Genomic DNA, 72,089 nt, shown 5'->3' on the forward strand with positions numbered 1-72,089 from the left:
TTTAAATTGTACAGTCATTAATGGAATTTTCTTGTAATCTTTTATTTCTCTATGGTTGGTAATAATATGACCACTTTCATTTTTTATTATCTCCTACAGCTTTGTAAATTTATCAATTTTTCCAAGAAACTATATTTGGTTTCTTTGATATTCTGTTTTTCTAGTATCAATTTCTTTTATCTCTTCTCTTTGTTTATCTTCATCCTGCTATATTTGGGTTTATTTTTTTCCTCTTTGTTTAATTCCTATAAATTTAAATTATTAGGACCTTTTCTCTTATTTAATATATGCACTTACATCTACAACTTTATTTCTTTTTGTTTAATCTATGAATTTTGGTATTATGCGGTTTTGTTTTCAGTTTGCTCAATGTGTTTTAGATTTTCCTGTGTAAAGGATTTCCACTATTACCACTGCTATTCAACATAGTTCTGGAAGTTTTACACAAGAAAGATAAATAAAAGAAATAGGGACAGGAAAGGAAGTTAAAATATGATTAGTTGCAGACGACATGATATTCTACATAGAAGACCCCAAAAACTCCACCAAAAGACTTGTGGATGTAATCATATTCAGTAGTGTGGCTGATTACAATGTCAAAACTCAAAAATCAGAAGAATTCCTGTACATAAGCAACAAACTTACACAGAGAGAGATTAGGTAAACTACACTGCTGATAATAGCATCCAAAAAATAATGAAATATTTAGGAGACAATCTAGCAAAGGAAATAATAGAGCTGTAATTTGAAAAGTCATAGTACTATGAAAAAGTAAAAATGGAAATGTATGCCTTGCTCATGGACAGGAAGAACCAGCATTGTGAAAATATCCCTACTCCCAAAACTGTTACACAGATTTAATGAAATTCCAATCAAAATATCATTAGTACACCTCACAGAATTAGAGAAATCACGTCTAAAGTTCATTTGGGACAAGGAGAAACCTAATAGCAAAGGCAATTCTGGGCAACAAAGGCAAGTCTGGAAACATCACAATCCTTGGCTTGAAATTATATTACAAAGCTATTGTGACAAAATCAACATGATTTGGGAAAAGGAAACAGACTGAGGATCAGTGAAACAAAATAGAAGGTTCAGACACAATTTAAAACACACTATGCCACCTTATCTTTGAAAATGGAGCCAAATATGTTCACTGAAAGAAAAAATAGTCTCCTTAAAAAACCTGATTTTCCATATACTAAAGACTAAAGCTAGACCCATGTCTATCAACATACACTAAGACTAAAATCCAAATAGATCGAAGATCCAAATGTTAAAATAGAAACACTAAATTTACTGGAAAATAAAGTGGGTAGAAATCTCAAAGATACAGGTGTAGGCAGAGACTGCAAGGGAAATATTATAAAGTATCAACAAATGGGTTATCACTTTATTAAAAAGCTTTCGAACAACAATGGAAATCACTGACAGAGTGAAAAGAAATCCCACAGCGTGGGAAAAATTATAGCCATTTGACTCTCAGACAAAGGACTTGTATCTAGAACATATAAAGAATTAAAAAATAAAAAATAAAAATACAGACCTTCCAAACTCCCAAACAGAACCAATCTAAAAACGGGCATCTGAGATAAATTTACACTTCTCAGATAAATAAATACAAGTGACAAATACATAAAAAATATTCAACATTATTGATCATTCAATAGATGCAAATTTATAAAACATTGAAATTACATCTCACTCCTGAAAGAATGGCTACCATCAAGAAATGAACCAAAAAAAAAAAAAAAAAAAAAAGCCTGGTGCAGCCGGGGGAAAAAGGAACACTTCTCTAATGTTGATAGGAGTGTAGACTGGTACAACTACTGTGGAAATCAGTATAGAGATTACTTGAAAAGCTAGGATTTCAGATCCCATTCAACTCAACTATTCCCCCTGTGTATCTTCCCAGGATTAAAACATTATACCACAGTTATATATGTGCACTAAAATTAAAATGAAAGAAAAAATTTTTTCTTATGTAATAGACTTTCCAGCTAGACTTTTATTTTAAATTTCTACTAATTATAGTGCTACTGATTAAACCCAGGGTCTTCATACTAGCTGCTTTATTACTTATTTACTTAGCTACATGCTTATTTAGACAAGATTTTGCTAAGTCACTAAGTTGCCCAAACTGGGCTCAAACTTGTGATCTTGCTACAACTTCTAAAAATACTGTTACTACAAGGCCTGGAAAGTCTTTAAATTTCTAAGTGTTATTTCAACTTTTTAACATCATTACAATGAAGAATTACATTTTAAAAATGAGAATTTAGTTAATTTAAAATTTCAATATATTTTTTAAATTTGAATAATTTAAAATACTATTAAAGTAACTCAAATAATAGCTAAAAGTTCTGTTGTAGTCAGTGTTTGCAAGGAGAGCAAGACAACACAAGACACATCATTTATAATATTATTTATGATTATTTATGATGGTTCCCAAGGAGTCAAACACAAGAAGTACAGGGAATCTGTCCACACAAAAGACCTACAGAATTCAACAAAGGTCCTGGATCACATCACATTAACCTGCATGATTCAACTGAATACCTACAGCCATGACAGTGCTTTCCACAAGCCCAACAAGAGGCTTAGAATCCACAATGGTGACTCATGCAAATCAGCTTCATGGTTCTGTGCTGGTTAAGACTGAAGGTTCAGCAGTGAAAGCAACAAAGTCTATGCCAGCAAAATGAAGGATTTGCGCCAGCAGGCTGAGGGTTCTTCACTAGAGTCAGGAAGCAATGCTCAAAATAAGAACCAGAGTTCCCCCAAAAAGTACCACAGCCATTTTCAGCAACAATGAGGTCTCAAGCTCCTCCCATGATGAGAACAGTCGAGTTCATATCAGGGAGCCAGCATGACAAACTTCTCCTGGAGCCTGAGCACACCATCTTCCCCTACAAAGCCAGAAAGTGATGCTCAGTCTAAGGACAGGAGCTCCTCCCAGGAGAACTGCAGCCATTCTCAGTGAAACAAGGTCGAGCTCCTCTGAGGATGAGAACAACGAAGTTCCCATCAGGAAGGCAGCTCAGCAAGCTCCTACAGGAGAACTCACAGTAACAGGAGAGCCACAACATCAAACAACACTACCTCTTTCTCTTCAGTTCTCCTTTTTATCTTGTCAACAATCCTCAATTGGGCCATACACAGAGCACCACCCTGATTCAGTTCAGTCGGTATTACAGCTTGACTACCAGTGATCAACCCACCACAGTACATCCCTGCTCAATTTGATAACCACAGACATTTCTTTAAACCATGTTCACTAGGGGAAGACTGGTGAAAGTTAATGTCTTAGTCTGTTCAGATTTTCATTAATATGATGATTAAATATATGCAATTCTTATTGCATTCATTCCAACAAAAAAAGCCAAATATTCAATTGTGACCAAAATTCAAGGCTAAAACACAGTACTTTGACTAATTAACCTGATTACAAACATATATGTAAAAACTATGTTAAAATCATATTGAAAGAACTATTACAATCACAGTCTTTGTTTCCTATTAACTTTTTACATGGCATGGCAAGACCTAAAAAACCAGGATCTCCTGCAATTCAAATATATCTTATCTTCACGTGAAAAGCTCCAGTTCATTTTTCTATTGTCCTGTTCTTCTCAACAACCACAATCTCCTCTGTTTCATCCTTGCAATCCGTAGTTCTACTGAATCCTTCCATCTGGCCAAATGCTTCAAATTACCCTCCCAACTCTTTGCTGTTAATTTTTTCAACATAGATCTGGCCAATAACTCTAACAGTAACCTTACTATCATCCCAACAGTAGAATGCACTTAATTTTTTCTTCCACACAGGTAATATTTCCAACCAAAATTCAGATGAATTTTTAGCCATAATAAAATATACTACAGGGGATCTAGCAGCTGATGCAATCCATTTTAACAGAAGTCTTCTTAGCTTTAATATTTCACCAGCAGAATTTCCATCTGTACTCTGACTTTCCAGGCTTCCACCAGAGTCTTCAATATAGTTTACAGCATACAGGAGCAATCTTATTAACCAGTCTTTCAAAACCTTTACAAATTAATTTCTAAGTCTCTTAAGTCACATGGCCAGGCAACATCACAGAAATGGCCCTTAGTACCAATTCTGTTGTTGTCAGGGTTTGTGAGGAGAACTAGATAATTGAGGACACATATTTTTAGTATTATTTATAATGGCCATCTAAGGAGTCAAATACAAAAAGGAAATCTGTCCACGCACTAAAGACCTAGAGAATTCAGCTTTGGCCTCTTTCCCATGACAACATCCTGTATGAGTTCAGCTAAAGACTTAGAGCACATGACTATGCCCTTAGAAGCCCAAATGGAGGCCTAGAGCCCACAACAATGACTCATGTAAGTCTGATTGATGGATCTGTGGTAGGAAGGCCCAAAGATCAACATTGGAAGCTTGAAAGTCTGTGCTGGCAGAATGAAGGATCTGTGCCAGCAGGCTGAGGGTTCTGCAAGGAGTCAGGAAGTGATGCCTAAAGCAAGGCCAGGGATCTCCCAAAAAGTACCAGAGTCATCCTTAGTGACAGTGAAGTCCCGAGCTCCTCCAATGATAACAGGTGAGTTTGTATCAGGAAGCCAGCATGACAAGCTTCTCCTGGAGATTGAACAGCTCACATTGTCCTCTACAAAGCCAGGAAATGATCCCCAGTGTAAGGACCAGTGACCCCCAAAGTGAACCACAGATATTCTCAGCCACGACTAGGTCCTGAGCTCCTCTGACAATGAGCTCCAAGTTTCTGTCAGGACAGAGGCTCTGCAAGTTCCTCCAGCAGAGCCTCTTCTTCTCCAGGTCTCCTTTTTGTATTGCCAACAGTCCTCAGGCGGGCCATCCACACAGCACCGCACTGATTCAGTTCAGCTGATGTTACCAACTGACCACTAGGCATCAATCCACCACATGGTCTTGTACTTGTTTTTCCTCCCAAAAGGAATCATAAATTATTTTGGTTTAATCAATGATATTTAATAAAATACAAATCCAATGAGATATATATGACATCTTAATACTCATTTCCTAGAAAACCACGCTATACATAATTATTTTAATAAATAGTTGACCACATTTCAAAGACAATAGTGTTTGTACAACTACATTGAGTGATTTTGCCAGTTCTTATGTATAGATGTTTTGATTATTGCTTTCAGCTTTGTCAGGCTATCTATTCTCATTATTTTAAATAAAAACTATTGGTAAATATCCACTAGTTTTTTCCAGTTCAGATGAAATATTTTAAATTCAAATTGTTAACCAATGTGCTGTGGCCTGGGAGACCTGGGTGAGGATTTGGAGTGTGATAGTCCTGATGAATTTGTCAGGAATCAGCTCTAGAATAGGGCAATTCAGTTTCTCTTTCTCATATTACATTATCAATATTTATTTGGTCCCCTTGAAATACTGTTCATAATTGTTCCTTTCTTTTTTCTAAGAGCCTCATGTGATTGGCTAAGTTTTCTTCTGAACTTTTCTTCTGGGGTGTTTTTCCATACCTTTTTTGAAATTCTTGCCTGGCTAAGCTAGATAATAAAGTAGAATATTTATCACATGGAGAAAAACAAGAAATAGTTAATTACCATAGTAACACATTGAAATTATATCATGATAGCAGTCCATATTAACAAGGAAGACATGTGCTTCTTTTGTAAAGACTGCACTTGAAGCCTCAGGGATCTCAAATGTCACCAGTTGCATTTCATCCTCACTCTCCACTTCATCATCTAGGTTCAAAGTGAAAATATTGATTAAGAATAGGAATTATATGGAAAGAAGAGGTGTAGGAAATCAGGAGAGGAAAAGAGGGAAATGAAATTACAAAAGAATGGATATTGGGAAAGAAAAATATGGCGGTTATTGGCAAACAGGTAAATAAAATAATTGCTCTTTATCATTTCTTTGGAATGTATGCCGTACATCAAATAATAGTTGACTAACTATTCTGAACCCTCGGGTTCACTTATGCATCTATGTCTTGGCTTAGATGTAGCCAAGACATTACCTGATGGAAAGTGAGACTTCAAGTTGTGTTACAAATTAATTAAATGCTGCACAACAAATACTTCTCAATTGAAATACTACATTAGGCAGATAGTACATGCAAAATAGTACCCTTAACCATTCTTTACATAAGAACATTACAAAACCAATGGATCTTGCCATGTTCAACAGAGTTTTCTAGATTTTTAGAAGTACATATCGCTGCTCCCATGAGCTATCTCATTGCTTTGTGTTTGCAATTTCTTCTGATAATTTGTTCTCTCAGAACATTTCTCTTTTTACTTCAGTTCTATGCTTTATTTTTTTAAGAGAAGATGAAAAATAGAAATAAAATAAAACATTTTCAAATCAAGCTAGCATGAGTGTAACAATAATTAATACACGATGTATAGTTTTTTCCATAGTAGTTACTCAGGGTACAATATACAGACATGAATGTCCAGACAAATCAATGAACTAGAAAAACTAGTTGTATAACTATCTTTATATGTATATATGTGTATATATATATATATATATATATATATAATTTTTTCCCTTTTATCTTCCTATCCTTCCCCTTTCTCCCAACACGTTTTTTTTCTTTGAACAGATTTTTCCTAGTGGACAATATCTATTATACTTTTCAGGTCCTAGTTACTTTTTTTTCTTTCAAAAACAAACTATCCATCATTTTGGATGTGATTTACTCTCTAGTACTCAACATACTGAAGAGTTAATGGTCCAGAATTTTCCAAGTGCTTAACTTTACAGAAATAATTGGGTGTAATACTGGAAAAATATTCCCAATAACATCATACATGTCTATGTTACATAAGACATGTCATTTTTATAGGAGTAAACACAATGACATGATTTACTGTACTATTTGAAACAAAGAAACACATTTCCACTTGGCTAGCAAAATCCTAATGCTTCTGACCTGGATTAACTTCTTTTGCTAATGAAAGACAAGAAACTAAATCTTCGTATGGTAATGCAAATGAGTCTAGCAGCTGAAGTACAGAAAAATAATATTCTAAAGACACATGCAAACTGTGGGAAGTAAGAGGCAAAATTCTCTAAGATATAATGTTTTAAATTTACATCTGTAATTTTAAGAAATTACCAACATTGCTGAAACTGATGAAAGTTTGTAGCATATTAAATGCTTCAATATACCAAAAATAGCAGTTGTAAGCCTTAGCTTCTTCTAAATATACAAAGCAATTATTTTTTTTTTCTGTAGTTGAAAAACCAAAAGGAAAACAATCAAGTCCATTAGAAGGCCATGAGATCTAATTTAATTATAAATGTATAATAAGTATATATTAAAATTTTACAATGTAAAATAGCATTTTTGGAAATAAGTTTTCTTTGAATTGAGATTCTACATAAAATACTAAAAATTTATTTGAAAAACATTTTACTTATAACTTTTCTATCCTATTGACAGTCACCTTCTACACACTAGAACACTCAGAAATGCAGAGAAGACTTCCAGTTTGTTGCTAATTCATTTCAAACTATAACCTGAACTCCTGACTTGGTCTGGATGGCCATCTGTCTGCATTCTTCTAACTTTAGCTGTCATCCTGTATAAGCTGCTATGGAAAGAAACATTCCATTCATTAACTTACTCGGGATCATTTAACTGTGTGTTAGCCCCATCATACTGAAAGCAATGCAAAGGTAAATAAAGCAGCAATCCTGACGCAGTAGTAAAGAGCTGGGTAATGAGCATGATAATGCTGATGAAAGGTGGAAGAGGGTATTTGACAGGAAAGCAGTGAAAATATAGCTTCTTGTGTGATGGAGACTGTTTCTGACTGAGCAGAAGACTGCACTGAATTCATGAGGTCCAGGAGATATATCAGGCAGTACATATAGGGCTACTTTAGTGGCAGAGTCTCATAAACAAATAATTGGGAAATGCTTAAAAAAGAAAATATTTATCTATTTGGGCTTTTGGCTTGTTACAAGTAGGGGACAGATTAGAGCTGGGTTATGGAATGTCTCAGGAGCAACCTAGGATTAATTAACTCTCAATATTTATGCAGAAGATTCACTAAAGGCTTGAGAAGATTTGAGGATATTGCAATTCTACTTTAGAAAGATGACTCTTGCTGCAGATATCACAGATTAAGTCAGATCATGAAGACCTTTTGACTTGAACCTGCAGTGGTTTTCTAATTTCACAGTGAATCACTGTGAAAGAAGGGTCACACCCATGGCTCCTGTAACTCTTATCTCATGAGCTGCAGCCACGCTAGCATCCATGCTAAATCATCAAACACACATATTTTACAGCCAGCTCCACAGCTTTGGCACTAGCCACGCCTCCGCCTGGAATGCTCTTTTCTCTTAGCCATCTGACTCCCTGTATTTCTGTAAGTATTTCTGCAACGTCACCTTCTTGATAATTAATCTGATCACTTATTAAAGTTATTTGTCTTCTCTACAGAAAGCTCTAATCACTAACATAGAAGACCCTACATTTGACAAAACAATAAAGTTATTAAAATGCTTCTGAGATTTGTGTAGCCTAGTGCTTGAAAGCTTTTAGAGCTTGCAGTGGTACAAACAAGCTTTTAGAGCTTGCAATGGTACAAACAACCTATTATAGCAAGCATGCTATAGGTTCACCACCACTGGTCTAAACACTAAATCTACTGTCTACTTCTGGTACACTGTGGTTTATAACCCCAAACATTGGGATAGCTCCATTTGTACTAATCACTGGGTTTGAATGAGTTAAAAGTTTCTGGGTTGTGTACTGATACTGTAACTAAAGAGAAATATTCTGTCTCAGAGTGGGAAGAATACATCACAGTACTCCAATATGGAAAAACACTCATGCATTGATTGGTTAAGTCCTTCCTTTTAGATTTTCTCATGAATAAAGAAGTTTAACTGTTTAGTAGCAGCATGTTTGAGTAAAAGTATGTAATGACTAGTAGCAATCATCCATTTACTTGCTTTTCTGTTTTCTTATTTTTTCCCCTCAAACATACAGTTTAGCATGATGTTTACAAATGGTACTAATAGAATCTAAATTATGAAAATTCTTAATAACAAAATTAGTGCTTTCGTTTAATGATAATACATACATTTTTTGGATCAATCATATAATAACTATGAGTTATATATATCTTTTAAAAACTATTTAAAAATGAATCTTCAGTGCATTTCTTGAGAATACGTAAGTGAGAATTAAAGATAAATTCAATATTTTGATGGTTTGTTTAATTTTAAACACATAAATCATTTTTAACGTGTTTAATAGTTATGGAACTATTACAGTAAGAAGATAGCCTATAACTCATGTTGCAGGTTGTTGGTTTGCTTTATGAATTTTACACACAAGTATGGGAGCTTTTATTCATACTTTACCCTGGGTCTCCAGAAATAAGAGCCCAAATCTCCATGCTTTCTAACGTTTTATTTATTTTCTAAGAACTTTGTGTTTTGGGTGTATAATGGGTCTTGACATGAGGCATTTCCACAGGCAGCTATTCCCTGTCTCTGTGTTCCCTGTGAGAGGCAGATAAGATCATAAGATGCTTCAGGACATGAGTTTTAAAAGAAGGAAATGTCAGCACCACAAATGAGCAAATAAACACTAAATATTTACCAGGGAAAAGAGAAGTTAGATTCATTGATGATATTAAACAGTTTTACTCTGGAGTGTGTGACAGAAAATTTCTAAGTGAAGTTCATGACATTCAATTTAATATCAGAAAACATTATGAGGTAGAAATAACTAGTCTCATTTAAAAATAAAAAGGAAAACACAGAACCTTAAAAATGACAAATAAGTACCCAAAAAAGGACAAATAATTCTCTAAAGATCCCCCCATATCTTACCTGACCTTTGTCACTCATTAATTATTTTGTTTGCTTTTTACTCCACAGACCTTGAGGGTTAATCCACTTCTCTCCTCCTCTGTGAATGTCTCACTCCCTGAAGATGTCTCTGCACCAAGTCTTACAGCGCTGAAACAGTAAAATGCACTGTCTTTAACCTCCTTCTTTCTTATTGCTCCCTTAAACAAGGAACCACATTCTTTTCATGATTCTCTGAAGCATTATGCAGAGCTAAAAGGATGATACAGAAATAGACAAATGTGAATTGTCCACAATAGTTACGATTTTTTAAGGTTCTTATCATAGTTCCTGTTTTGATTAATTTCTTTCCTATGAGGAGATAAATGTTAAGCTTATGTCCTCTGACTTGGTTTTGAAAACTTCTTTTTTTTTTTTTTTTTTTTTTTTTTTCTGAAAATAACCTTCAACACTCACCCTTTCTTACTATTCCCTCAACTTGAAGCATTATCTTTAGGAAAAGGTTACGTGGGAGTGTTTTCCTTTTGATGGAATTTCTCTTCAGTAGGAAAATGTCACCCAAGGAAAACACACAGAATAAATTCTAGAAATATAATTGGTGATCCTTTGTTTCACCTAAGCTGCTTGCATTTCTGGAATCCTCTGGACTAACCACTCTCACCTGGGTTCCTTGGTCTTGTGTGGGAAGGATCCTTCCAGGACATTTCATCAGCAAACTGGTACCAGAGTTGAAATGAAAGCTGGGTTGATCAGTCCTGAAAGCTATTCTTTTTTCTCCACATCATCGCTCGCTTGAGCCTTTCAGGCTACGTTGCAGTTCAGGGCCCAGATGACAGAACTGACAGCGTCCATATCAGTTCTCAGTTCCACGGTAGGACTCACACATCCCACAAGAGAGTTCACGAAGGATGTCGATATCATTCTGGGTGCAGTGTGATAGGAGCCTATTGATAACCTTAATTTGACAAAGAGGAGCCCATATGCTACGCAAACAGGAAATTGGACAAAAAGTTGAGATGCGGGAATAATATGTCTTCTTCAGAATTCTAGATACTCACCATAAATTTGTGTGTTATTTCATGATAAAAATGAAGTCAGGAGAGCTCTACCTGTTATGAGCTATGCTATGCTGCAGGTCCCGTTCATCACACAGTGGTAGAGGCAAAGTCCATCCATCAATGTATAAGCCTGTCTTCCTACTTCTTCTTAGGGTCACAGATTTGAAATAATTTTGAATGCATGTTGTAGTTAATAATGTTTGCATTCTTTGGGGGAAGTTGTACATGTACATAATTCATCTTAAATTCTCTGTTTTCATTCCCCTTCCATCCTCTCTGCCACTGTCTCTTATTGTCTTTCTTCTTTTACATTGTACATGTTTGCAATAATAGTTTTAACATTTCTTGTGTGGAGTTGGCACATGCCAATAACACATCTTAATTCTTTTTCTTATGCTCTTTCCCTTCCCTCCCAACATTTCTTGATTAATTTTACTCTTTAGAAAGATCTATCACCCTAACATCTATATTTTATTTTGCTTTTTATTTGTAACTTGGGTTTCTCATATAAGAGAAATATAATTAAATTTAAGCTTGTATATCTCATTTACTTCACTTGATATTTGAGTCTCAAGGTTTATCCATTTTTCAATAAATCAATGGCTAAAGAAAATGTGATTTTTACACACCTAATCTGCCATAAACAAAGATAAACTAAAAATATCTAAGTAACATTCTGTAAAATTCTGTTTTAATGTGTGCTATTTCTCTTAATACTTGAAAATGCAATGCCTTACATTTATTAGGGAAACTTGAAGAATATTTTGAACTGTTATTTTTTTTTCTATTAGAAGAGTTGGAAGGTATTTTTCATCACTTTCACTGAAATAAGAACACATTTGTAGTAAAAAGGATATAGTACATAGACTCAAAAAGCCCTGGACTAAAATCCTACCATTTTTATGATATGTTGCTATATAATTGTACTCTGAGATTTTAATAGTCATAAAATGAAAATCATATTGTGTAACTTACAGAGATTTTGGAAAATAGCATGTCAAAGTGTCTAGTATGGTGTCCCTAGTAAGCAATATACAATAAATATTACTAAAATCTAAACATTGTTCTATATAGTAAGATGTAAGCAATAGATTACAAAGATAGAAAGATCTCACACCAGACCAAAGTCTACAATGAAGGGACAACCCATAATCCAGTAATTTGATGTGTATTTTGGTAATATGGATGCTTTCAGCCCAGGTTAATCTTGTTGCAGAGGACCAACCACTCTTTCTAGGTAGATTTTGATAGCAAAACCGATTGTTATCAAGTTAATTAAAAGAACATGTTTAGCTAATTAGGACACTAAGGAGTTGACTAGACCACATGGGGTGTTAAATCCAAACTCCCTTCCTCTAATATACAAAGCCTAGTCTCAATCTCAAATTTAAAGCTTGGATGATTTATATTTTTAATGAAACACACTCCTTTTTAACAAAATGCAAAAGGAAGTTTCCCCATGCTTGAAGCAGTTCTGATATTTTACCTATTCTGTCTGACAGGAACCTCACTTGGGAGTTTGGAGATGACACTTTGTGAAGTCCCTCTGAACACATAATACTCTTTCTTCCTTTCCATCATCCCTGCGCATACTCTTTGGACATTTTTTTCTCATTTCCTTACTACTAATTGGCCAGTAAAGTTTCTTGGTCTCATAAAACAGAAATCCTGCTTGCAAAGTTCCCCAGTCTCCCTCCTGAAGCCTGGTTGACAGGTCTTCAGTCTAGTAAGAATTAATCATTTGGGTGGTGACATCCTTGAAATGGCCAGCAGAGACTTAAATCTGTCATCTGTTAGAAATCTCCAATTTTATTCTGCTCACCTTCAGATTATGGGATTCTCAATACACAAACACAGACACACACACACACACACACACACACACACACACACAAGTAGCAATGCAAAAGTGGCAAAATTTTAATTCATAAGTGAGACTGTTTAGGATGAATACAATAAACATGAAAAATGTACAGTTGTAATATCTTTTGGGTGTCAGTTTGTGGTGGTTCTGAGTTTTCAGTTTATCTGAACACACGAACATATAACCAAAATGATACTATTTTACTCATTTTGCTTGAATTAAGTGCATTTTAAAACCATTCATCAAAACACAGAAGGGCTTCAGACTATTAAATGCACAAACAGTAGGAGGCTATTGTGCAAGAGACAGTCATTAATACTTTGTGAGGGAGTGAACAGAACTAATTAGGCTTCATTTAATGAGTAGGTTTCAATGTGCTGAAACACAGATATCTCCTTTAAAATATGGCATGTGCCATTTATTAATTTGCACATACTCTAAATAGTTTAAATTTAACAGTACAGCTTACTCTAATTAAATTATGCAAATCAGAAACATCAGTTGCTATTATTTTCTTTGCAATGCCATTAAAGTCTAAAGTATTTTGATCATCATCCTAAAACAATATCCCTATCCCTGAACAATACTTTTATTATGCTAATTACCACTTTACAGATGAGAAACTGTTGTGGGCTGAATTAATGAATGAGTCTCTTGGAAAAGCCATTCAAAGAGTAAAAGAAGATTGCTGTATAGCCAATGTAATTAGATCTGGAGTTTGTTCTAAGTAAAATATCTACATTTAGCAGAATTATCTTCATATAACTGGTAACATGAGCTATTTATCTAAGGCTTTCAAATGACTTTCCATTGATACAGTACAGCCAAGTTACACTTTCTCCTCATTTTTATTTATCTTGCTACAAGGCAATATATGCTAATAGAACTTCTTACTGGGGACGCTATGATCTCACAGCGTTGAGTTCTCAGTGCAATAGTGCTTTTGCAGGCCATGAAACTGAATGAGTCAGTTATGTTCTGTCTGAAGAACGTCTCATTAATAATCTCAAGATGATATATTTAAACTTTCTTATTATTACATACTTTAAAACTGTGTCAATGATGAAACAATGAACAGAGAAAATGTGTTTTATATGCAATTCTTAAAAGCTTGTAACAAAAGAATTAGTATGTCATCAAATTGACAAATTTGTCATGTGTCCAGTCAAAAGAAATTATTCATAGTCTAATTGAAGGAACAGAAAACAAATAATAAATGATGCTGAATTACTGTCTACAAATTATCTTTCCACAATTAAAAGCATTTTTCTTCTGCCATGACCAAAAGAATAAATGCTTCATATGACAATAACACAATATAGCTTTCATACTAACACTGAACATTCCTTAATGAAATAGTGTAGGCATATAACAGAATAAAGCAATGCATAAACCAAATGAAAAGGCTACAATCTTGTTTAATACAGACAGAGAATATTTTTCACATTCTTGATTTCTTCATAAAAGTATCTCAAAATTACATAGTTATACATGAGTGAGCTTCCTGCAACTTATCTTGTTTTTCATATTTAGATGTTATTTAACTCTTGATACTAATGTAAAGCTCATTTAATGTTTTATTTCTATGAAACTTGCTTCTTTAGTTTTTAATGTCAGTTTTCCTTTTAATGACAGTATGCCTTGTATGAGGTCACATAATTGAAATTTTTGTTGGAAGTTAGTACTTCAAAAGATGATTTTTAAACTCTGAAATGCCTAGTTTTATTACACTGTGTCTCACTATGTTTTTCATTCTATCTTAAATTAAAGGAAGTTAATTCAGTACAAATCTTCATCACCAAAATATCATGAGCCCCGCCTTCCTAAGTTATGTTCTTGTCCTCATTCTGAAGGTCCCTCCTAATTCCCTCTTAACCTGAGATACGCTTTCAATTGAAGAACTCACTGCAAAATGTTTGTTTAAAAAATGAAAATATATGAATAAACAAGAATGAAATCTTTAAGGAAAATTAAACAAGATTTTAGTAGGAAAATACAATAGGCACTATCAAATTTAAATAGCAGAAGTAAGCAAAGAACAAAAATATAAAAAGCTCAAGTACCTTTCCAAGAGACTGGCAAAAACATGAAAGCTATACAATTAATGGGGTCTGATTAAGGGGTTTTTTTAGTCCTTACTTCTTGGGGAGGGGGCATTGTCTAACATTCCCAACAGCCAAATTCTCAAAATGCCATTTATCATGAGGGATTTAGCATCATATGTGACTAAATAGATGAAAATGTTTGATTTTGTATGTTTTTTTTCTCATGCGTTATTCATCATCAAAATCATATTAGAAGATGAAATTTCCAAGTTATCTTGTTAAAAAGTCATACAGCAAAATGTTTTACAAAATAAAATCTAACAGAAATTAAGTCAAGAAAAAAAGTTTTAATAAATTAAGCAATTACTGTAAAACAGATCAAAAGCACTTAGGTACATACAATTACTTGTCTGTTCTGAAGCCTGGATACCAACAGAAAAACCTGTGTGTTGCTTAACTTAATATTTAACATGAGCTAAAGTCTGACTTATTTTGCATTCCGGTTTTCTTCTCTCACCACCCCCACCATGTTTTCACACACCTAGAATTCTAGAAACACCACTCTGCACTCCTATCTCTAATCATATTGCAAGAATGTTGATCTGGATATTTTCTTTAATGCTTTTTACTCTTAAAACATGTTTTTCTACATTCTTTCCATTTCTGGTTAATTGTAGCCCTCTTTGACTTACTGGGCATCTGATCCTTCTCCCAGGAGGCTAAAAGAGTCCCAGCCTTCCTCCCTTTGCAAAAGAGAAAACTTTCTGATATTTGCTGTTCTTTTCCTTTATAGCCTGTGTAAGGACATTCATGATAGTCTCTCATTCTTTTAAATTCTAACTCTATTGCTTTACAGATGTTTAAATCTTAGGCAAATTATTTAACTACTCTTTACCTCAATGTCCTCCTCTGGAAAAATAGACATACTGATGGCATACAGTTCATTGTAATTTTATAATGATAAAGCATTTTAATGTATGTAAAATACTCAGATCTATTATCTGAGTAGTAGTAGCAGTTCCAGGAGTGCAAATGTTTGATAGCCTTTATTGATTACACTATATATGGTGCATTGTCTAATCTGAATTCTGTTCCCTCACTTGTGCTGTTTCTGACAGCAATAACCCTTCTCTCCACATGTTCTGTAATTCCAAAGTTGAGTGAACTGCTGTAGGTTTTAAAATTTATAATTTTACTGTATAGAACTGTCAAAATAGATGTTCGAAAGCTAGACTAGTAATTTAATATTCTTTGTATGAAAAGGGCTCATGCAAGGAAGTATTGATACAAAGCCTCATCTTAAAAATGCATAAATTTATTAAGTGAAATGTATCACACATGCAAATAAATATTACATGATTTCTTTTATGTGATGAACCTAAAATATAAGTAATAATAAAACAAAAGGTGATAGAAAGTAGATGGAATTTTTTCAAATAGGAAGGGGAAAAAGAGAGGAAGAGGATAAGGAGAAGAAAAGAAATGAAAAAATTGGAGTAAAAATGGAAATAGAACTTTTACTGTATTGCAAGGAACAAAAATTGGAAGAAGCAGAGATGAATGGGAGCATTACAGAATAAAAAAATCTGTGTTATATCCAGGTGCCAACCCCCCCCCATAAAAGTAAGCTTTATATACTGTAAATATGTACTAATAAAATAATTAATTAAATATACAGATTTGGTTAGCATGCTAAGACTGTATGTGTGGAAGTAAAGGACCAGTATGTCCTTCACTTAGTGAAAACACAAGTATGTTTCTCTCTGAAATAAGGTGGGATGCATGCAAATGAAAACAGTACTCAGAAAGCAATCCTTAAAATGCCAAAGTATTTTCACAAACTTCATTCTTTCCTTTTAAATAGTCTTTGAAGTAATTTGAAATTAATAAGAAATTATACTGGAAGTTATTTGTTAGAAGAAAGTTACACTAATTTTATTTAGACATAAATCACTTGGACATTACTTTCATGAAAAAACTTTTACTTTTTTCCAAAACAAAAAGGACAAAAAAATCTGTCATTTCTATCATATGATTTGAAAAAGCATCTGCTAAAATTAGATTACTTTTTGACATGATTACCAGTATGAAATTCATTGTTATTTGAGCAAAATAATTTGTAGACATTCTGGAATCCAGTTACTATAATATAACTGAGGAGCAATTATATAAGTGATTTATATGATCCATCACATTTACATTAACCCTTGATAAAAGATATCTGATGACTCCAAACACACTTTTCCAAATTCTAAATTTAAATCTTAGTGTTTTGACAATTTTGTATACTGGTAACATTTGCTGGCTTTGAGATGGCAAGGAAATGTGATTCAGTACGCATAGAAACATATGTGCCTATCAAAAGCATTGGATTATAATGAGATCAAAATGAGTAATTTGCACTTATTTCAGTGAAAGAATAGGCCTCAAATTAATGAAATTTAAATAAAGTTAATTTAAATTATTTCAACAAAAGTAATACAATAAATTGGAAAATTTTAACTGCCTGGCAGAAAAAAATGCTACAACAGGATTCCATTATTTATTTTCATTAACATTTTATTATCATCCTAAATTTAAACAACATTTTCTTATATCAAAAGGTAATAGCAAGCTGTGCTTTTCTTTGTCAATACTCATGAAGCGTATAATTTAGTTTGAAAATTTTTACCTCAGAGTTAATAAATATTTCTAAAATCATTACTCTTAGGTTGAAGTTATAAAATGAAATATATTCCCTTCAAACCAAAGCTTCAATGTTCAGTAGTCAATAAAAATATGATTTTATCTTATAATTAAATATATAACTTCTCCAAAAATATCAAAGGAAGAAGTGAGACATTCATCAATTTCTCTAGAGTGGGAATTTTGTGTGTGTTATTTTAACTGATCCTTATCAAAATCTAAAGTAGAGGTTATCTCCATTGCATCAAAAAAAAAAAATAAAAAGGTACATTACTTAGGTCTCTGACATTTGCGTGATTTGCCAGTTCAAATTGAAAAACTACCCATCTGGAAGTGAATCATCTCTTTAATCCCTCTGCATTAATGGTTGAGTAACAAGACTGTATTTTGCTTTAAATATTTGTTACTGTAGCATCACCAGTTGAAATGAAGCTATTTCAGCGTAAGTATATAACACAAATCACTTAATAACTATACAGTTAAGCAAAGGAGAGAATATCAATGTATTTCATACAATTGTCAGCAAGAAATAAATGATTAAGAAAATTAAATTGATGCTTATGTGTGCACCCTACCACTTCGGGTTTGGAGTATTTGTATTACTATTTTAAAGTATTGAATTGCTTATGATGGTTGAAATTTGGAAGGTGGGCAGAAAGGCAGGTGACATTGATGTTTTCTTGTTGGTTTCAAAAATCAGTGCCAAAGGACAGAGACAGAGAGAGATCAACACCTCCTAGCACATCCAAAAGACAAAGGTGAGTGTCTCCCCCTCCAACAGTATGGTCTCTACTGATATTTTCATATTTGGATGGATTACACAATAGGAAAAATTGGTGGTTTTGACTCAATAATGTGTGCACTGCAGTCAATCCATTTTGTTTTTCAACAAGAACAATGCAATCCTCTTGTTTACAAAGTTATCTTGCCTTAGGCATTTTTACCAAGCTTTACAAGTCTTTCAGAAGATTTTTGAAAACAGGTTGAAACAAGGAAACAGGTTGAAACAAGACACTTTGGAATTGAGAATATTGCAGCAAAATAATACGAATTAAAGAAAATTACAATCTTAAGAGATCTTTAAACCACATGTTGTCTTCCTACGTATCTTTCTTCCTCATTTTCCACACTCAGGATCTCCGTGTCTTCTAGGCAGACACACGAGCAAAGACACTGGAAATGCAGACTAGAGAAAGTCAAATACCTCAGATGATTTTAACTGTTTTAAAGAACACGTTAGGGATCTTCACGTTACACAGATTTTTCAAGTAGGTATCAAAAAACATTTAATAAAGGGTAAAGTATTAGCCACCTGAGACAATTCTGAAGAGTAAATATACCTTAGCAGCATACTGTGTTCCCAGGGGAACCAGGTGGTCATAGAGTTCCTAACACAAAGATGGTAAGTAAGTGTGCCTTGGACTCTGTTTGACAAGCACGGGCTAGAGATGACATAGAAAGGAGAGCTTAGCTGAGTCATTTTGGTTACTTAAAATCACTAACATTTATTTATGTGGGGAAATAGAAAGTCCCTGAAGGATTTTAAGCAGAGGAGGCTTTAGCTTTAGAAATATCCCTTTGGCTAGTAGGTAGAAGATAGATTTGAGGTAAAAATGCTTTTCAAGCTATGTTCCTCTATTTTTAAATCAATCTCTGGCAGGCATGATCTTGGTGTTGGATAACATGTTTAGTAGTAATGACTGTGGGTGTGTTTGCGTGTGCATGGTGGTCATGGGGGTCATGGTGGTCATGGTGGTCATGGTGGTGGTGATGGTAGAGATGGTCGTGGTGGCGGTGGTGGTGGCGGTGGTGTGTGTACGTGTGTTATCTTTGTTCAGAGAGCAGGCATTCTTAGCAAGTCATAGGATACCCCCATCCCTCCTCATACATGAGCTTCCAAACTTGGAAATATTTACACAGTATTAAAAACAAAGATGGAATCACACCAAGTAAATAAAAGGCACCCATCATTGTCATCTTGGGAAATATGTAGAAGATTATTTAGAAAGTATAGAAAATATATTATACAGTCCATAGAAGGATTTTTTGCTATTGTTTTAGGAAGCTTTTCTAAAAATTCAGATATGAGTTTTATTTTTCTTTTTGGACCCAAAATATCTAAGAATTACTTTTTTATTTAAAGTATAGAAAAGGTCACAATTTATTACATTAGAAAAATATAGTTTTGAACTAATTAAAATTATTGGTTATCCATGCATCATTTTTTATACTAGCACTGGTTTCAAGAAACAGAAAAGTTTTTGTTTTTACTTTATTCAATGGAATTAAGACAAAATGTTTCAATTTTTAGAACTCTGTGCTTTATTAATATACTTGTAAATACATGTGAAAACTGATTCATTAATTTATATTCTCATAAAATTTCAAAAGAAGACTACAAAGCAGTCTTTTATATTATATTTACATACTTTTAAGCCATTTATAACTTTAATATGGAAAAATTTGATTTAGAAAATTATCAGTGATAAGCACAATGTTTTAAAGATACTTTTTTTTAAGAATAAATCATTATTCCTTTAGTTTTATACTCTTTAAAAAATACTAAATCAACGGTTGGTAAAAAAAAATTTAATTCATTAAATCTTATAGGTCAGAAGAATGCTACAAAATATAGGACTAGTTTTGGACCCAAAATTGTACTTATATGGTTATTTTCCTGAGCCCTTTGCATATATGAATTTATTTAATCTTCAAAACATTATGTTGTCCATCATTTTATTATGATCATAATGATCATTGTGTCTGATTTACATGAAGAAAATGAAAAGAGAAAAGGTAGCTCTACAAAACTGAGTTCACACAGTTGATAAGAGTCAAGAGTTAAATTCAATGAATTGTGAACTCTGATACGAGGGGACCAGAGATTCGTGCCTTTAACCTCCATGTTATCTGTTTCACCTTTGCTCTGATGCTGCTGAGTTTTTATATCATCTGAGGAATTTCATCCTAATTATGTGGATTTGAATGACCATACTGAAAGTGAATCAACTTGTATATGATGATGCCTTAATCGTATTCCATAGGACAGGACTCCTAAATACAGAGAGAACTCAGTTTTCCTTCATTCTGTCAGTTTTATCAATTTAGCTATAAATTTTGTGAAATGACTGAATGCTTATATATCAAAATTGCAGCGCCTAAAACCCGCAAAGCTCCAAATACAAGAGAAGAAAATTAAGATTTTAAAATGAATGTGATAGAATAAAATTTTTGCTTGTTTTATAAGGTCAGCACTTAATTCCTACTTGGAGATTTAAAAGAACAAAGCCAAAAAGAAGCAATGCACAAAATATGATTAAAAAGATCATCTGATCAGCAGTTCACTTGAAGAGACTGGAGAGTTTAAGTTCACTATAGATTTCGGGAATTGAAACATATGACATCACCACTACCAAATGCTTCTTCCAACGCGGAATTACATATCTCTACATTGTATCAGTAGGAAAATATTTTTTGAGTCAAGATTTGCACCTTTGTTACATTTAACATTACTCAGATCACATTTAAAATATTGAATTTAGTTCCAGATACCAGGATTTAAGACCAAGAGAAGAGAATTAAGAATAAAAATAAGACTTATTTTGACTCATGTTTCTAAAAGAAAACATGAGATGAATGAATAAGAAATTCAGGAAGATAAAAACTGTCAGTTTAAATAATTTCCATGTTTTTCTTATAAAAAAGAATGAGCTGTTAGTTCCCTAAAGAAACCAAGTAAAGGTTGAATAAATTTCAGCTATAATTTTGTTGAACTCTGTATAGCATTTAAATGACCACTGAGGAACCCTATCAAAATAAGATTTTATTAATAAACTTTTTTATATCACAAGTCAATTTTATTCTGTATTGGAAATTTTACTGTCACTTCAGATTAATTAAGCAAAGTAAATATTTTAAGTTAGTACCTTTATTCAATAATATTAAATCAGCTGTAAATATATTGTTATAGGAAAAATAAATAAAACAGAACTGTTCAAATAAACCTGATTCTGTAAATGTAGATTTTGTGATGGCATCCAAATTTATTTTCTAAATTACAATACAGTGGAACATTTTAAGGCACAAATTTTACACATTTCTATGAACAAAAGCTAATTAATGACACTGAGTGTGCCCTTGTATCTCTGAGGAAGATGTCACTGCTTAGAAAATCTATTTGATTAAAACAATTGACTATGTACGCTCATCAAGGTTGTGTGCTTGATCAAAACTAAATACTCTTTATCATCCAACATTAAAAATAAGCACTACAAGAACTCATTATGTCTTACCATGTCGTACGACAATTGTATCTTCAAACAGAAGAGTTAAGCAGCAGTGTAAGGCCACTATTTACAAAGAACATTGTTGAGTAAACTGTCTGGCACCTCCTTTTCTGAAGTTCTTTCTTAATTTTAGTTATAAAAGATTTAACAGTATTGAAACAGCTTATTTGATCTTTACTAAAGAGACTAGAGGCTCTGGAAACAAATGTCAGCTAAGTTAGTTATTTTAAACACAATGTTCAGCTGACTCTATAGTTTAGACACAACAGACAATAAAAGACAGAGCTAAAAAAGAACAAAATTACAGAGCTTTTCTTGGAAGGCTGAAGATGATGCTGCATAATAAAAGTCTGATTTGCTTATTTTCTGCATGTTGCATCTCTCTGTCTTTATGAGATGGAAGAGTCCTTTTCCTGGAACCACGAAACTGTTAGGTAGCCAACATTTTTCAGATCTGATTTTAATAGCATCCTAACAAACTCAAAAATGCAACCATAGCAAATAATGCCACATGGTGACATTTTTGTGTTTAAATAAAAACCCAAGCTAAATGTGCATGTTTTTGGTAACTCTAAGAAGATTTTTAATTGTTCAAATTTTATCTTATCTATCAAATCCATACCTTGTGAATGCCTTGGTGATGTCCAAGACATATAAACTAATGTCCACAGATTAAGGAATTGTGGCCCAGGAATTTAAAAAAATTTCAATTCTGTGATGCTAATTTAATTTTAGATGACCTACTATGAATGAAAAACTTTGAAAAGTTCATCACTATAGCATTGGTTGAGAAAATGCTTCATTCTCATCTCCTTTCTGGAGGCTCCCTTTTCCCTCTCATTTTTTTCTATTCCTCTGTTCTCCTTTGCTTTCCTCTTTTTAGTTAAAAGACTGTGCATGCTATAAAAGTTGAATACTAAAATATTTTGCCTTTATAGGTTTTCTTTCTGGCTTCACTTAAAAACTATGTAATGTTAAATATGTCATGAACATGTAATGTTAAATGTGAGCCAAGTATCAAAATCAGTAAAAAATTTGTACTTGCCTATGATCCCAAATAGTTACAGATTATGTGCTTATATTTTTATAATGCAGATATTTTAAGTGGAAAATTACATCTAATATATAAATTGAAAACACTTTTATATTATTTCCAATTTCATTTTTTTTTTTAATTTTGAAGCTTAACTTCAAAACAATTGCCTTTCTAAAAACCATTTTAAGACTACCAGAAATTCCTGTTCTGTATCTCACAAAGTGCCTATTATTGCATCTACCAACTATATGTGAGTTCCAACATGGTTCTATGCTTATGTTCAAACAGTATCTTCACTAATAATTTATGTCTCATATTTTTTCTAAGCTTACATGATCACCCTTTTGATATTTTGTTGAATGAACTACCTATTGACTGAAGATGTGCATGTCCAAATTACAGAAGTCTGCATGATGTTATTTTTTATATTTACACACAATTAAATTAAAAATTGGGAAACAGAAAGGAGAAAGAAGTGAGCCATGATCCACGTGAGGTTCTTTGCTCACGACTCATTCAATTGGGATCTTTCTCAGTTTTCCTTTGGGGTTTTTCCATGGCAGGAAAATGGGAAAAATCTAAAATTCTGTCACAGCAAATTTTATGTGTGAGGAAGGCCCACTCTGCCAAAAAGGTCGCAGACCAATCCTGCTGTCTCAGTTTCTATTTTAATTTCGTATGAGGCCTTTCCATTTGAGGAACATTCTAAGGCCTGGTGGAGAATGAGCAGAAGAAACCCAGCAACAGGATTTCTTTTTACAGACAATACTAAAAAAGTATTCAGCCAGGGAATGGATAAGCTCTTCTTGTAACTCCTCAGGTTTGCCTTCCTCTTTTTAGGGAAGGCTCAAGGAGCAGCCAAACCAGCATGGGATCAGATCGCTCTCCTGCTGGAGGGCAAAATGGGACCCTGTCCATGAACGTGACTGCTTCCATTTGGTCAGAGTAAGGACTTGTCTTCCTTGAGGCTAGACCTCCTGGAGACTAACCAGTTCATCAGGACTCTAAATGGCCTGCAGAAATCTTCAGAGTGAAACGATCTTAACTATCTTTGTTAAAATAAGTTAAGTAAACAAAAGGGATAATAAGGTGAAATCCTGACATAGAGGGGTTTTCAAATACGGGTTTTCAAATAAGTATTACCTGTTCTTTTCTCTAGGCAGTTAATTCATAGGTTCTAAAGCAATTAAATCTGTCTTTAGTATTCACTTATTTTTTTATTAATAGCTACATGCCTAGGAAATAAATCTTTGCATGTGAACATATGTAGTAATGCAGAAGAGATTGTGGTATTGAACAAAGGTCTTATTATTTTTTGCCTTTATACGAATTATCTTCTCATTTGATTTTTTTATAATAAGCACTGCAATTTTCTTTAAAGGTGTAAAATTCTTCTAAAATAGTCCAAATAAAATTATGTTTAATTTACTTGATTTTAAACAGAGTATAAAATATAACGTTGAGGACATTTTGGAGTTGGTGGTCATGGAAGCAGATAATAATTGTGTGTGACATCTGGACCTGAAGTTGATAATGTCTGCTGCAAGAAGGACATGTGACAAGCAGGCCTTACTGTTATTCAGAATATTTCCAACTGAAAAAATCAAGAAAATCATGACTTCATCATCTACAGCAATCGTTTAAAAACAAACATTTGGACCGTGAAGGTAGCTCAGTGTTACAGCACTTACCTGGCAAGCGCAAGATCCTGGGCTTGATTCCTGGTATCAAAAAATATATAACAGATACTTTGAACACAAACATAAAGTAAAATAGTAATGGTCACTTTAATTAAAGGTCTCTTGTCTTTCCTAAAAGTCATAAAATGCATAAGGTTGTACTATAAGTACTGAAGGAAAATTATGTGAAATTGTTTGTGGGTGTGATCACAAATAAATTTAAATTGAGTAATGGAATTTTCTGTACCTTCAAAATCATTTTTTATAGGGACATTAGTTGAGGAACAGTCTCACCTGGTGGCAGACAAAGTGATCGCCTATGTGCTGTTTTGAAAGACATCCACTGCTTTATCCAAAAGTAATTCAGCTACTAGCCTGTTGTACTACCAAAAATCTTAACATTCTCTTGAGAAATTTTGTCTAAAATGTCCAAATAAAATGCAAGTGTATTACCTATGTCAGAGTAGTTATATATTAACTCATTGGTATCTATTTTCATAATAACAAAAACCTTGTTTATTCACTATATGTAACAGTTTAGGCTAATGCTCAAGGAATTGGAATTCAAGAACAAATGAAGCCAGAGGTATGGCAGGGTTTGTAGAGGATTCTTGGGAAGTTGTAGACGCTGAGCACAAGAAGAATCAGAAGAGGCCTGGTGCTGTGGTAGAGGCCTATAATCTTAGTACTTTGGGAGGTTGGTACAGGAAGTTGGCAGGTTCAAATCTGGCCTGTGTGATTCAGTGAATTATCAAGATCCTTTTCAAGATATAAGAGAGAGAGAGAGAGAGAGAGAGGAGGCTGAGATGCAGCTAAGGGAAAAAGCCCTGAGTTCAACGATAAGCATTATAATAATAATAATAATGATAATAATAATAATTATAAAGATAACAAGGACAAGAGCAAGTCAGTTAACAGATGGAGCAAGTGTGCCACTTTGAGTTTTACTGTCCATGTGACAGGTATCCTGTACTTCCCCTTCTTGGGGCTGAGGATAGATTTGTTTGCTTCTGCCTACCTTTAATTGTGTAGGCTTCGTTATTAAAATCACGATATTCTGATCCTAGCTGAAGTCCTCTAAGTACTGCACTAAGCATTCAACGAATGGTAAAGCCAGTACAGTTCTTATGGTTTTACTAGGATTGTACAAAATCAACACAATGCTTATGGATACACTGGAATTTGGTGAATACAGGATCAGAAGTACTCATTTTCATACAGTCCCAGCAATGAGGTTAAAGTTGAGTGAATCACTTCAGTGACTAGCTGTCATAACCTACTGAATGTATTCATGGGCTTTTTTTTTTTTTTTTTTTTTTTTTGTCCACTTATAGATTATGTTCTGTTTTACATCTGTGTTAACTGACTTTTGCGTTATGGGATAAGTCAAACCAAAATTTCTTGTATTAATATTTTATGTCTTTATTGCCATCTTCAGTACCTTTTCCTCTTTCCCTGTCTCCCACAGGTGCCCCCCCAAACCACCTCAACATTTATTAATGCATCAGGAATCTTATACCAGTGGAACTTGAAAGAAAGCTTGAAGAATGAAATGAGAAAAGAAAAAAGGAAGAGGGAAGAAAGACTAAGGCTGAGAAATATAGTTCTAATCACTTAACTTTTCTTCCAGGGGAAGCTAGGAGTGAGTGAGATGCGCAGGCTCATCGCAGCAGATTTGCCGTTTGTGAGAAGTGGCTGCACACACGGGCACTTCGCCGAGGTGGCCGTTAATGTGTGGGAAGCAGCAGTGGCTGGGATGGAGTCAGGATCATGCAGTCCCAGCAGCTTTCCCCTTCATCTCATTATTGCTCTTACAGAATGGAATTCTTCATGCGATCATATTATGCCAACTAATTCTCTTACTTTTCAGGTTAAACAAGTTTGAATACTGACATGCACTTTTCCTTGATTGTTTTACAAAAAAGATGGGAAGAGATGAGCTGCATTAACTAATAATGTCTTCATTCATGATAACCAAATATAACATGTCATATCCTGCTGGTAGCTGGAGAAGTTGAAAAATCCTATCTAGTTTTTTTTAATGACTGTTGAGAAACTGTTTATTTTGGTCAAGGTTCATGATTTCATGGGTCATTAACCATGCGTGCAGCTATTATACAAAAACTGACCAGGCAGCAACTTTTCTAAACAGATCTCTGGATCAACCATTGTCCCTTGGTCTTCTGTGGCAGCACTGTTTCAGTTGCTATTGAATACATGGTCTAAATCTGCTATTTTGTAACATTTATTTATTTATTTATTTATTTATTTATTTGCCTACCAAAATACAAACTGGCATATATAGTATAAAGCCTTTGTCTTATTTATTTTTCTGTTCTCCAATAAGTATTTATATATGATGAGCATTCTATAAACATTGAATGTGTATGCTGGCAGTTGTGAAAAACTTCGGTACGCAGACTGTTTTCTTCAACATTCTGATGGAGTTAGCAAGTGTGAACTTCCCAGCTATGTTTGGAAAAGGCTTATAACAGGAAATAGATAGTTTACAATTCAAATCCAGTAGTTTCTCAGGGATCTCTAAGAAGGGTGTGAGAGTCGTCAACTATTTTAGAATTATGCAATGAACTGATGCTTCCAGAATTTTGTGAATAGTGGGTTATAGGTCTTCAGAGACTTCTGAAAGTGTATCAGAGCCAGTAAATAATAGAGGCATAAAATGGGATTGGGAAGAAATGTGGGATGCATTGCTCAGCAAGACCTTGACTCCAATAAAAGTATAATTTTATCATTAGTAAAATTGCTGTTTCTTGATGTTTCCATCTAAACAAAATGAAAAAAATGGAATTTTAACTTCAAAAATAAGCAGATAAATAATTACTGCTCAGGTTTGTCAGGAAAAAGAATTACTCAGATATAGATAGATCAAATAGATGACAGACAGATAATTTTAAACATGCCTCTAAAATTTTACAAGTTTTATGCTGTCCTCACCTGGGCAAAAAGATTGATTGGTGATTCAGCATTTTTAATGTGATTTTTAGGGGAATGGGAGAGAGTTCCTGTAGACTAGCGTTTCAGCAATTCTCACACTTAGAATACGTAGGAAACAGAGATAAACACAGTAGGGTAAAACTAAAAAAGGAAAAGAAGTTTTTCTATCATTCCCTGGAGTGTAGGATACCACACAATTATGGTATAGAAAACAGGTTTATCAGAAGTTGTTGTGGCATTTTAGTTTTTAGTACTGTAAATATTTGAGTGGAATGCATTTTCAACCTGTAAAATTGTGGTCACTATACTTTTTAAATTAGTTGTCCAATGAGTAAAGTAAAGATCTAATAAAATACAAGAGGAGGTTGAATGAAGCAGACAGTCCTGTTTCATGGTTAGTGCCAAAGATTATTGTTTCCACAAGACAAAAGTTCCAAAATTGTTTACATAGCTTCTGATGGATAAAGAAGAAGGCATGAGGTACACTGAAGAGCCCCAAAAGCAGCTTTCTGAAGGAAAATCTCATGTGTCTTGTAAGTTACAGTTTGTTAAAGAACCTTTATAAGACTCCTGGTACATTGCTAAAAAGGAGTCAAGATTGTTAAAGAGTTACACAGTGTACTTGGGGAAAAAATAGATCATTTGAATGGGTAAGAGATTGGTATATATATTATTGCTTCTGAAGATGCTTCCATGAAGTCTCCAATCTTATTCCATGAAAATCATTCATTCTTAACCTATAGGAATCAATTTTTAGATAGGGGATTTAATATCTCAAAATAATTTTGTAACATGGACACATGTTTTCATGCATGTAGAGAGACAGGGAGAAAGAGAGAGAAAAAGAAAGATCCGGAGAAAAAGAAAAGGCGAGGAGGGAGAAAGATGAGGGAAAATCCTCATAAAAACTAAATGTAATCTAAATAGATATTTTGTTGAGAAATTTGTTAGTTATATTAGCACTATCTAAAGAAAAGCTATTGGTTTTTAGTAGTTTCAATATTCTAAACACAAATATGAAATGCTTCAGACTACTCTTGACCCAAACTAAATTATGAGGAATAATTCTAAATATTACTAATAGATTAAAAGGATAAATATATAATTCTACTTCACAGGAAGTCTGTTTAATATCAATATTGCATTCTTCTGTCAAGATAATTTATTGGCTTCATGAAATTCAATTCAAATGACACAGGGAAGGCAAATTTTGAGCAGCTATGAATTTTTTGAAACAGAAAAATAATTAACAGAGCAAGGGTTTCGTGCAACATCATAAATGCCTGTTTGGCAAACATAAGGTCTTCGGAATTTCTAGTCTCTGTAGCTATTAATAAATTTATGATCTTTATAAATTACATGATATGAGATATTTTGTTATAGCAGCAGAAACAGACTAACATCATCTTTGCTAATTCAGTTTTTACTGGTTTCCCATCACCCAAATGTCCTTGTTCTCCGAGACATAGTGCCTAGTTTTATTCTTACCCATAAATAACTTTTTAAAAGCATCTTGAACAGAGATTTTTTGTAATCAATGTGTTTGTGAAGTAAGAGATTCCAGTTTATCTTGACTCTGAAAAAGAACACAAGATATTGGTGTCTTCAAGCCAAAGATGAACGTGGAGATAACACGATTGGATTGATAAATTCAACTGAATAAGCATATCTAAGATAGTTATACCATAGCTCTAATCTTTCGTGGAATCTAAGATGTAAAATACATACCCTTGGAAATTTATCTCTAAATTATTTCAAGTTTATCTGAGACATCATCAAGGACCAAAGATATTTATCAACACTGTTTAGCCCAGAGAATTTACTTAAAAATTTCCAAAACATGGTTTCACAAGGTAAACATTTGAAACGGAGGAGTAAGGGCAAAGAAGGAAATCAGGTCAAAACAAAATCAAAACCCGGTAAGGCGTGCATTACCTCCTGTAGTTCTGTGCCCAGCACCCAGGCCAGGTTGTATGGATTTGTTAACTCCTGAGACATGGGTAGCCCTGCCCTCTACAGCATGGCGGTTGCAGCTCATGTGACCTTTATTTTAGGTTGGCTCTGCTCACTGACAGTAACTTTCCTCAGAAGACACTCTACATTCCTGACATCCCCAAATTCCTGTGATATCCCTTACACTCCGTGCTTCACTTGGAATTTTTTCTCTCATAACTTCATGTACTGCCTTCTCAGAGGCACATTGCCTGAACTTCCAGATCTGCTTAAATATGGAAAGAAGCCTCTATGAATCATTTGTGTGTATAATCAGGGTCTTTTATACAGATATATCCAGAATAAAGAACACTAAATATAAATAAATATTAAAAATGAGCAGATGATCTGAAGGCATTTGTCTAAGATAGATACAAATAACATGAAAAAAAAAATGCTTGACTCAGTGATCATTAACAAAAAACAAATCAAAACCACTAAGATAAACAATTTCACATACTTAAATGGTTAAAATCAAAAACATGAAAAGAAGGCTATCGGGTGATTGAAATCACTGATATAGTAGTGCTGGGAATTTTAAGTTAGTAAAGCCCTTTTGTAAGATGACTATGTCATTTTCAAAAATTATTAAACATTAGTAAATGCATGATCCAATAATCTGCTTTCAAAAGAAATGTCTTCTGTGTAGTTGTCCCTAGGCTCTTGATTAGCACTGTAAACTGAGACCCATTAGTGCAAAAGTTCTCCTGTGCCAACTTCAAATTTATATTCATTTGATTTAAAAAAAAATAATACAGAAAATAACATGTTTAACAATGAAATGCTTGCTTGCTTTGCAGACCATTGAATTGCTTCCAGTGGCAGTTATATATTGATAAGACAGAGCTTTACTTATACAGAGCTGCAAACTCCTGCTGCTCTTTGGAGTTCCCTGACTCAGAGACTCTCTGCCTTGCTGTTGAGAGACACCTCCCAGAAAAATAAAACCACCCTTAATTCCCCCTATATCTGCAGAAAGCCCACCCCTTCTTTTCACCTGTCTGTGGCTTCATCCCCACAATATTCTGGAACTCCGGAGCCCTCACAGAAGTCAGTAGTCAGCAGAAGTTTGCTCTTTCCTTAACGTTCTGGGACTTCCTCTTTCCATCAAGAAATACTGTGAGATGAACAGGCAAAATTATGGCTCCTACACTTTACTTGAAATGATAAAACGCTGAAACCAGTGAAATCACATGCAGCCATGTGACGCTTGTTGATGAAAATATACTCTGAGATTCTTAGAAACCCTGCATTCTTAGATGATTTGGTCATTGTATAAACATTGATAGAGTACTTGCTCACACTCAAATGTTTACATTCAATTACTTATTATGGTCTCATGATGAATAAAAACACACAGTAAATACAAGATGCAGGCCAATGCTGCTGGCATAACATGGCATAGTTATTTATCATAATTATTTTTCTTATAAATCAAAGGAATACTTTAGTATGGTGAATACACAAACTACCAATATAGTTATGTATTATCACTCCAAGTACAGTATGTGCCTCATAACAACATTTAAAACAATGGATAAATACGAGACTATATGGAGCTGAAAAATTCCTATTGCCTAGAATTTTTACTGTAGTTTTCTCTGTTTTGGTTCAGAGATGCTTTTATGCTGTAATTGTCTACACCACTTAGTACAGGATCATGGATCTGCACGTTTGTGACCTAGAAGATATATTCTATGTTATACAGTTATCATGTATATCGTGCAGTTTATACCGTGTTTTTCTATAGTATTTCCACAGTGATTAATTGATCCAGTAGAACATTTCTCAGAACATGTTCTTTATAACTATGTAATTATCACTTTATCACTATGTAATTAATTGTAATTAATTAATTGTAATTAATTTCTGTCTAATTGTATATGACATACTTTTTACACTGGAGTACAAAATAAGTTTGTCTATTCAGGATTACCATAAATGTGAATAATGTATAACACTGTGATATTGCAATGGTTACAGTGTTTCTAGAAAATAGAAAACACTTAACACTTACTATAATCTTTAAGAAGACTTTTGTACATAAATGAGCTCCAACACGGGCTGCAGCTTCTTGATGTGATACATGAGTGTACATACATTATTATACCTAGAACAATCTGTAATCATCACAAGAGCTACAGAAAGTGATACACTAAGAAACACTCTAGGTGAGCATTTCTAATTTAAAAATTAAAATCTGAAAGGATCCAAAATGGAAATTTTTTGAATATTGACATGATACTACAAGTGGGAAGTTGCATACCTAACTTATGTGACTGACTGAAGACAAAGCATAGGCATACTACACATATTATGTAAAATTTCCTTTAGATCGTATACATTAGACATAAGTTAAATTTAAAAGAATCGTGCTCAGACTTTAATCCCACCTCTGAGCTATTTTATAATGTATATGTAAATTTTTCAAAATAAAAAAATAGATCCAAAATCTAGAAATCTCTTTGTCCCAGAGAAATTTGATAAGAACTTTTCAATCTGAAAATAAATCAAAATAGATTATTTGGGTTCAAGTAAATTTACAGAAAGGTGAGGAGGAGGGAGGGAGAAGGAGAGGGAGACAAAGATGAGGTGCTGATAAGAACTGAATAGGGGGAAATTCTAAAGAAGCCCATACAAAATAAACATTCAAATGGAAGAAGACTTGTCCTAAGATAGCAGTTACTTTAAGCAAAATACTGTAGTTTTAATATGATGATCAAAGAACTGAGATGAAAACATGGATTAATAACATTTACCAAGTTACCTGCTACCCAAATTTAAAAGCATAAATGTTGGAATGAAAATTTTATAAAAATATATATCATGTAAATATTAATCAAATAAAAATTTGAGAAATTAGGCAAATGTGTGGCAAAACCTACTTCAGACCACAGATAATTACTACAAACAAAGAGAGATAGCACATCATGAACAAAAAGAAAAAAAATCAACCCCCAGAAAGATGTCAGGATGCTAAACATACAGTCATAAAGCAACATTCTCTCAAAATACATGAAGTAAACTGACAGAGATGAAGGAGAATCTGATGAATGTACAATTATAGTTGGTGTGTTCAAGGACCAGAATACTTTAGTTTTGAACACATTGTAGGTTTGTTGAGGATCCCCTTCATAGTATTGATATAATTTCCTCTATTAGTTCTTTAAATGGTTAACACAATTTTCCAGTGAGACCATATAAGCTTGGAATTCTCTGCATGAATTCTTACAACTGCATAAGAATCTACTACCCTCTCAATAAAATCATGGTATCTGTTGCTGTAATGTTTTTTCTTAAAAAGAAAAAAAAAAAAAAAACCTTTCATTTTATATATATATATAGAAGCATCTCTTTTTCTCTTTCTCTCTCTTTCTTTCTTTCTTTCTTTCTTTCTTTCTTTCTTTCTTTCTTTCTTTTTCTCTTTCTTTTTTCTGGTACCCTTTAGGTTTAAACATGGCTACATGGCTCCTACAGATTATATACAGTTAGATATTTTACTAATACATTTACCTTTTAAATGAATAAATGTTGAGTTAACTCTTTTAAAAATCTATCTTGGAATAATTTCAAATATACACAAAAGTTAAAATTTAAAAATACAAAGTATGAAAGCTGAAATATAAAGTAGGATTTAAAACATTTTCCTTTTAAAAGGAGTAAGATATTTTAAGATGTGAAAATAAAAACAGCAAGTCTAAAATTAAAGCAGTACATTTTAAATCAAATTAAAAAATAAAATAAAAACATGTTTTAAAACAAAAGGAAATTCCAAAATATTAAAATAGTTATTGGCGGCATTAGCTGGTGTGCAATAAAACACACAAGGAGACTTTGAGGAGAAAAGATAAATAACGTAAGTACATTAGTCAGTGGTATAATTTTGGTTCCCTGCACTGAGGGGTGCCAACCCAGGAGAGAGTTTTCTTTTTTGCTTAACCCTAAACCAGGAGGTTGGAAGGGTAAATTTCTTCTCATGAACAGATCCCTTTCAATAAGAACAGACATATTAATGATAAATGAACTAGGGAGAGAAGAAAGAGTCTTCACATTTTCCAAATCACAGTTCTGGTCCTCCCCTCTTTTCCAGACTCCAGATAACTATTATACTCATTTATCAATGAGCATTTATAGCTATGTCATAGGTACTCTAAATTCTACATGTTTACAGACAAGTCTTTTACTTTTCTTTCAAGCTTTATATGCAGGTATCATCTAAGAGTCTTTCAACTGGAGACAAGGGTACCACTCCTGATCATTCTCTTCCCCAGACTGTCTGCAGACAAGCATTTGTGTGTTCGACTTCTTTCTTTCTTCTCAGTCCTCGCTTTGTTTCAGGTCACTTCACTTTTGGACTATCAAAGCACGTTTCCACTTCTTATGCAGTAGTTTCCGCTACTGTTGCTCACAGTGAAACCTACAGAATATCCCTGAAAAACGTACAAACCCTAAACACATCACTGCTTTTCAATGTCCCCTTGATTCCTGGTTAACATAGAGTAGCCACACAAGTTGTGCTCTGGTTGGGATACTGCAGAGTGGTAGGCGACTCCAGTAAAGTCAAGATGAAGCAATATTATAAACGAGGATGGGTCTGGGGAATTTGGAACATGTGATGGCATGTTTTGCATAATAGTATATTCAAACGTGATCCTGCTACTCTTCCTGCTGGTGTCGTTTTCTCTGAAAGTGTCAAAATGCAAAACAATAGTCCACAGACTTTTTTAAAGGCTAAGAATTTGAATTAGCTAAGCATTAAGCCATGTGCAGAGGGCCCCTCAGAGCACCTGACCTTATAGGGCTGCATAGTTCCTAATCCATAAAACTGCTTTATTTGCAATCCCATACTTACACAAATCTATTAGTTTTGAATTTGCATTGTTTGTTTCTTTATTTTTTTTTTTTTTTAGTTTTTACTGGAGATTATTTCATAACTACTTTATGTTCTCTTTGTACTATTTCATTAAGAACATTTATCTTCTCCCACACAAGACTCAACAGAAATGATATACCTAGAATACAACCTTCCTTTTATTTCTGTATCAATTCAGTTATTCTATTGCATATATTGACATATTACTTGCCTATGGTAATATTCACCTTGTTTGAGTATAATGAATTAGCTTTCATGATATGTTTATCAACACAGTTTTTCAATATTTCATTGACCTAGTTATTTTCAAGTGTGTATCTAGTAAGTTAAAAAACTGGACCATCTCTATTTCTGTTTCTATTGCCTTTTTTTGTATTGACCGTAGTGCTTACCGTGTTTGTTTTGTTTTAGTGGTTCTCATGTCCTTTCCTTGTATGCAAGATATTCTTTATAAAACATTACACAGTCTAAAATCAATGATATTAACCTCTTAAAAACATCATGCTTTTACTTCAAAGAAAGTTGAAAGCTTTATCAGTGATAAAAGTTTCAGTTAAACTAACCTTATTGGAGCATTAATTGTTTTGAGTTCTGCAGTACCTACACATATTCAGGGAAGACTCGGAATTTTCCTTTAGCATGTCTTAGGTTGTTTGAGCACTTGTCAAATGTAGAAGTTTTATTTATTTATTTATTTATTTATTTATTTATTTATTTATTTTTACTTTAGGATTGAACGTCCACATCTCTGTATAATAAACGATACTACTCCATGCTTGTTAGTTTGTGTTGCTGTTTTGTTTGGCTAACAACAATCTGGATCACCATTGTCATTCAAGTATTAAGAAATTCAACACTTCTTTTCACCTGGATTCCCATTCCCTACACTTAAAAAAAAGCTTGACTGCTCTGATGGAAAACACTGGGTTGTCCCTAAACTTTTCTTCTGTTTCTTCAGCCTGTGTGCTGAGAGAACCCAAATGTCTCAGCTTTCCTGGACAGTCTTCCCCTCTTCAGTGCTGTAGTTAGAAGAGGCTCCACCTGTCTCTCCAGCTCTTCTGCCCTGTCTCCAGCTCTTTTGGCACTGTACACGCAAGCAGTAGGTGCAAACATGTGGAAATGATTCAGTGTGTGGCTGCAGATTTGCTCTGTGGTTCAGTCTCCTTGGAAATCAATTTTTCATGCCAACCTACACACAAGCCATTAAAAGTTCATCAAAAGTTTAGCTAATTTCTCCTTACTCTTTCTATGGAGAGCACCTCCTCTTCTACTACCTCCCACAAGATGAGAACAACTGTGGAATGCTTCTCTTCTTTGAAGGACTTGTTATTTATATGAAAATTAGCTTATTTAGGTCTCACTGCATCCTCAACTCCGAAAGATTTTTAATGAGAGCTATGTGTTTTCAAAGCTTTTGCTCCTAGTTAAGATAAAAGCAACAATTCTTGTTTCTATGTCCTGTCCAGAATAGAGGTCTCATATAAATTAGTTTGTAATTTCTTAATAATGTGTTCAAAATTCTGGGATATGAAATAGTCAACATAAAATAGCATTCAATTCCATATTAAGAGCTTCTTTGCACAACTGCTTTTTTAGAAAGTAGATTTTCTTTCATTTAGATAATTATGATAAACACATTACATTCGTTGAAACAAAATTTTCAGGTTTTCTTTTCATTTGATTCATGTTTGACTCTCAAATAGATACCCAAGTTATCATAATCTTCAGTGTGTAAGATTACCTGTCTAACTTAAGATATTAAAGAAGACATTGTGAATCCATCCTTAATGTTTAGCTTCTTTGATGATTACAACATTTTTTTTTTTCATAGCCAGAAAGGTAGACTGTCTAAAACAATAATAATCCTCCAAGCATAACTTAGGGGGGGCACATACTCAACCCTTAGTTTTCTTCTGTAAATTTTTACTTTAGCATGATAGCCACTTGTGCATCTTATTTTTTAACTCTGAGTGACACAGGAAACAATATTTGTGTTTACTCACTTAGTATGACAAGAGGCAAGTTTTGTGCACACATGCCAAACTGTCAAACAGGATATACACCAACATTATATTCTCTGGAACAGTATTTGTATATGTTTACCTCAGCATCACAGAGAGTCCAATCGACCCACACCATCCAGGATTTGTTTAGCATTTTCTTTTGATCTTTCTGATAGAAGTAGCCCAATTCACTGCAATGGTACATGGAAAACTAGAATTTCAAGCTTTGGAGGTCAAAAGTGAATCATCAGACAACTTTTGCATGAATGATGAAGATGATCTATTATGGTAAAATACAGTTTCATGACAGAAGAATGTTGCAGGTTATGATGATGATGAAGATGATGACACTGAAGGCCATGTGAGCCAAAGTTCCTGTGACAGTGAAATGGAGCATGAATTGACTGATGTAGACACGGGGAATGTAAACTTCCTTGACTCCGATGATACAGAAAGCAGCAATGTGAGTACACATTTGACTAGTCAATATTTTCCAAAACGATCATAAATTCATTGTCAGAACTAGGTCCAGAAATATGTTGAGGGTCTTGGCAAGGATAAAAGGTTTTGGAAAAAAATGCAAGTACTGCTCTTCAGTGTTGGAATGTAACAGACAAAATCCTACAAGATATTGTGAAATACAAAAAGGCAAAACACAAATAAAACATTCTATATACACCAATATTCATATCCAAAAATTTATTTATTATGACAGTGTACTAGCTGAACTGAAAGCATGCATACATACACTGTATTTATCGGGATTTTCTCATGGTGAACACAGGAAGTAAAAGACTTATTATGGAAAAGTGATAGATCAAAATGTGACATAAAAATTTATTTACATGTAGATGCAAAGATTTATGCTTTCAATATAGACCTTTATTTAAACTCAGCAGACAGGTCCTTACTGGTTTAATAATAAACCAAATGATGTTGGGAACTGATTTGTTACTTTCACCTCCCAGACTAATGGGATGTTTATCAATTGGTTTACCAGTTTCCAACTGATGTTATATTTTGTAATGGAACACAAGTTGACCAGTACAGGAATTGTACAGAAGAACAAAGCAGAAATTCCAAATGAAATATTGCAATTTCAAAACATAGAATTGTATAATAGAATCTTTGAACTTCAGAAAGATTGACTTTGGCCTCATATATGGCAAAGAAAAACAATTAGTTACACAGCAAATATCATGTCATTTGGAACACAAACAAATGGCCAATGGTTGTGTTTTACTTATGCTAAATGTGTGAGGCATACTTCCTCAGTTTACAAAGAAAATAACGAATTCAAAATACCATAGAAAAATTTTCTTATAGAATTGTGACTGGACCACATAACAGATCATTTACAGCAGGGAAAAGCTATGCAAAAACCTGTGGTACCATTGATGAACTGACAGGTGAAGATGTAAGTGCAGCATTCCAAAGACCTCTATAACAGTAGGAAAACCAAAAAGATGCAAACTGTGCCCTACAAAAATAGATAGAAAAACAAAATATATGTGCTATCAGTGTAAGTGACATTTGTACACGAAACATGCAATTTTCACGTGTGAAGGCTTCCTTGGGTGTGACAGTTGAACCAAAGATTATTTTTTGTTGAGGAGTTCTGTTGAAGAGTTCTGAGTTTTGTTGAAGTTCTTTCATTGTATTTACATAAGCTTTTATTTCTCATGGTATATCTTAGGTTTTGTAAGCAAGTAAACAGCTAATGTGAAAATGTTGCTATGTATTACACATTTAATATTTTATTTTATTATATCTTCCTTTGCTACTGCGTGCACATCGTACGCTACCGTGTGCACATTGTACAAAATATTAGGAAGCTCCTGACAAAACAAAGAGAGGAAAGAAGTGACAAGAATGGCCTGCAGTACGGGAAAGGAAAGCTAAGCACGTGTGCTGTCAGTGTGTGAGGTAGGTATGGGACACGCAATTGTCATGAGTGAAGACGGCCTTCCTTGGTTATGACGGTTGAAGCAAAGATTCTTTCTATGACAGACTTTTGTTTGTGCTTACACTGCATTGACACATAGTTTTTTTTTTTTTATGATGTTATCTCTTAGGTTTTGTAAACAACCACACAGCTGATGAGAAAAAATTGATGTCTATTCTAAGCTATCATTGCACATTTGATATGTTCTTTCATTGAAACTTTACTTTCTTATTATTTAGGTATGATAATTGACATAAAGATTTTTTGTTGAGTGCTATTGATATTTTAGTTGTAGTTCATATAGGAATTTATTTCTGATGTTATCGTTTAGGCTTTGTAAGCCATTACACTACTGATGTAAAAATATTGAAGCATATTCTAAATGTTGATTACACATTATTTTGTTTAATTGATGTCTTATTTTCTTATTGTTTGGGTGTGATAACTGAAGTAAAGGTTTTGTTTTGCAGGATACTATTGGAATTTTCATTGTAGTTTATATAGGAATTTATTTCTGATGCTATCTTTGACATTTTATAAGCAAGTACACGGCTGATGTGAAAATGTTGTTTGTTCTAAACACAGAACACATATTTAGAATTTAATACTTTATTTTATTGATATTTTATGTTCCTATTAACTATACGTTGCATAATATTCTAAGAACCTCCAGAGCAGCTGCATGTCAAGTATGTACAAAATGTCCAGGGAAACAAAACACATGTGCTGACAATGTAAGTAATACATGTGCATGGTCGTGCTATTGTCACATGTGAAGGCTGCCTTACGTGTGATAAATCAAATGAGATTTGTTTGTAGAGTAGTATTGGTATTTTCATTGTAGTTCATGTAGGAATTTATTTCTGTTGTCCTTTTTTAGACTTTGTATACCAAAAACTACTTGATGTTGAAAATTTAGATGCATTTGAATAAACATTCAATAATTATGAAAACTACAATACTTTATTTCTGTGATATATTTCTATTAAGAACTCATTACTTAATATAATAAAACTCAGGAAATTAAAATTGATGGTTCAAAAATAGAAATATTCTAAAGAACATATTTGAATATGACACTCCCATAGTTATGCCATGAAATAACAAAAAATGTGTTAGGTTCCAAGAAAGTAAAGTATTGTTTAACAAAGTAATACTCAAATTAATCATTTTAATCTCTACTATTAGCAATAACTAGTCTAAGAGTTATGTTTAATATGGTTCTGTCTGTCTGTCTGCCTGTCTGCCTGTCTCTCTCTCTCTCTTAAAAAGAAAAAAAATTAAGGTTATAAGGCTCATGAGAGGTTAAAATTTGTTGTATGTCAAGCCTCAAATCAATATTTCAAATTCAACTGACTCTTCCACCATTTGTGTCACAGACAGTTCTAATTGGGATCATATTTTTCAAGGTGTATTGTCCTTTAGAAATAACCTCTGTATTGCTTAAAAAAATAAAATGTAAAAGAAAAGATTTGCTTAATTAGATTCATTTTGTCTTTTGGTAAATAGATCTGGTTTTTTTCTAGAGAAGGAATTGTTTTCTTTTGTGTATTATAATCTTCTTAGAGTTGTGGCATCCAGGACCAATGCAAATGTATGAATTATTCCAGTGCACAATGCAAAATAGATGGAAAATTATCTCTGAAATTCATGGGCAAAGAATAAGTACACAGATCCACGTCTGCTGTGGTAGTTTTGAATATGCTCTCATGTAGCTTCTATATACTGTTAACACTTGTCTTAGTTAATTTTCCTCACCAGCTCCTTTCTGTTGGGCTGTTTCTCTAGCAAAAATAAATGTAACAGAAAAAAGTCCATTTAAGTTTAAAAAATTAGAATTTGAAAAAAAAATTTTGTATATCTATTAATTGTATTCATAATATAGACAAGGCTATAGGTAGGGGCAGGATATTCATCTCAGTGGCACAGGTGCCTGCCTGGCATGAGCAGGATTGTATGTTCAATCCCCAGTACATATATAAATATATGGAGAGACAGACAGAGAGAGAGAGAGAGAGAGAGAGAGAGAGAGAGAGAGAGAAAGAGAGAGAGAGAATAACAGTGTGAACTCTAAGCAGTTTCAGAAACTAGTCCATGTTATATAAACTTCTCAAACCCTTGTCTACCTTCCCTAAGTTCTTTTGAAAACACCAAGGTTCATCTTCATGTTAAGGAGTTCAATGGATAATGGTCATATGAGAGTTGAAAAGAAAGCAAATGTGGGCAGTGTAAAACTGTGCATAGCTTACAATGATAGGCTGAACAGTTGAGATTTTATCCAGCAATAGCAGGTATACACTGATGCTACAGTTTAGATCGAGATCGTTTCCCCAGAGGTAGAAGTGTTCACAGAAGATTACATTATGGGGACATCATAGCACATTTGTGTTAGGAGGTGGAGGGCTGGTCAGAAGAGGCAGATCAGTGAAGGCAGGACCTGGATGCGTATATTTCCTTCACCAGTTCCTCTTTTCTCGGCATCCTGGCCCCTATGATGTAAATGAGTTTTTTCATTATGTCATTTCTGTTCAGCCCAACACAAAGGAGCTGACATTTTTAATTCTTCCATATTTTCCCAACTTAGATGCTGTTATTTGAGAAGTACGTCCTCAAATGCTCAGAAGTCTAGTTTTTAAATTGATTTTCTATAATCTCATAATAAATTTGTTTCTGACTTGTTTGGATAATACTAAACTGCAATAAAAGCATTTTTAAAATTTAACTTCTCAAGTTTACTCATGTTTTTAAAGAGAGGACACAAAGAGAAACATTTGATTTTTCTTATGAGAATATTTGGTTCGTGACAGCACTTAAATTACAGAGCTTCTCAAAAAATTTCCATATTTAAGGAATGAATACAAACTATGTTTCCAGAAAGTGCTCATCATCCAGTCTTACTGAAAAGTAGCTAGACCATTTGTCAACAAAAGACAGATTTTCTGTTAAGGTAATTTCCTAACCAGATGCTGAAATGGTAATCTCATGCCAAGGTGTATTCTGTAGCCAGAGACTACACCTTCTATTTCAGGTTTTATGACAACTCTTCTATGGATTTGAGAATAGCTCCAGACAGCATCATTAGGGAAACACTTTTAAAATAGATAATATATCTAAATTAGTTTGCTTCAAAATAGGGCCAAGAAACACCACCTTTTTCAGTCAGGCAGTAAATCTAATGCAGGCTTCCTCTTTGGGTCCTTTCTTTGTTCTTTGAATTGGTTATCCCCGCCAATAATAGTTGAATAGCTTTAGTTAAGCCCTATAAGTAGAATTATTATTGCAACTTAACTGGACAGAAAGCTGATGTTTCTGAAGATATTCTGTTCTATAATTGAGAATTTATCATTTTCTTCATAAGAAATTAACCTATTGATATTAACTTCTTTTGCCTGAAGTTATTTTGGCATCTTGCTGTAGTAACAGTTTCAGCTCAATAAAAATATAATCTATTAAAGTCATTATTGATTGATGGTGTTAAGTATTCAAAGTATGCTTCTTGTACATCTGTTGTTCATTAAGGTAACCACAGTCATTTAGAAGTACAGGCATCAATATGAGCTTAGGATTTAGAATTTTGTTTGGAAAATTTTAAAATAAAAAAATTGGATAGTTATATTCAAATGAGACCTACAGTATGCACCGTCTGCCTATTTTCCACATAATCTCACAGTAGCCTTGAGAGGTAAAAGTGTTCATGCCTTATGAATATATGAAAGATTTGAGAAATCATAAGTTCCTATCTGAGCTCACTCCGCCTTGTCCGTCTCTGCTTTCATCAAAACACCTTATAGACTCTCTCCTATGTCATGCTTTTTGTCCCTTAAGACTTTCTTCTTATTAAAAAAAAACCCTTCAATTTTATCTGAATTTTGGGAGAAAGAATGGAGATAATTCTAAAACCAGGCATCAATAGAAAATTAAATTTGAAACTAGAAATCTTTCCTTGATAGTGATTAACTGCTAAGTATAAAGATAATTCACTTCTTTTTAAAAAATTAAGAACTTGCTCAGAATTTTTTAGTTTCAATAAAGCACCAAAGATAGAACAGTTATTAAAGGGAAGTAACTTCACGCTCCTGTTTCTGCAAATATCATTTTTTTTTTTTTGACAGAGTTTTTCTATGCAGTCTCAGACTCACAGCCAATCCTCCAGTGTCAGGCTCCTGAATGTTGGGATTATACCCAAGTACTACCACTCCTGGCTCTGGGAATATATATATATATATATATATATATATATATATATATATACTCTTTAGAAAAATGGCAAATATGCACATCTAAGCAAAGATGGTAGAGAATATAAGTGGTATTTAAACTACTTTATCTAACTGATAGCCTAAACAAAATAGAAATTGACTTTATTTTCTTCTGAGCTCTAACAATCCTAAACAAATATCCCTGAATATGTATTCGTATGTTGAAACATATAAAGTACTCTACTTCTTCATCTTGGCATATAGATATATCTTAATGTCACCAGAGTGTTAAGGAAATGACTGCTGGGCCAGCTGACCCAAAACACCAAAGAGACGAGCAGAGGAAAAGGGCTGAACAGGAGCTGTAGTGAACCTGACCATGCTGGGAGGACAGATAAAGAGATTTTGAGGATCTACAGAAACCCTGGAGTTTTCTAGAAAAGTAGGTCAAAGACGAAGCTCAGAAGTTTGCATAGTGGGTAATGCATGTAATGCTGGGCGAAGTGGGATTTAATTGATAGTTGTTCTCAGCGTTGGTACTGCTAGATTGTGGGAAAGCCATCATCTCTTTGAAGGGACAGTTTTGTTCCCTTTGTAAAATGAAGGCTTATGCTTAAAGAGGCATCCACAGTTCCTGTCATAGGGTAATTGGTCCCACATGGTTGGGGGGAGTCTGCTTTTTCTGGAATCTGAGGTGACTGAAGGTTTAGGTCCATGACTGCATAGTTTCAGACATCAGTCCAGGAATCTGGAAAGGACATTGTGAAAACTGGCAACTGGATATTCTTGCATTCTGAAAAATTATTTTACTTAATTTCATCTCAGTATCCACAGCCCTGAAGGAAGATGAGATAGGCCAGGTAAATTTAAGGTTAATCAACAGTGTTTTGCTAGTTTTTAGGCACACTCCAAGTGATTAACCTGTATATATGCAGAGCTGCACAAGAATCTGACTCTAATTTTTTTTTTTTCTGATCCTAAATTTTAATGTAATAAAGGGAACAGACAGAGGCAGAAATGCTAAACTTTATCCTATTTTGAGTTACTCCAAGGATATCTGAAGGCCCAGAATTTAATTCCTTCTTATGCTAATAAAAGAAAGAGTTTGGAAGAGGAAACAATTTCATTTGTTAAGAATCAGACAAATTTGTGATTGGCATGTGACCTATATCATGGGCTATAAACACAGGTGGAGGAAAGAGAGTAGGATTAGAAACCTATTTTTAAAGATTCTGAATCAAAATGACACAAAATTAATGGACTGAACAAGATTGTATTAAAATAAATTATAGAATTGCTTAAGCATGATAGTTTTTTTTCCCCTGATGTGATGGAATGTGGCTTTATAGTATTTTACTCCTTTTTTAAAAAATCTGAATGTACCTTAGTTTCAGGTTGTGAGTAAAATTGGAATCTTTCCAGAGATTGTGAGCACATAGTTTATTGGACAGTAAAGGAGACATGTTCATGAATCACTACTCTTTCAAGTGTCACTAATATTAACATCACTGGTGGCATTAGTCACCGGCTGGTGCTTGTGTAGAGTCATATTTTCTTCAAGTCATTTCTTACAGTCAGGCATCAGGAGCAGTTTATTTCATCAACGAAGCAAAGGCCCATATGTTACTAAAAATACAGACAGTGTAACTGTGGAAACAAATCCAATCATCCTTGTAAGTCATCTCCATTACTCAATACCAAAAATAAAATAAAAATGCCATCTTTTAAGCCACAACTACAATAAGCTAAAGGTAAAACATATAGTGACCTCTAATTAGGCACACAGTTCTCACTGAGTTTCTTTTTTAGAAATGTTTGGTACTGTGACTACTTCTGATATTCTCACTCTGTGAAAAGAATGTAGAAATTGATTTTTTATGTGAAGTGAACTCCATATTCAATATTTACGTTCTATGTTTCTCTCTGTCTCTATCTCTGCCTCTCTCTATATATATAGTAAATTACAATCAATTGCTAAATTTCCTAGAGATAAATTTGCAAGCAGAATTATTCTATATTAGAAAATTATTGCTATAACTATTGTACTAGGAAAAATAAGTAGTAAGTAAAAAATAATCTGCAATGTTTAATATCTGACATAAAAATTCATTATAGTTCCTCTCTTGGCTCTAATTTTAAAAAATAAATTAATCCATAGGATTTTTCTAGATGGAGAGAAGCAAATCTTCCATAGGACTGAGTTTTCAAATGGGAAAATAATGGATTTGTTAATTTGGGTGCCAGTTTTTCTGTCTTACTAATGCCTTCAATAGTTAGAAATTAAAAAAAAAAACATTTTCTACATGATATAGCAGAAAACTCACCAAAATAATTTTGAAAAACAGAAAGTAATCTATCACTTACATTAGAAAAATGTAGGCGTTTTGTATTATTAAAAGGATAAAACCTTTCCCCTTTCCTGATTTCTAATGTGTTTGTATAAAATGTCCCAACTTTACAATCTTGGACGTAGTTACTGAATGACAGTCATTAGCACCTTATCAATTAGTCTAATATAAAATGATTCTTGAACTATGGTTCCTGATATTGGTTCCTTGTTTCCATTTTTCTGGAATCTTCTAAATTACTAGCATTTAGTTTGTACTGAATTAATTAAATCAAACTGTTTTCTAGGTAGCATTCATTAAAATTTTCTGTACTGCACTAGTTATTCTACTTAAAAAAATTAAAAAGCAGCAGTGGATTTATAATGCTTGCTAAAAGCTTAGAAACACTGAAATTCTACTAATTTATCTGTTACTTATTTTTCCGTGTTATTTTATATAAAAGATTTTTTCTTATCAATAACCAGTAACAGCTATTAATAATTTTCTGCTTCGTGAAGACACTGCAAATGTGTTCACTCCTTTATCAAAAATTTTGTGGATTTAATGTTTGTTTGCCAGGTATCACTTCCAGTTGGGAATCATGGAATTGAGTCAAACATGGTCTCTATTCAAATTACTTATACCATGAACGTGTGGTTATTCAACACATAATTGTTATTCTATACCAAAAACTATCCTAAATATAGCTATGAATAAAGACAGACAAAAACATAGGGTCTATAAAGCTGGTTTTCTAGGAATTAAAAACAGGAAACCGCAAAAATAATTTAAGTGTAGGAAATATTAGGTATGGGAAAATGATGAAAGGATAAGAGATAGACATGGATAGGAATATTGAGGGGAGCACTCGAAGTACACATTAATAATTGGGAAAAACCTTACTGAGAATGACATTTAATAAATACACAAAGTCTAAAATGGGGGGAAGCCAAGCATTTAGTTAGAAAAGAGAGTTGCATATAGAGAACCAAAAACCAAGAACCAAGTACGAAATCCCAGAACTAGGGATTAGTCTGGAGAGTTCATTGAAGAATAGGGCAGCCAGCCTGAGCGATGAGCAGAGGAACTGATGTTTCTTGTGGGGCAGAGCCAGGGACCAGATACTTCAGGGCCTTGTCAAGACTTGTGCAGTTTAGATAACCAGTGACTGCACAGAGGACAGACAAATCCTGACTTTCCTTTTAAATAACCACTATGTCACTCTACCAAAGATTGATTGAAGAGCCATATGGAAGGAGCAGACCAGTAAGACTATGAAAAGATTTCACTCTGAGTCATGTCTTCTGCACAATGTCCTCTGGAAATAAAAACAAAGGAATATAGTTCTTTAATAAAGAACTATAGGATATTTTGGGGGTTCTTTGTGTTGTCAAAGCCTTCAATAATGAATAGGAATTGATTGCCTAGAAAATAAATAGAATTTTCCTCAAATCAGTTAAAGTAACTCGAAATGTGAACGCATGATGCATTTAGAAGGAATATATTGTGCATTGGATTACAGTATATTTAGCATGAAAGATGTAACTGTGGTTGATATTAGAGTAAAATATTTTCTGTACTATTCTGAGTAGTTTAGAATTTATCATACAGGTAATAAAGGAATATCAAAGGATTTTTCAATAACTTGAAAACAATGTAGAAAGAAGGTTATAAAGACAGGACTTAGGGTGAGACATTCTTGTAAGATTCTTGTTTTTGTAACAGGATGGAAGAGAAGGCAAGGTAGTATTCAAAATATGGAGAGAAAACTATAGTTACTGTGTGAAAAGATTGCAGTTGGGGTCCAGAAGGGGAAAGCATGTAAGCTAACTGGAACCATTAAATATGGTATCATTGTAGAAGTGATCATTGAACTGGATCTTGAAAATCTAGAAAACTGTTTTCAGTCACAAGACGGGAATGCCAAGTAAGGAAAGTATCAAAAGCACAAATATCTGAAAGAATGTGATCCACAAGAGGATGCGAATGGCTAGATCAAGGACAAGGAATAAGCAGAAAAAGAGAAGAAAGCAGAATACAGAGGATTTATTTGATAGAGGTTGTTAAATTTGTGTCTAGATGTTCCTCCACAGCCTTATGAGCTCAAAGGGCATTTTAGAGGTGAGTGAATCTAGAGTGTGTGATGCTGAGATTAAGGATGTGTGATTAGTAAATTAGTTCACTGATTAATTTGGCATAATTCCGGCTAGGATTAAGGATGTGAGTGTTACACCCACCCTAATACAGATAGCCTGAATGCAATGTAAGGAACAGAAAGAGTCTTGTTTCCTCTTGTTGTTTTGCAGGTTTGTGCCACCATGAACTGTTGGCCTTCTGCCATGTTCCACTCTGCCTTAGATCCAGCTGATTATGGACTGAAACCTCTACACACTGTGAGACAAATAAACATTTCCTGGTGAGTATTTCATCTCAGCAATCATATGGTTTTATAGGCAATGTAGATCAAATGAAAGGCATTTGGTATAGTCATAAACTCTGTATTTTAGAAAACTTGCTTTGTCATGGTGCTCACGGTGTCATGGTGTCATGGGATAATTGAGGAAAGGAAGACTTTGTAAGCAACTATCTAAACAGGCAAGAACAGAAATATACTGGGAAGTTTGTGTTAAACCAGTAGAGCTGCGATGCAGAACAGAGAAAGATTTCAAGAGGTATTTGTGTTTCAGTTGGATTTGATGATAAATTATATGTATGTATGTAAGAAAGAGAATAAAATTTCAGTGACATGTAGGTTTCTCTCTTTGGCCCTCAGGACTGTGCATTCACCAATACAGAAGTACAGAAAAGGAAACAGATTATATAAGAGGACTGGGAAAGGATCATTTTAGTTCTGAACACACAAAAATCTAGATAGATGTTGAAGACTCAAATGTTTCATAAGCAACTTGAAATTTGTGTCAACAACTCAGTATGAGTCAGAAAACAGTCATTCAATAAATATGCTTTTAAATCTGAGATTCAACACTTTAAAGAAATGAAATCAGCGCAGTCTAAGTTCAAAATAGTGGCCAAGAACTGAAATTATAAATGCAACAAAGGAAAAATTGTTCTGGATCACCCATCATGATACAAATTTCATTGTGTTCCTAAATTTTGGCATAAATGAACAAAAATATTCTTGCTTAATTTTGTTAAGCGTTTTATTACCATCTTTGACTTAGAAAATTTTTCATTTGAATACAATCGGGAAAAGTTAAATATAGAAGAAAAAGTATAATGAAAACTCAAACCATCCACCTGGGTAACAAAGGCAAGGTTTGTACTATCTAATACTCTGTTAAAGATGCTATGAAAAATATTTATTCACAGTATTTCACTATGATAAAACATAATTTTTGTTTAGCCCATTTGATAATTGCTATGTGACTACATAATACATAAAATAAATAAATTACTGTGTTTATCAGGTCATATTAAAAGAAAAATCCATGAAAATCTATGACATAAAGGAAAACATTTTTACTCAGCAATTCTCTAGTCTTTGAACTAATAAAAATATATTTACTTCTAATAAAACATAGAATAAATCATATCTCACACACATTTGGAAAAATTAGCAGCTAATGAAAATTCATAAAAGAATCATAAATTCTATGTGAGGTCACATAATACATTAATCTAAATTAAGTGCTTTTCTTCCCATTTGCACAGAGATTTATTGCTTTAGCATTGATGCTAAATTCAATAATATAAATATAATTGCAGCACAAATAATTACATGACTGTATATCAGTTATCTGTCACAGGAAAGAAATTACTGTGTTCTTTTGAGGGTAATTAATTCTTGTATATATAATTAATGCATCTCTCATCGTATGTTTATGTACAGAAAAATGCTGCATATTACATTAAGAGTCTCAGGCTATTTTCTTTGTTGCTAATACTTACAACTATGATGAACCTCAGGAAGAAAGGCCTCATCAAATGACAACAGTAATAATAAAATACGTAAAATAAACTTTACTTAATTAATCCTAAAATTCCTATATAGAGTTTATATTATTGACTATGTTTTTAAAAAAATAAAGAAGAAAGGAAAACAAGAGTTAGAAAAAGATGAATTATTTACCTTAGCATGACACATTTAAAAATTGGCATAGTTAACTTGACCCCAATCATCCATGTTAATTCAAAGTATTAATCTTCATATTTCCTATCTACTCTAAAAAGTGTCAAGAAATTAGAACGCTGATACAGGACGATTGTGATTCAATCTCCTATCACTAAGCATATTCTTTGTGTTACTGCATGTGAAGGAGAATGGCATGTGATCCATGGTATTTATTTCATGGATTACATTAATTATTCAATGACATAAACAAAATTGTATCTTGTCACAGTGAGATACTGTATTTTTCACTTATTTTGAAAGCTAATTAATATTAGCACCAATATTAACGCCTTAGTCTCAGCCTAATGCCTGCTAAAGTGACAGTGATCCAAAGGGCTAATTTACAGCTAAGCTATGCAACTGTGGGGAATAATTATCTGTGACTTAGAGGAACAGTGTAAGATGATGGTGTGTTCTATGACTTGTCAGCGTGCAAGAGTGAAGGTGCAGAAGGTGAAAGATGACTCAGGGATGAGACTTTAGTTCAGTCACCAAGGGCTAAGAGAGGTTGTTTTCTCAGATAAGACAGTTTCAGGGAAACTAACAATCTGGGACCTCTATGTTTTATTTTTAACTCAAGGACATGCAAGCAAAGATGTCGAAGAAAAACACTTGCAGCACTGGGATAGGGTTTTGCTCAGGGGACTGAGAAGGAATGGAATGGTTTGTTACGTGACAAACATTGACTTAGTTTAAACAATCTTATCAGGGCAGAGTGCACACAATGGTGAAAGCAAACATCGTTGAAAATACACTCTTTTTAATTACGCCTATTGTTGTTATTCAGATCTGCGCTAAAGCTTAACTATACATTTCAGAAGCCTAGAAATTGATTTTCCAAGGACCCTTCTTATCACATTCTCTTCCATAACTCCTTTGGCCAGAGTCTCCTTACAGTTTATAAAAAATTTAAAATGATTAGCAGAAATGTGTTTTGGTTTTAAAAGTTGGTCTGTGGGTTAGGATAGTTGAAACAAATTTTAACCTATCCACGTCATCTATCTAACATCATTGTGATTCATTCCCACACAGATGCCGCTGTCCCCAGGCTCATGTCTACCATTAAATCCACTACTGCATATGTCCAATCACAAATAGACAAGGCTGAAATAATATATTGATATTATTTTTAGAGAAAATCTGGACAAAAAATTAATATTAGATGCCTCCTTGGCAGAAAAACCCAAATGGAATGCTGAGGGAGACGATCATTTCTTGGAAATGTGAGTTGTTAAGTTCAGAATCAGGACACCAGAGCTTGTGAATGCTTCTCAGATTGAACTAAATGTTTCAAAATGTTCTGTTATGCGTTGGACACATAATATTCCTCAAAAGTCTCATGTATTCCAATGCCGGAATTTTAGGTGACTGACTATTGAGCCCTATATTCATCGGTGGATTGGTTCATTGATGAGTTCTTATCTTCATGTACTGGTAGTGGTTGGCCAGATCAGAAGACAGGGGTCACTCGGGGTTGTCTAGATGAGTATATTCCTAAGTCTGGCTCTCTTTTCTATTTGTTGTTTTATTTCTGCCATGGGTTGAGCAGCGTTTCTTAGTCATGCTCTTCAAACATGCATGCTTCCCAACGTGTATGAACTGAACACTGACATCATGAATCAAAGCAGACTTTTCTACTTTAAATTGCATGTGTCAAGTGTTTTGTCTGAACAATGAGAAAGTGGCTAATATATGCTCTTATAGTTTATTAGGAAACAGACATGGAGATCAACTACTATCGCAGGGAAGATGGTCCCATGTAGTAGGAACAGTTCCAATGCAATATCAGAGGAAAACACAAATCAGTTCAAATATTTGCTATCAATTATTCAGTAAGCTTGTAATGTACTGCTTTTTCATAATTTTTATTGGGACATTTTTAGATATGCGTAATGTGGACCAGGGAGATAGCTCAGCAGCACAGCACCAGACTGGCAAGTTCAAGATCATGAGTCCACTCCTTGGTACCACAAAAGAAATTTTTAAAAAGTATCTTAATGATTACATTCATCACAGGTAATTTATACCTGTACAAGATGTATTTTACTACCTCTTTTTTTTTCTATTTCTGTCTCTTCTCTCAACAGCTCTTCTTGTCATTTATAAAGCTTATTTTCATTTTATCTGATTTTTCTATTTTTCTTTTCCCTTCCATCCCCACCCAAATTCCCCATTCCTTTTGAACAAATACTTCCTATTTTACTGTGTATATTATATATTTTGGTTCTTATCTACACTTTCAGTTTTTCACACCAGAGAGACAATGTGATACTTACACCTGTCCAATCTATTTCACTCAAGAGAGTGGTCTCAAGGTTCGTTCATTTACTTTAAAAAGTCACAAGTTTATACTTCTTTATGGCTGAATAGTACTCCATTATATAGAAGATTCACATCTTTTGTTTTCCATTTGTCAGTTGATAGCCATATGAGTTGTTTCCAAAATTTAGCTATTGAAAACTACTGGTTGGAAGCCATTCTAACATATATCTTAGTACCCTCCCAAAATGAATCCAGAATTGTCTTCTTTTCCACACTTTATTCTCTCCTACCTTTATTCTCTCCTCTCCTACCATTTTCATCCTTGTAAACACATTCTGTAGAACAAGATTCATCTCATTCTCTTTCGTTTTTTCTTCCTCTTTTCTCTGTATCACTGTTAGTGTCTATGTCCATTGTTATGGTTTTCTTTCCAGTGTCTTAACCATTTCAGGACAAGGACTTGTGTTGTTCATTTTTGTATCCACAGGGCACACCACAGTGCATGGCACAGAGCAGGTATTCATTCAATGTCTCTGCATTGAATTAAATTACTCTGCTTTGTTTTAAAAAAAATGCAGTTTTCTAACCAGAATTATTTTAATCATGCCAATTGGCATCAATTCAATTTTGACTCTTAAACCAAACTTTGGTGGCACGGGAATCATTTAGGGAGTTCTGATCAATAGTTTCAAGGTGCTTACTCTGTAATGCGTGAAATAGAAATTGTTTCTTCAGAGAATTGCAGGCAATTGAACTTTGAATAAAGTTCTAGAATTGTGTCAGCCCTCACAACTGTGCTTTCAAGTAAGTGCTGATCTAATTATGAAAGTAGGGAGCTATTCCTTAGAAAAACCATGGAGGGGTCTTCCATATATTAAATATTGAACAGGAAAGCACATTGACTTGAAAAGCATTCACAAGACATGCTTTTAGCTATATTTTGACCTCGTCAAATAATAACGTATAATGAAAAGCTGCTAATGGAACCAGTTTAAATCATTCAACAATGCTTGGGAGAAGCAAAGACTTTAAACTGTATTTTCTTTTAATTTGAAAGCATTTAAAAGTATATATTTTTCTAATTCACATGTTCAGCAAATTTTTCCAGTTGGGTTTACATTTGAGATATTCCTTCTACGCTGTTCTTTGTACTTTGCCAAGCAGAGCTTTACATGCCAGTGTGGGTCATGGCCTGCGCATTTGGCTTGGGCTGTCACAAGTGTGAGTCACCCTTTCCTTTCTCTTCCTCGTTGGAAGAGGTCTATATTCCTTCTTCCACATACATCTGGGGAACTTATGTTTGTGTTCAGTTATGTTTTAAATCATCAGTAGAAGAAAGGTTATGAGATGGGAATGCTGTTGGAATAGACTCGGCTAAAAAAGCAGAGAACATTCAATTCCTCCCATATCCCAGCCACTGCTCCTAATGTGGTCTGCAAAGGAGATAGATGTGAGGGAAAATGGTAAAGTGTAGCAGAATGACACTTAAATGTCTTTAGAAAGTGACACTAGCTCAAATATAGCGATCACTAGGAAACTGAGACAGAGTATGTGATTTGGGACTCAGGAAGCTTCTCCTCTTCCTTTGTTACAAATTGAAACCTAATTGTGACATTTTTACTTTGAGCCAGGACATATGAACAAAGTAAGGAACAGATGAACTGAGGATCTCACTAATGAGAAATGACTTGCCCTTCTCCACGGAAGAAGAAGGAGGGAAAACAGTGAGCTAGTAATTGGACTTCTTTGCTTCCTAGTTGAAGGCAGCTGGTAAAGCCAGGGAGGGGGTGTGAAAAACTCAGTCTAATTCATAAGAAGATATTACTATGGGAGGAAGAAGGGAACAGCGTGCAGGTGAACTTTGGTGAGACCAGTAAACAAGTGTTTTGCAAGAGTGGGTGGTAGAGGTTTGACGATGGTGACCCTCTGTGATATGAAAACAGAAATATCGAGCTCCACTCTCCTCTAAAGGTATAATGCTACAGTTTTTGAGCCCTCATTAAATTTGGGGTAGTTTTAATAAATAAATCATTTATATGGAAATATATAAAGACTTCCCAAATGGGAATTACCAAGTCTTATTTATTCAAGTAAATAGCAAGAGTTCCATCACTTACATTTGATAGGAACTCAAAGGCAAGTACAAGAATAAGAAATCTTTACCTAACAAAGAATGAAACCAGAGTCAGGGAGAGAGAGGGAGAGAGATGGATAGATATAGATAGATAGGAAGAAGAAGAAGAAGAAGAAGAAGAAGAAGAAGAAGAAGAAGAAGAAGAAGAAGGAGAAGGAGAAGGAGAAGGAGAAGGAGAAGGAGAAGGAGAAGGAGAAGGAGAAGGAGAAGGAGAAGGAGAAGGAGAAGGAGAAGGAGAAGGAAGAAGAAGAAGAAGAAACAAAAGAAAAGAAAAGAAAAGAAAAGAAAAGAAAAGAAAAGAAAAGAAAAGAAAAGAAAAGAAAAGAAAAAGAAAGAAAAGAAAAGAAGGAAAAGAACAGAAGAGAAAGGAAAGGTAAGAAAAGGAAAAAGGAAAGGAGATTCAAAGTAGCAAGATTAGAAGTTCTTGAGGTAGCAAAAACTTAGATGGAAAAGCTAGAAGCAGACCATCCGATATGCTAGATTAGGTGTACATATGTGTCTTCTCTAATAGAATGTAGTTTGAAACTGCAAAAATATAGGGCAGCTACCAGTAATTAACCAAGTTCTGTCCTTTTGGGGCTAATTGCTACATAAATAATTGTTTTCTTCCTACATTATTACTAGAGGTAATTGTTTGACTTCCTTTTTTTAAATTTTGAAATGAAAAAATAGTAAAAATGATGATACAGAATTGCAAAACAAAAATAATAGGAAACAAACATTAATATATTACATATTGTTATTTCAAAGTAGTTATTCAGATTACAAATATATTCGTGGAAAAATAATCATACATCAAAAGCACAAAGAGCTCTTTTTGATAAACTAACAGAGATTAGTAGTATGATTATCTATTTTATACACACACACACTCACACACAAACATACAAACCCACATATGTAAGCTTTTCCCTGTGTTTTTTGCCTTTCCCCATCCCAATTTTTCTTTAGTTTTGAGCAGTTTCTTTCCCTTTTATTGCACAATACTTATTTTACATTTTGTCTTATATGTACCATTTCAGATTTTTACCCTAGCGAGATACGTGATATTTATACATGTGAGTCTGATTTATTTCACTTATGAGTATGGTCTCAAATTGTGTTCATTTACGTATAAAAGCAGTTTGACTGTCAGTCTGATTTGTAACACAGTGACTTTCTAGGATAATTATTGCAGGAATGAGCTGGCCTTCCAGGGAGACTGGAAGACTGTTGCAGGTTGCAGATTGGAATTTTATTTTTAGATATGTTCATCCATTGTCATTCATATATTTAGTCTCAATTATAATCTCGTTGATCAAAGAATGATTTGTGAGTCAAAAGATTTGGACTCAACTCAGAGCTAGTGAACAGTTCAGACTATCAAGCCCTTCTCCAGTTCATGAAAATCAGCACCCACCAGGGGGTTCTTATGCACCTGAACATTGAAGAAAAGCTGGACTGTAATCCCCTTATCCTACCGAGGTAGGAGTATCTCCACTCTACAGAGCAATGATTGGAGACTTGGCAGAACTCATGAGTGGCCTGCGTGTGTTTAGTAAATGGAAGAACCGTGTGGGAGCCTAGCTGCCTTCCAGTGTCTGCCTTTTCTTCCCAACATGAACAAGCTACATTTCTCAAAGACAGAAAGGTTAATAATGTCATGACGTGACATAGAACCACACATCAGTGGACTTCACAATAAACTTTTTGGAACAATATTACCCTGCAAACAATTATCAGTGCAGATTTTGATGTGATCTCATTTAGGGATGTAATCATTAGTCAGCATTAGGGTCCCAAAATGAGAGCATTCTATTTTGGGAAGTCCTCTGAAGGCTATCACTGGAGCAAAGACTACTGAGCTCACATATGGACATAGCTTTCATTTATAGAAAGCAAAGTACTTAATATTCTACAATTGTCCCTTTAAAAATGCACACCTCTTATTTGTTTAAGGAGTAAAATTACATGTAGCATATAACAAAGGTAAAATCCTATAATATGTGTGACATTTCAGAATATTTTTTTCTCTTGCTCTGTTTGACACAGTCTCACTACATAATTCAACGTGGCCTCTAGCTCACTATGTATCCCAGGCTATACTTAAACTTGCTGTACCTTCCTGCCTCAGTCTTCTGTAAGTGACATTTCAAATGTGCACCACCATGCTTAATTTCTGAATTTTTATGCAAAAATTGTTCTGGTAGCATTTTTCAATTCTGTTCCATGGGGTAGAGAATAGATTGCTTTTAATGTCCCTGAGCTAGAAATTTTTGATTATATTGCACTTTTAAACCTGCATCAAATAAAATTACAAAGTTATAAAAGTATGTCACTAAGGAATTACAGTTTGTGCATCTAAGTGGGATATGAGTGAGAAAATACTTTTGGTTTCTTCAAAAATAGTGACTTGGTCATGGACCAAAAGTGGGCAGTGGATTGCAGAACACCACTGCAAGTTGCTAATGGCCAGAGAACTATAGCACTGCTCAGAAATGCCAAGAGAAGAAAAAGTTAATTTTTAAAATTTATATCATTTGAAATTAAAATTGAAAGCAGGGGCTTTGGACTGAGTTTTAATTCTTGCTTCACTTGTCCATGCTTTAATCTACAGTAAAACAAGTCAGGCATAAAATTCAATTAGTTAATGGTGATACTATTCTTTAGCTAAACGGTTACATCTTTTATAGGGAAAATTTTAATAAAAGATGAATTTTTGCTTAAGATTTTTTAACCATAAATGAGAGAAGACTTTTTAATCCATTCAGATTTTCAATATATTTATAATCAAAGCACAACCTTCCACATGATAATTCTCACAACAGTGAAATTTGAAGAGCAGAAATTAGCAATTTAAATAAGCAATGAGTATAAAATCCACCAGAAATGATTCTTTTACCATTCTCTACTACAAAGAGAAAAAAAAATATTTCAATGTATTCCATTTGATTTAAACCTTACTGAGAAATTATCTTATTTGTAAGAACAAATATTCAAATGAATTTGACTGATAAATATTCAAATGATTTTAACTATCTAATAATCACAATATAATCTATAGGATCTATGTTCATAACAAAGCTGAAATTCAGCATAACTGATATGCCAGTTTTTAAGTAATCATACTCCAAGAAGAGTGGCTAGCTTCTGTCTGTATGTCTGTCTCTCTCTTTGTCTCTCTTTTTCTCTGCACACACATATGCACACACACATTTTTTTCCTACGTATAATTTAAGCTTCCATTTTTTTCTGCATGGAATGTGCAGTCTCATACTTTATTTAAAGGAAAAGACATTAAGTAAAATGAAGCAATTTCACTTCCTCTTGAGACTCCAATCTTTCCCTAGGAAATTATATTCAGTCAGATTTATGTTTTATTTATACAGAAAGCTCAGTAATAGGAAGCCATGGAAATGTAGAGGATTGTTTTGCATGTATTGCTATACAAACGTACAGAGATAACAGATCTTCAGGTGAAAGAGTGGAACAAATTTTCTTTATCACACCCTTCAAAAGTTGACTAGTAATGTTTCATCAAGGGCCAGCCTTAGTGGAACTTAGTTTGCAATATATAAATCAATGTGACAGCTAAAAGCATTTGAGTTTTTTTTAATGTGGAACTCTATCATCTATACTTAAAATCTGCATGTATTCTGTAAAAGATTTGAATATACCAACGTATTAAACTTTATTCTATATTTCTATTTTATATTTTGCTTATAAATTATGTATGTGTGTGCTTATAAATAATTATATGAAGGATGTAAGTGTAATATTTGTTTAAGCAGACAAAAACAGTACAGAAATTGTAATACAAGTGCATACGAAACCATAGAGAAAAGATTTAGGTTGAAGAATTCCAAATATGATGAAGCAAATCTTGTGGCTACAATCATTTCAAATTGGAAGTGCTTGATTACCAACGGTAAATGAATATAAATTATACAATATTTAAAATCCCAAAAATGACACAAATTATTTCAGTTACAAACTCAATATTCAATTATTAAAGAAGTCAAATTGCAATGTTATTTTTACTTTACGAGTTTTCCTTTTGCTTTTCAAACCCAGAGAAAGAATCATATTTCCACTTTCACTGCAAATTCAGTAGGGCTGAGGGATACTTAGAGGTGCTGGTGGTGGTTTCAGGCTAAATTTACAAAAAGTAGAAGTCTTGGATGAATCACAAAGCCAACATCTTAAAGTACAATGGAAAATTCTTTACATATGGAATCGATTTTTCCAAGAATATAACTATCCTGGAGTTCAAGAGTAGAGAAAATAAATTGGCATACAGTTGTCTCTTTGTAACTCGGGAGCAATAGTTCACTCATCTTGCATTTAAAATGGTGTCATATGCTCTAAACAACAGGTGCATAATCAATTGAGTTACCTATTTATGACAAGGAACTAAGCCTAATTTAGAAAGTATATATAATTGCAATGGTTATATGTGAGGTTAATTCTCAGAATAATACTTTGGTAAATTATAGGAAAGATTAAATGAGAACTTCTCATTGTTGCTTACCAGATCCACAGATGATATTTTTATTAATAGAATGAATTGAATACTGACTCTCAAAATCTAAGTACAGAGACTTTAGATCATACAAGATCTCTTGGTTTCCGCTGGTTTTAAGAAGGCTACTGTTGAACTGTAGCAATCAGACAAAGAAAAATAAAACATCACAGCATCATAAATCTTAAGTTTCCTCTACTAACAATTTATGGGTCTTGGGACAGTTCTCAAATGTTGCTTTACCTGCTCTGGAAATGATGCCGTGAGCATTTATGACCAAAGTCCTTTCTATTGCTAATATTTGATAAAGCAATTATTTCTAGAAGTTTCATTTTTATGATAATAGTAAAACTAACATCAGCAATAATAAATCAGAAAATGTAGCCATTTACAATCTAATTTTATCTTTGTAAGTAAATTATTGAAGAACTTAAGGTTTTAGTTTTTTCCAGGTTTTAGTTTCATTCTCTTTTTTTTTTTAATATGGAGGACAAAAGCAAGTCTTTTGCAAACAGATTCTATTTAAGCTCCAGGATTTAATATAAGTACATCTGATAAACTTGAAAGCATTCATTCACGCAACAAATTATATAGTAATTAAATATAAATAGTAGAAAATCAAACCAAAGCAACATGCCTGCTTAGATATATATTCCTCCAATTATCCAACTAGGACTCCTCCATACATTGATTTGTATTTCCATAATATCTTGCTTGTGTTGATTTCAAAAGAAAGCATTTCTTGCCAGTATTTTTAATCACATGATTTTGAATGCTTAACTTTAAAATATTATGTGTTTTAACTCAGGAACGATATAATAAATAAACTATAAAAATTAAACCCACATGATACCAATATCATTTTTATGCATTAAAATTACATGGGGATTTTTTGTAACTAAGACTTTTTTTAAGTTTGAAAATCTGGAATAAAGATTTTCCTTTGTGTCTAATGTTGAATAATTTTAAACAATTGCCTGCACAGGAGACCTAAAAGCTGTCTTACATTAAACAAAGGTAAAGCGATTTTGCAATCCCTGTCAACCATAGGTACCTGCTGAGCTCCTTAGAAGGAGGATTTGAAGGTACAGAGAAGTCATCTTACCCCTGAGAAAATCCTGACAAGAATCCAAAATCTTTATTGCTGAAAGAATATTTTCAACACACAGTGAAAATTCTGTACGTTCAATATGAAACTGTTTCTTATTTTATTGGGCACACACAAAAACTCACTTGAAATCTCCCTGTCTCTGAATAAGGAGACGTCCGTCATGTCAAAAGCACTGGTAAGACTGATCATTTTATAGTAGCAGAAGGGGCAAACGGTTTCCTCTGCTGCTCTTACTCTGTGAAGACACGGTATGCACTCTGCACACATTAATTAATGAAAAACAACAGGCTTCATTTTTCTAAATCTTTGGGCCCACTGCAATTTCCTTTTATCTTGGCAAGGTTGGCACTGAACTCAGAGCCTGCATTCGTTAGTGCTGTGACACTAAAGGCTTCATGCTAAACTTCTAGTTTGTTATAGTAGATTCTTGGACTCTGTTAAGTAGATAATTTTCATGAAATACACCATAAGTTTAAGGAAGAATGGAAGTAGAAGTGAGAGGCTGAGTAGTAAAATTATTTTCCTCTCTTTTCTAGAGAAACAGGGATATAAGTGTTATATAAAAGGTAATAGTTAGGGGCTGGAGGTTTAGCATAAGCACCTGCCTTGGAAGCAGGCAGTTGTGAGTTTGATCCCTGGTACCGATAAAAAGGAAAAAGACAAAAAAAAATAATAATAATAATACTTACTAACTCTTTATTGGATTGGTTCAATCCTATGAATATGTTACTGAAAATATTTATTTTGTATTTTCTGGAATGGTTTCCTTTATGGTATTTTATACCTTCTAAGGGTTACACTTACTAAATCATGCTGGATCTGTTTATGACTTTTAGAACACTTCCCTGTTTTTTATTTTTTTATTTTTATTGCAGTATATTTGCAGTACAGGATAACTGTGTTGCCCATGGGTGTTGGCGTACGTATAAAACATTCCTTACTCCTGTTATTCATCCATAAAACATTCCTTACTCCTGTTATTCATCCACTTCCGTCTTCTCTCTCCCACTCTCTTCATCTCTTGCAACGCTTACCTTTTGGAAAAGCTGTCTCTCATTGCTTTCTATTACTGATCTTTTATTTTGTTCTTTAATTATTTAAGTCTTGGTTTTCTCATTGAAAGGAAGCTACGCAATATTTAAGCTGTGTGTCTGAGTTACTCCAGTTAACATTATGGTTTCAAGATGCTTCCATTTTTCTACAACTGACTCAAGTTTGTCCTTAATGACAGACTAGCATTCCATTGTGTATAAATGCCATATTTCCTTTATCCATTCATTAAGGAACATGTCAGCCTTTTCCAGATTTAGCTATTGTAAGCTGTGCTACTTTGAACGTAAGTATGCATGTATTACTGTAATATGATGTCTTTAACTTTTGAGAGGAGGTACCTAGAAGAGAAATAGGTGAGTCAAATGGAATTTCTGTTTTTAGTTTTTTGAGAAATCTTTATATTGACTTTATATTGGCTGGTGGTTATACTAGTTCATATTTCTACCAGTAGAAGAGTTCCATTTTTCCCTAAAACCTCATCTGTATTAGTTATTGCAGGTTTTCTTGATGATATCCACTCTGTCTGAAGTAAAATTAAAACTCCATATTCTTTCAATTTGTATATCTCTAAAGGCCAGTGATGTTGAACAGTTTTTCTTGTATATTTGGCCATAGAATTAATTATACTTTGGGTTTCTTTGCTAACATAAAAGAAATACATTGCTTTTGCTACTGTATTTTTAGGAAAGTTTTCTCTAGTTCTCTGAGGAATGCTACTGGTAATTTGATTGAGATTGATTCATTTAATCTGTCTCAGATTCGAATGTATTGACATTTTGACAACACTGATTCTGCCTATTTAAGAAAATAAGATGTATTTTTATTTTCTTGAGTTCTGTACAATCTTTTTTTTTTTTTTCTTCAGGGAACTATTGTGTTCCTTATAGAAGTATTTCTCTTCTTTGGTTGTGTTAATTCCTAAGTATTTAATTTTTCTTGAATGGTATGATATTTCTAATTTTGTTATCAGTGAGTTTATTAGCAGTGAATAAGAACACTGATGAATTTTGTGTGCTGAGTTTGGATCCTGTTGCATAACTGAATTTGATTATTAATTGTCAGAATAGTTTGGAAAAATTGGGGTGAGGGGCTCTTCTCTATAGAGATTCATGTCATTTGCAAATACATAAAATTTAACCTCTTCCTTTGTTATACACATCCCTTTTATTTCTTTGTCTTACCTGATTGTTCTGGTTAATGTTTCAAGTATTACTTTGAACAGGAATAGTGCTAGAGGGCATATTTTTCTTGCTCCTGTTTTTAGAGAGAAACATTTCATCTTTTCCACACAAGCGGTTTTATCAAATTATGATAAGGTCCTCCTGTACTTATTTTCTTCAGGGATTTTTATCATGAATGAATGTTGGGTTTTGTCAAAGGCTATTTTCTGTACCTATTAAATGATCTAGTAAAATTTTCCCTTGCTTATGTTTCTGTGATGTATACCATTTATTCATTTATGTATATCAGGTCATCCCTGTATCTTTGGGGTGAAACCTAATGATGATCTTTAAGATGAATTGTTGTATTTTTTGCCAGTATGTATGAAGAAATTTTACATCTGTGTTTTTTAAAGAGCTTGATCTATAATTCTCGCTTTTGGAGAATTATTTGCTGGTTTTAGAACAAGATAATATTAACTTCCAAGAATGCCTTTGACAGTAGTGCTTCTCTCTCAATTTCATTCAGGAGTTAGGCGAGTATTGGTGTTAGACCTTCTCTAATGTTCTTGTATAATTCAGCAGTGAATCCACTGAGACTTGGATTTTTCTTTGTTAGAAGCTTTTTATTCTATATTTCGCATATATCTTCTATGCTGTCACATATCAATTCTTATAGATGAGTCATTATTTTAAATTAGTGTATAATGTTGCAAAACATAAAAGTATCAACATTACCATCATCTATTTCTAGGTATTCTTTTTAGATAATATAAAATGTAGAAACTATTTATTTAGTTTCAGTTTATTACTACATGTATTTAGTACAGAATGTTTACATTCATGTGGGAAGGTGGCACATGCATGTAACACACTGTAGCTCCTTTTTCATCCCATTTCCTCTCCTCTCTCAAACATGCACCCATCTCTTGACCCTCCTTTTGATTAGCATGTCTGCAATACACAATATTTACATTCTTTGTGCAAAGTTTTTATACTTACACAACATCTCAGTTCAATGTTTTCATCCCTTTCCACTCCTTCCTTCCATCTCTTGATCCCCTTCATCCTTGAGAATGACCTCTCTCTCTACTTCCTATTACTTATCTTTTAGTTTCCTCCTTATATTTACTCTAGGTTTCTCATATAAGAAAAACCACTTGACATTTTAACTTGCCCGTCTGATTTATCTCACTTCACATTATGGTCTCAAGGTGCATCCATCTATTTTCCAACAAAACTCAAGTCTGTCTTATGCCCAGTAGAGCTCCATTGTATGTAACTATCACATTTTGTTTTTATTTTTTATTTTGATGAACGTATGAGCTTCTTTTCAAAGCTTATCTATTATGAACTGTGCTGCTACAAACATGTTTGTGTGAATCACTCTCATATGATGTTGTTAACTGTTTGAGAAAGATACTTAGAACAGCAATGGTTGGAGTGAAATGGATTTTTAGTTTTAGATTTTTGAAAAATCTCCATTCTGATTTCCATAGATGTTATGCTAGTTTATACTTCTGTGAATAGTGTAGAAAGATTCTTTTTCCCCACGGCCTCACCAGCACTTATTATTATTTGATTTCTTGAACGTGGCCCGTGGAAGCCCTGTAATTGGCTGCCACCTTGTATCTACAGGCAGCTGCCACCTTAAATTTGGCAGTTAAGCTTCTTTCCTGGCCTGCCCTGTTTGGCCCTTTCAGGGATTATGCTAATCAGGCTGCCTTCTGAGCCCTCCTGTGCTGCTGCTAAGTTATCTGCTGATGTCTCAGAACCCAACTCCCTCCTCCCCCAACACCCTATATATTCATTACTCTTTCTTTGAATAAACAAGACTTGATCAGAGCACTGTCCTGTCTCCATTCCTCGCATCTCTTGTCTCTTCTCATCCCCACTTTCCCTCTAATGTCTACATTAACTCACCCACGGGCCAGGATAGTGGCCATTCCTTCTAGAGCAAGATGAAATACCAGTGTTTTATTAGTTTGCATTTTTAATGGCCAGTGATAGTATTTCTTCATATACATTTTTACCATTTGTACTTTTTCTTCTATGAGATGTTTATTTCATTTGCCCATTTTTGATTGTGTCTTTTGTCTTGAGTGTCTACATTTTTTAGTTCTTTACTTATTTATTTTTTTAAAAAACAGAAAAATCAATAAGCAAAACAAACAAAAATAAGAGCCAAATGACAACAACAAAAAACAGCAGTGATATAGGGTTTCAAAACAATGTGACAGGAATTTAATGATGCCTGTTATACTACTTATAATTATCTTCAAAAGAGTTGGTTAGGTTACCAGATACAAGCGTGCAAGACTAATCAAACAATATAATTTCGCTTTCTTCAGTTTTTTTCTCTTTTACTGTATCTACTGCAACTTTTAAATCTTACTTACTCTTTCAGTTTCTTATACTAGCAAGACAACATGGTATTTAAACGTGCAATTTTTTGTACCAGAAATTGAACTCAGAACCTCGCACTTTTTGTTATTTATATATTCTGAATGTGAGTCTTCTAAGAAATCACAGCCAAACTTATTTTCTCCATTCTGTAGGTTGTCATTTAAATCTGCTGGTTATTTATTTTGCTATGTGGATTTTTTTATTTGAATATGGTACCATTTATTAATTCTCAGAAGTATTTTCTGTGCAACTGGGGTTTGCTTAGAAAGTCTTCACCCAAATCTATGGTTTCAGAAATTTTACTTTCCTTATCTTCCAACAGGTTCAATTTAATTGCCGTTATTGAATTATCAAGCATATTTTATTCTTTTGTTTCAGTTTTGTAATCAAATATATTTAGGATTCTATCTGCTTCTTTGAATTATTCAATTTATTGTAATACATGTTTCAAAGTAGTTACTAATAATCTTTTCAATTTTGGCAGTGTTTCATGTGATTTCACCTTTTTCATTTCTAATTGCATTTGATTTTGGTCATACTTTTTGGTAAGACTGGATAGGGATTGGTATATTCTCTTTTTCTTTTTTAAAAAAGCTCTTTAATTCATTGATTTTGTACTTTTAGTCTTAGTTTTATTAATTTCTGTTCTAATTTTTAAATTTTTCATATTTGCACTAGATTTGAATTTATAATATTTTTCTTCTTCTAGAACCTTGTGGTATATCATTAAGTTATTTTCTGTGAGCATTCATAGCTATAATTCTCCACTTTAAAAATATTTTCTTGAATCCTATATATGCTGGTATGTTGTAGAAACATTATCATCTGATTCTAAGAATTGTCTAACTTCTACTTTGGTATTTTCTCTGAGGTAATGATTATTCAAGTATCATTTAATTTCTATGCATTTACATAATTTCTGCATTTTCTTTTCTCATTGATTTCAGTTTTTTGCACCATTATCTGAAATTATGCATAGCATAATTCCAATTCTTTTTCATTTATTTAAACATGCTTCATGAACTAGAATGTAATCTGTTTTGGAGGAAATTCTCATGTGCCACAAATAAAAACATTTATTCTATTTTCGTTGGTTGGTGCACATTCTAGATACCTTTTAAAACAATTAGTATGAAAGAGTTCTCCAATTCTGATATTACATTTTTGAATTTATTAAAGTGGTCTTTAGCATAAAATAATTTATTTCTCCATAAATTTCTAAAGATAGTTTTGTAGGATACACCAATCTGAGTTGTTGAAGGTTTGTTTTTTAAATTTTTTTTTTAGTTTGAAACTCCTCACTCTGAATTCTCCTTGGGGTTAAATTTTGTGTTGAGAAGTCTTCTGTAGTTTTAATGGGTTTATATTTATAAAGAATTCATAGCTTTTCCTTATACATTTTAAGACCCTGTTCTTGTTTTGGACTTCTAGGACTTTGCCAACTATGTGTTGCATACAATTTCTTTCTTGATCATGACCATTTGGGGTTCTGTATTCCTCATTTATCTGTATGGTCACTTCTTTACCAAAATTTCGAACCTTCTTTTTTACTATTTCAGTTCTATTTATGATATTTGTGCTGTCTTCTTTTTTTTTTTTTACCTTAATTCCAATTCTAATCTTAAATTGGCTTCTCTTTGCTTCATCTTGCATCTATTGGAGCCATTTTTATATCCTTTTTTTGTTTTCAAGATATGTCCGTGTAATTGGCCTCTTACCTCAGCCTTATTTTGTAATTCTGACACTTTATTCTCATATTGTTCACTTCTGTTGCTCATAGTTTCCATTTGAATTTCTAATCTCCTGGATTCCTACTTAGTTCATTACTGTGGACTCAAATTATTTGTTATAGTGCTCATTCATGTTTTTTTCCCCACATCAACTACTTTTTTATTAGACTCTTCTGTAAGGTCACTAATTGCTTTATTTCTAAAGTTTATTATCAGTTTATTTATATTTCTGTTAGCCTACCAAGCACATTATTGACCTGTTTCTAATCTCCTCCTTTATATTCTGGAATAATTCAGCTATGTGGCCTTGCATTTCCTCCTCGCAGATGCCTCAGAGGTAGGTGGGAGAGAGTTTGGAGTTTGGTGAGATACTTTCTTGCCTTGTCTTTCCACATTTCCATTGTTGTTGTTTTTTTTATAAGGTTTGTGGGCTACAGTGAAAAGATTTTGCTGCTAAGAGATTTCACTTTAGTGTATATCTACTTTACAGTGATGCATCCTGGGAATGACTTAATATCCTGCTTTTGGACCACCTTTTGTTCATCCAGCCTACCCACGACCTGCCCCCAACTTTCTCCTGTTTTTGTGCCTCTCACAGTTACTGTTGTAAGATAACATGGGGATCCCTGAATTAAACTGTTTTGTAGTTTTTCTGTGGTTCAGTCTTAAATACTCATCCCTTTCTGGAAATGACTGCTGATTAAATTTTCTCTGGCAATTTGGCTTGTGCTGCACTAGATTCTGTTTTCAACATAGCCGGCAGTGCAGAAGGAGTCACATTTGGAAGTCAGCCTCACATCATATTTGCAGTTTACAGTAGCTGTAGTCTTTGGAGCTAGTGCCCTGGTCTAGTCCACTGTTTCTCACCAGAGCACTCAGGCCTGTGGAGTCTGCCTGGGGGCCAGGATGAACATCCACACTGCTTTGTTCTTTTCTCTGCACTGTGCTCATCCCTCCAGCTTCTCCGTAGTTTCTAATTTTCCTGTCAGTTACCCTCTAATTCCTGAAGATCTCTCTCTTTTTTCTCACAAGTTGGTGTTTCCAGGTGTTCCAGTTTAAGGATCTGGAGACGGTGTATTTTGCTACTGATCTCCACTCCACCATTTCTGGTCTCCTCTCCTGTTATCCAACGTTAGTTTAAATGACACCTCCCTATCAAAGCTGTTTTGATCCTCCCAATGGTCTAACATGATTTAAAAAGTGAGGGAAAAAGAAGCTAATAATTTAAGTCCTAATAAAATATAAGAACACAAGCAGTGAGAATAAAAGAGCTATAATGCATTTTTTACTCCTGAAAATAAAATGCTAAAGAGAGAATAGACAAAAATGAATACAACCAGAAAATAACCTGACAGCTAAATACATTTTGAATCTAAAAACTGTACAGATGTCCATAACTTCCTCAAAACAACACCATCAGAAGTAGGGAGTTTCTAGCAAGGAGCAGAGATCTATGAGTCTTTTCTGTTGACAAACAGCTATCACAACTAGAAGGCACCTCCCTGACTACAGCTGAGGGCATACGAGTGCACTGAACTATGGCTATCTCTAATCTATGGGTATTAAAAGATCTACTGCATCTAATACCAGAAAATACTATCCAAGAAGTGAAAAATAAGTAAGTGAATAAAGTAATGCCTCAGTGAATAAACTAAATGCCCATCACACTTAGCATTCTGTTTAGAAAGAGTTCTTGAAGTTACAAATGTTCACTCTAAGTTGTTCATCCAACATATTCAAACATGTTATTTGTTGAGCCATGTGTGACCCAAACTGTTCCAGTAGCTTTAGAAGCTGTTTCTTTGAGTTCTCTGAGCTTAAACCTGAATGATGATTTCGGCCTTCAGTCCATTCCTGTAAATACGGAACTGCAGGCAAGCAACACAAGCATTCGTGTGTGAGATACAGAGGAAGGCACAGCAAATGCAAGAAACTTCAGGCAGCTGGTCAGTTTGTTTTGGTTGGTTCTTGGTACCCACCCTTTCTCTGAGGAGTGGAAAAAGTCTGAAGTTTTCACATGTATTTCTTCTCAGACTTGAAAACAGAAAGATAGTAACATAAACAAAATAGAGGTATTGTGTGGGATTCTGTAAACAGGCTCTTTACTTTCATATGAATGTAAAAAGAGGCAACACGTGATCTTTCATTATTAATATAGCTATTCCTGTAAAGGTGAGAAGTGAATCAGCATCAAAATTTACACAAGTAATCAGCATAGAAAAGCTGCCTCAAACCTCGTGTGATTGTTTTCCTCTTAATATTTTCCACTTCTTAAGCTCTGTGATTAACACTGGGACAGTATGTGTTTTGAATTTCAATGCATCTGCTTATCTCTGTGAGGGTGAGAGTGAAATATTAAGCATTAATGACCCACTTTTCCAGCTTATAAAGGTTAACCTCTAAGCAAATCATGCAGTCCATCTTGCTGTGAATTATTACATAGAATTATTACACTGAAGCCTTAAGTTGTAACTCTTTAGTAATGTTATTTTTCTTCATTGAAATTCCCAAGTCAGTGATGTTCTACTTTCCCTATTTTTGAGCATTTAATGATGTATTTTACCTATAGTACTCCAAAAAGCCTATTTCAAATGCTTGTCTCTTCTTCTCTGGTGCTAGACACACACACACACACACACACACACACACACACACACACACACACACACGCAGTTGATATTTGCCATACTTATTTTGAGTTCCAAAAGAGATAACTGAAAAATACAGAGATCTGTTACTGTTGCTTCGATCTATATTTGCTTTGTATGCTCAGTTTGTGAAGTATATTTTTGATTTCACTTAAACTTTTTAATAAAAAGATATATTTTCATGCACCTTCTTCAGTTTATCCAACCAAAATTTCTCAGCCTGTTAGATGTCTGATGAATGAAGTTCATGGCCTCATAAGATCAAGGAATCAAGTCACATCCAAAGTAGGAAGTTAGGAGAGTTTCATTGGAGATAAGATTTCTGTGTTTCCAGGAGGAGCCTCAAGTGGACAGTCACTGAAGCAATTTGTTGTAGGTAATTTATATAGTAAAATCACAATGTATATCCTATGTTGGTTCAACTATAGTCAGCCAATAAGATTATAAGTATAGTCATTTAGTTAATATTGGTCTAATAGATAAATGACTTAATAAGGATACATGGGAAAAACAAAGGCATCCCTGAAAAAGGGTAGGAGTATGGATTTAGCTGTTCTGATCACCCACTTATTCCTCTGATGCCTATCTGGGCACAGTGGAGCAGGTCATGATAATCACAATACAATCTCTATCTTTTGTTTATCTCAAGGGAAGCTTTCAGGTGTGACTCTTCATCTCCATCTTGAGGTCTGGCTCTCTTTGGAGTCACAGCCAGCCACAATATTGATGTATCTTCATCTTATTCACTGACTTATTCAAGGGTCTAGACCCTCTTTGGCTTCCTATTTATTTCTATCTAACTGTTCTGTCTATAGAATTGTACCCCCTCTGAAGAGGTATCTACAACTACTCTTAGGGAACAATGAACAGAGATGTACTCCAGCTACTTCTAGCTGAGAAGGGTTAGTGTAGGGGGAGGGACAGTCAGAGATTTTCTCCAGAAAGTTAATCTGAACAATCTTGGATTGTAGTCGTGTTGGGGTTAAGCAGTTCTAAACTTTTAAAAGATTGATCTAGTGGACCCTAGTAAAAGGAGTCCAACGTATTTATCATTTGTTCCTTCTGCATGATCATTTTAAGTTTGACAGACTTTAGGTAATAATAAAAAATTTGCCGAGGAATTAAGAATACGTGACTCAAATGCTGATGTGGGGGGAAAGGTACTATTGTTGGGAGAGTAATTTGATAAAATCTCTATGGAAATAAGTTTGGAGATTTGGTAAAGTCTAAAACTAGAGGTTCCACTTGACCTAGTTCTTCCTTTTCTAGGCATATCCTGAAAGAGCCAAATGCATTATATCACAGATATATACACAACCATATTTATAGCAGCACAACTTAAAGCAAATAAGTTTTTGAAACATCCATCAGTGGGTGAATGGTTAACGAACATGTGTTTTTTATATGGAATGCTATCGTGCCATAAATTGTGATTAAACTAGAGATTTTTTTAAGTTGATGGATTCACCTGGAGATCATAATTTTGAATGAAATAAGTTAGACATATGTGTTTAAATATCATGCTGTTTCCTTTGTGTGAGAAACACAAAGCCTAAAAAAAGACCAAAATAGAGACTAGATATATTAGGGTATAGAAGAAAATGTTTAAATGGCAAAGGAAATGAGGGAGAAAGGGAAAAGAGAAGGAAGGGAATGGAGATTAAAAACTAAAAAATAACAGAAGTTAAACAGTAAGAAAAAAGGTTTGTAAATGGAGAGGCAAAAAGGATTAAAAGGGAGGGAGAAGAATGGGGAAAAGGAATTGAGATATATTGTGCACACGTATAAATTCCCTATGATGAAGGTGATCATAATGTATGTCAAAAATGTTTCCATAAAGTTAATTTTTGTTTTTTTGCCTTTTTCGTTTTTATCGGTACCAGGGTTCGAACTCACGACTGCACACTTGCAAGGCAGGTGCTTATGCCACTGAGCTAAATCCCCAGCCCCAAAGTTAATTTTTAATAAATGTTTTCCTTCAAGGGCAGACTGTTAAAAGTACAGTGTTGTAATTTTACATTTTCCTTTGGCAACACTTTTTTTTTTTCCTGAGAGGTGCTCAGGCCAGGTATAGATGAAGAAAAAGCCTAGGTGATATTTTCCTTTAGATTCAAATAATTCTCATTAAAGTACATTTTCCAAAGTATAGTGGTTGTTGAAGCCTGCTGTGACCCTACCCCACCTGCTGCAGATAGCTACCTATGACAAGGCTTTTGCATTTTTGGAAGAACAAGGAGATAGGAGGTACCCATGTCTATCTCTGCTTCTTCTGTCCATTTTTCTGATTTCATTCAGTTCCCATGAAAGTAAGCAGGAAGTGTTTCACGGAAGTGGCCAGAATCGGACCGTCACACCCACCAGATCCTGCATCACTCTCCTTATGATCCTGTGACTTTCCTCTTGTTCCATACTAAGCTATAGTATTTTTCTGTTTACAACCCCCAGCACATCTCGGAGTACAGATCTCAGTTACCTACCTATTGACATGTTCTGGAGAGAAACTGTGGTAAGAGAGAGGCAGCTCTTTGCTCTCTTACTGCTTGCTTTGTCTAACGCTGCTATCAAATTCATAAGGGCTCCCATGATTGCTCTATGTTCTGTCTATGAAATAATGTGCATTGTAAAGGATCTATGTTTAGAGGAAAGTTCGGGGGCAGAAAGGAGTTTCCAGTCCTGTTTTAAGGGTAGGAAGGCAACTAATTGGCATTAAAACTTTTTTATTCATTCCTTGAGAGTTTGAATATTAAACATAGAGCGGTTTTTAGAGAATTTAGCAGAGGAGTAAGTCAGAGGATATAGGAAATATAAGTAAAGTGTCCTATTGAGATGTTTCATCTATCCGCAAAATAGTCTTTCAAGATGATACAAGGCACACATCTCTTTGGTGAATCTTCCAAACTGAAGTAACTCCAAAACTTTGGAGTTATGCAACAACTAGTGTGGGGCAATCTGAGTCAGACATGAAGGATCACAGGGAGTGGGAAAGTGACCATTCTGCAGATTCAAGAGTCCTAGAAGCCAGCAACCAGGGAGGAGAATCATCTGGGTAAACTGCTGCTGTCAACTGCGTTACTTCCCGGGGAAGGGACAGGGGAGAAGGGATAGAAGAGTAACTGATCCAGCAGTAGCCCCATGGGAGGCACAGGACTTTAAGGGCAGGGTTTGTCACTATTTCTCCCATCCTTACTGCCCTGAGGGCAAAAAGACAATTAAGACTTAAAGCCTTAAAGTGGGATTCTGGTTCTTAGTAAAACATGCTTCTAAAAATAAAAGCTAGAGTTGATTCCCATTATAACAGTCCTGTTTAACAATATATATAAAATAAATATAAAATTAAATAAATAGTCTAAGACTTGAACAACTACTTTATCTAATTTTTGAGAGTCAGAGACAGAGAAAGATCAGGGAAAATTAGAGATACTCCTTTAAACTATAATGTTTAAGGTTCATAAATATGCATACTTTGGAGAATCATTTATCACCGGTGTCACTCAAAGATCATATCTCTCCATATGCTTCAGTATTAGAGTTTCCTAATGCTGGACATATGAGGCATCCGTATATTATGTCTTTATGGATGAGCGTGATTTCTAAGTCCCTTCTAACCCAGGGATGGAGGTATGTAATCTAAAAGCAATTCCTACTGAGAATGCTACTGGTATCTTCAGGACCCTTATAGAGAAGCAGTTATTTTTGAAAAGTTCAGGAACCACCGACTGAAAAAGAAAGACAAGTTCGCAGGATTGCAAAGAGAAGCACATTACCATTTCCTGATAATAATAGAAAATCTATATAAAGGGTTAGTTTCTAAAACTTGTTCCATCACCTCCACTGTAGGCCTCAGACATGCCCAAGAATGCCAACCTGCAAGCCAATTGAAATTCAAAAACCATCCCAAAGAGCTCTCTGTAGCGAAACCAAACCATCTCTGCCAAATAAGTAAAAAAAAAAAAAAAAAAAAAAAAAAAAAAAAAAAAAAAAGAATGCCAAGCCCTGTTTGCAATAAACACATGTCCTATCAAAGAAAACCAAATTAAAAAGCATCACAATCTTTCTCAATACAACAAGGTTAAGCAACCAACTAAAGTGGGATGACAATAGTCAACTACATAATCCAGAGTCCAGTAGAAATATTCCAGGTGGGCCATGACAGAAAAA

This window comes from Cavia porcellus, unplaced genomic scaffold, assembly GCF_034190915.1.
Source record: "Cavia porcellus strain 051 isolate PalLab524CR breed Dunkin Hartley unplaced genomic scaffold, mCavPor4.1 scaffold_22, whole genome shotgun sequence".
NCBI classification, from domain to species: Eukaryota; Metazoa; Chordata; class Mammalia; order Rodentia; family Caviidae; genus Cavia; species Cavia porcellus.